At 36.4% G+C, this 66,573-nt stretch overlaps 2 protein-coding genes across 3 annotated transcripts; both read left to right on the forward strand.

Moving 5' to 3' along the window:
- The first annotated feature begins 17,816 nt into the window (after positions 1 to 17,816).
- On the forward strand, positions 17,817 to 43,930 carry LOC129235594 (protein glass). The gene is made up of 7 exons (XM_054869511.1): positions 17,817 to 18,155; positions 26,160 to 26,293; positions 31,935 to 32,065; positions 32,843 to 33,562; positions 33,623 to 34,047; positions 34,115 to 34,387; positions 42,601 to 43,930. The coding sequence occupies exons 2-7, from the start codon at positions 26,248 to 26,250 to the stop codon at positions 42,701 to 42,703; spliced, it is 1,698 nt and encodes a 565-aa protein (XP_054725486.1). The 5' UTR covers positions 17,817 to 18,155; positions 26,160 to 26,247; the 3' UTR covers positions 42,704 to 43,930.
- Positions 43,931 to 52,522: 8,592 nt separating this feature from the next.
- LOC129243447 (probable multidrug resistance-associated protein lethal(2)03659) lies at positions 52,523 to 59,367 on the forward strand. Of its 2 annotated transcripts, XM_054880488.1 has the most exons (8): positions 52,523 to 53,038; positions 54,811 to 55,041; positions 55,110 to 57,110; positions 57,211 to 57,287; positions 57,333 to 57,646; positions 57,713 to 57,863; positions 57,930 to 58,878; positions 58,947 to 59,367. In XM_054880488.1, the coding sequence occupies exons 1-8, from the start codon at positions 52,959 to 52,961 to the stop codon at positions 59,215 to 59,217; spliced, it is 4,074 nt and encodes a 1,357-aa protein (XP_054736463.1). In that variant the 5' UTR covers positions 52,523 to 52,958; the 3' UTR covers positions 59,218 to 59,367. The 2 variants fall into 2 exon arrangements, with proteins under 2 accessions (XP_054736463.1, XP_054736457.1); XM_054880482.1 differs by having other exon boundaries at positions 57,211 to 57,646.
- The last annotated feature ends 7,206 nt before the right edge of the window (positions 59,368 to 66,573 follow it).

The raw sequence follows: 66,573 nt of genomic DNA on the forward strand, positions 1-66,573 counted from the left end.
TTTGCTACTTTTAGATATGCATTAATGTACCCTTTTCAGGTGAGATTTGAGAGAATAAATAAAAAGTTTATAATAATCAATAAGACATTTGAATGTTGTATAAAAGTTACCAACAGTTCACCAATGGCTTGTGTTTTGTAGTAAAAAGTGTACGTTATAAATGCCTCATCAGGATAATGAACCTCAATACCAATCGATTGCTTGCATCGCCTCTGCGCCTGAGAACACAGTTGAGAAAGTATCGCATTACATTTAATTTAAGGGTACTCGCCTAGTAATAAAGAACAACACAACGACATATTGCTTTCAGTTTCGTTGAGTATGTAATTTAAGAAGCGCGATTGCTGGACGAATATCCCTGCTTAGTTCGGCCGATGGACACTGACAATTTCTTTTCAACTGTCACAATGTCCGCTCGCCTTTGCTGCCAAGTGCCAGTTTGACACGCCGAGTATTTCAAAATAACATTGCCCTGCGAGTGAAGGTGGATAACGAGGAAATACCATATCAAGTACAGGACATATTGTGGTTTTAAAATGGCATGAATGCGCTGTTTTCAATAGCAACGCGCGCGTAGACCAGCTGTCACCACAGCTAAGTGGCAGATTGTGGGTGTCTTAGGAATGGTCATTGATACTTCTCCGTTGCTTCCGTACTGGTAGCCAACGAGCCAATGAGCCAACGGGTTATGATGCACAGATGGTGCGTATGAAACTATATTACCACAGACGTGTTTGTTTTTCTAATTGCTAGTTTATTTTTATTTAACTCTGTTTCTTTAAAACATAAAGCTGAGCATTTGATATAAGTATCTGTACTTACGTTTCTTCAGTGTAAAAAAGTATAACAACAAAGTATACGATTTTACTCTCGAAACTTGTGAATAAAAATTTCAATTAGTGGGGGCTTAATTCACACATAACTTATTTCAAAAATGTTATTCTTTGATTATAAAAATAAAAGCCACTTCTAAAAAGGATTCAAAACTTTCAATTCTAAAATCTGTGGTACATTACTCAATGGAAGACAAGCACTCAGTGGGAGTAAAAATGTCGCAGAATCATGCGTGAAATCTCTTATATGATTTAGTATGACTACAAATATGAGTATTTGTACTAAAGGGGTGGTTAAGTTGCAAGGGCCGGTGTTTATTTTGAATAAAATACAATTTTTTAAGAAATTATTATCATTTCTCCTTATTATGATAATATTGGTATGGTTCAATTACGTATAAAATAAAATATTGGCCAAATGACCGCCGCGGCCTCGGCGGCACACCTCCATCCGATGGTCCAAGTTTTCGATGACACTGAGGCATAATTGAGATTCTATGCCTTTAATGTGCCGAATTATCTCATCCTTTAGCTCTTGAATTGTTGCTGGCTTATCGACGTACACCTTTCCTTTCAAATAACTCCAAAGAAAGAAGTCCAACGGTGTCAATCACATGATCTTGGCGGCCAATTGACATCGCTGCGACGTGAGATTATTCGGCTATCAAATTTTTCGCGCAAAAGAGCCATTGTTTCGTTAGCGTGTAACAAATGGCACCGTCCTGTTGAAACCACATATCGTCCACATCCATATCTTCCAATTCGGGCCATAAAAAGTTCGTTATCATCTCACGATAGCGAACACTATTCACAGTAACTGCCCGACCGGTCTCATTTTGGGAAAAATACGGCCCAATGATGCCGCCGGCCCATAAACCGCACCAAACAGTCACTCTTTGTGGGTGCATTGGTTTTTCGGCAATCACTCTTGGCTTATCATTCGCCCAAATGCGGCAATTCTGCTTATTGACGAATCCACTGAGGTGAAAATGTGCCTCATCACTGAATCACAAAGTGCGCGATATGCATTTTGATTTGAACACCCGTTTTCATAATAACTTTAACACGTTACTAGATTATGTATCTTTCCTTGGTTCAAATTGAGTTAGTCTGAAATTGAAAAGTATTAAATAAAATGCAGAAAAAACTTGGCGTTTAGGTGTGGTTTACATTCAACATCGGCTCTTGCAATTTAACCATCCTTTATTACAGTAGTACTACTATGTATGTAAAATCGCCTTGATCGAAAAGTTCCCGGGACAACAGCCTACTGACGCTCCAATTCAACTGATTTGAGTTATTTTTTTTCTTTTTATGTTTTCATAATCGTGATTAACTTTCTACTAAGCTTTTACCGCCATTGCCTGACTTTTTTTTAAGTTACGTCGTCTTGAGTAAATCTACATCTGCATGGGTTTTAAAGTCTTTACGAATTTAAAAATAGCTCTGAATTTGCAAAATAGCCTTTGTATTAAATTTTACATTCAAAGGAGTTCATAAAAGACGACACTCTTCTGATTCCACCAGATGCACAACATAACCTTTGAAGCATGAATATTTTTTTTCGCTGTCGATGGACCTGGTTCACCTGGTTCGATGTGATGCAGAATACCTTTTATTTTCTGCCGTTCAAGACGCATTTCACACGTCACCGAACGTCTCGCGATATCCCTCTCCTTCTCTCAGTTACCTGCTTTCTGGACCATTCCCATTGTGTGCCAACGTTTATCGACGGTTGATCTATCAACATTCAACTCTTTAAACATATCATCAAGCACGACTTCCCGCAAATGCTGTTTTTTCGGGACGAACGTAGACATTTTTGACGTCAGATAAAAAAGGTTCTTTACTATTGAAACGAATGTCAGCTACTGCGATCGAGACCTCTCATATACACCTTCAAATCACCAGTATATTACTAGAGCGAACACAAAAATAGTATCAGCAGCGACACCTCTTTTACGAGGGCGGAAACTTATTCCCATACCCAATATTAAATTTTACATTCAAAATGAAACCAGTGGCATCAACGCTTCATAAGAGAGTGCATGAAGGATAATAATCGAACACCAGAAAGCGCGCTCAACAAGCTAAGAGATACGACCCTACCAAACTAAAGACCGAATCCATTAGAACAAGGGTTGTTGACAAAATAAACAATATTCGCATAGATACTACAAATCCAATACGCAATACAAGCCATATATGGGCTAAACTTAAAAAAGAGTTACAGAAGATCTGTGACGATACGATCAAGGCAGACCCACAACAGCGTGCAGAATGGCTAAGTCACACATCCTGGAACCTTATAGAAGAACGCAGAAAAGTCAAGGTGAATCTAACAGGATGTTGCAGCAGAAGAAAAAAGACAGAGCTTGACTCTGAATATAGAAGGCTAACTAAATTGATTAAAAAGCAAGTCGTAAAAGACAAACAAGATTTCTATGATGAACTAGGAAGGAACGCGCAAAATGCAGCTGACAGAGGTAATATAAGAGACGTCTACAAAACAATCCGTAAACTGAGTGGCTACAAGGGAACATACGAGTCGCCACTATATGACGAAAATGGCACAATAGAAACATGTAAAGAAAAACAGCTCGCCATTTGGAAAACGTATTTCCAAAAAACTCTCAACTCTGTGTACGATGAAAGTTCAGAAAGTTTCGAAATAAGAACTCGGCGTCACCCTAACAGAAATATAAGCATGCAACCGCCAGATTTAGGAGAGATAACAACAGCAATCAAAATGATGAAAGACGGCAAAGCTACTGGAAATGACGGTATCCCTGCTGAACTCTTCAAAGTCGATACTGAGGCTATGGCATCCCTGTTGCTGCCACTATTCCAGCAAATCTGGAGAGAAGAAGTGAAGCCTAGTGATTGGAAAGAATCTATCATTATTAAGCTACCCAAGAAAGGCGATCGGAAAAAATGCGAGAACTGGCGAGGAATATCTATTCTACCAGCAATCACAAAAATTTTTACTCAAATTATCCTAGAACGAATATCAGCCCCGCTGGATAAACTTATCAGACCAAATCAGGCCGGTTTTAGACCTGGACGCTCGTGTATCGACAATATACATACTCTTAGAATCTTGATAAAACAATCTGCTGAGTACAACTCACCACTCTACCTCTAAAACTTAAAAACATAAAATGATTGGTACCTTCGCTATATTCCTTTAATCTTTCAGAAACATTTTAAGAACCTAATAAAGTTCATATTTCGTTAGTATGGATTATTTACATGTTAGTTAGATGATTTTGAAACTGGCTTAAGTTATTTGAAGCAATAAAAAATCAAGTTTGTCCAGGATTAGTGCAAAACTTAGCACCCTTTACAATAAAAAATATTCTTTAATTGATTCAATTGCAAATCCTTAATTATCTTGTAAGAATAGGCCACTTCCAAAATGAAGGTTATAAATATGAAGTTATTAATTTGCAAATTAACCCTAGATATACCAACCGGTCAAAATGACCAGTTCAAAAATTATTTTAAAAATTTTCTCCATTAATTTAAATTCTAATATCCGACAATTATTGTGAATATTTATTTCTACTTATTATATTATTATTTTTGTTCAAATAGGATGTGGTATACGTACATATACTGGTCATTTTGTCCGGTTGGTAATCGAAGTGTTAATATTCAATTTATTTTAAATATTTTCAAGTAATTCTTAAGTGTATTATAACGACTTTACATGTTCTCTAATTTCTTCTCAACTTTTCTTATTCTCTAATCTCCTCTCTCGCTCTTTTAGGGTTTACTCGTGTTTTATCATAGGATGGGAACTCTACTTACTTTTACATGGATTAGGCAATAGTAAATGCGTTTCCATGTTTAGCTAAAAATAAAAATAAACCAGCATCAATACCTTTAGGTGAGTTTGTTGTCCTAAATCTAATTGAGCCATTTACTGGTTGGGGCAGGAATGTGACAACTGATAACTTTTTTATAAGCAAATCACCCGCTTCAACACCTCCTTAAACAATTTTTTTTTATTATCGCACCAAATTTAGTGTGGATATAACGGGCCACATGGCTAAAAAATACTCTGTTAAGTCGGGATCTCGGAGATGGCCTTCACAAGCAATTTTTAACATCTCCGACATGACGGAATTAACATAATTCTTGGATTCTGTACAAAGGAAGGAGCTTTTATTTAGCAGAATAACTCCCTACTGGACTATAAAATTCATTCGAACCAGAAAACTTGAATGAACTACTGAGGACAGATAGAATTGAAAATTATAAAAGAAAATGCTGTCAAAATGGATCTTGCAACGAAAATAAAACCACACATATCTGTGTTGGTTGCAAGAAATTTGTATATTTATGGGAAATGTGCATTAAAAAAAATTTCAGTTTGCATAAATAGTGTTAATAAAAGCTAAAAATGAAATTACTATTAGTTAAATTCATCATAAAATGTATAAAAATTCTGTAAATAGAAAATAAAAAAATGAATAACCTGATTAACAGTAAATCTAAATAATAAATATTTTATTTCAAAAGACGTGCAGTTCAAAAGGACCGGTTGGTAGATATAGGCATATATGAATGCTTGGCATGTCTGGTGTTACACTGCAAATAGTTTGTAAACAAATTTGAATTGGAATTATTATAATTTTCAAGGCTAAAGGAACTGATCACCAAAAGAACTGATTTTTGTCATTTAACACCGGTACTGCAGGCAATCCTTGAGAGAAATCGGAAAGTAGTAGTAATTATATATATATTTCCTCACTATCAGAATTAGTCAATAGAAAGTCATTTAATTGTAATAAGGCGGGTTAATTAAGGGCGTTAAGTTCAATGAAGTCGTCGTCCACCAAGCATCGAACCAATTGCCACCAATGGCCATTGCCATTTTGCCATTTTCATGTCATCGGTTTTGTGATTGCTAACAACACACACACACACACATAAACCATTTTATGCTTGGCTTGTATTCACAAGTTATTGTGTTTTCTATTTCCATTCCCCATTCACCATTTGCCGTTTACTATTTGCATTTACACATAGATATGCATGCATGTACTGGTGAATTTGTACATTTTGGTTTTGCGCAAAAGTTGTTAAAGACGACGGATTGTCGACGTTGGCCGCAAGAAGCCCCAGCAATGCCGCCAGAAAAGTATTTCATTGATTTTTGAAGCCTCTATAATTGGGGAAAATGTTGCTATTGGATAGTTTCTGGGCGAGGAGTGCTGAAGCGCAAGGGATGGCATCGGCTTACGAGAGTGGAAGATTGACAATTGTTGGTTGTTAGATTTTTTGATTTTTAGCATTAAATGGGCAAATAGTAGGCACGAGTGTCTACTTTAAGGAAAATATGTATGCTCGTCCACATGTATGTATGTATATATTGCAATATGTGTGTATTAATATGCACGTACGAGTATACTGCACTAATTAATACTATTTTATGCAGCTGGGAATGAGTGCGCGAACTATTTATTGACAACTTTGTGTGTCTTTGCTGTTTTCTGTACTCATAATTTCAGTTACGAAAAATAAGCGCACTTGAAAATCCTTCTTGTAAACAAAACCACGTGTTTCCTAATCTGGCCACATAAATGCTTTGTCGAAGGCTGTGTGTGCGATAACAGGTATCTACAGTTCAGTCGAGCATAAAGCGAATCTTCGCTATGCTTAAGTGTCGCGGTACATTCATTGGTTTCCTCTACTTTTCATGCCAGTATTTACCTTTCTGGGTTGTAATATTTGCGAATGTACTCAATTACGTTTGATTTACTTAATTGTTCTGTTGAAATCCTTTAAAGAGGGGATGCTGAAGTTGCTGGGTTCAATGATGTTCAGAGGGTGTTGCTGCAACCGTTGCTTCGCAACCATTGGCTTTGCTGGTTACGCGTTTATTCCAACTGGCTTTAAGAGACGATGTGTTCTTATGACTTTTAACCGAAGCAATTAAAACTGCGGTTTCTAGATCAACAAAATATTGACCCAGCTGACACGTGATACGCTTACACCTGAAAATTGGTGAATAGACCCGAACAAGGCCACTTGGGATTTGAATTTGAATCTGAATTATTTAAAAAAGCAGAATATATACAGGGCTCCGCACTCGAAGTGTAACCAACTTCAGACGGCTCGCGCAGCTGATGCACGGGCTAAATGACAGTGCAGAGTATTGTTTACAAGCGCGCGGAAGCATTTTGTCGAGAGAAAACGCGAAAAAAGAACATTAATAATGAATTTCAAACGTAATAGTGTGATTGCATTATATCATATTTGGCTGGAAAATTACAACCAGCGATTGTTCGTGAGCTCGAGCCCCTTAAAGTTAATAAAGTGTTTGTTTATTGCACCATTACTCGTTACAATTATACTGGTAGCATCGCGAAACGTCATTGATTCACGTCGATATCTAAAGATTGCATTGTCACGTGAAATGGTTCAAAAAGTGAAGAAGCGACTTGAGCGAAATCTCCGACGAAGTGTCAATCAAATGGCGAAAGAACTGAAAATAGCTGACCGTAGCATCCGCCACCTACTGAAAAATGATCTCAAGGTCAAGCCAAAGCAGCAACAAGTCAAACTTTAGAGAGCGAAGGAGTTACAGCACTTGACCGAAAGCGGTAAATTTCCGAACATTGAGTTTTCCTACGGGAGAATTTTTCGAGCTGAGAAATTCGTAAACTCCCAAAACGATAGGGTTTATTTGACCAACGAGAATTTGAGTCATCGAGGCCACCAGGAGGCATCACCCGCCCCAGGTAATGGTTTGAGCCGTTGTAACCATAGATGGGCGATCTCCAATAATTTTCATAGAGCCTGGAGGTTGCTTTGAAACCGTGGGCAGAAAAACATTTCTGTAGCAGACCATGGACGTTTCAACAGGACTCGGTACCGTCTCATAAAGCTCGAGTGAACCAAGAATGACTAAAGAAGAACGTTCCGAACTTCATAACGTCCACACAATGGCTCTCAATTTGTCAAGACACGAATCCGATGGATTATACTCTTTGGGCCATTTTGGAGAGCAAAGTACGAACTAAAAGATTCTCCAGTCTCGAGGCGTTGAAAAAAGCCATTGTCCGCGATTGGGCCAAATTACCTGCAAGTCGCTATTTGTTTCTGGACCATCTCGAGGCCATAGTCAAGGCAAAAGGTGGTCATATCGAGCAAAAGTAAATTGATTCTTAACTTTGTATTATTTTTACACATTTTTTATTTTGAATTGAATAAAAGTAATTTTCCAAACTAAATTTAAGGTTGTTGTTGTTGTAGCAGCATAAACAATCCCCGTGCATACACGAGGAATGCTGCTGAAGTGACAGTCCTTGGCCGGATATAAATCCGGGTAGTTCCGGTTACGTAGAACCGACTGTCGTGGGAACGACTAAATCTATGGCCTTTTTACAGTGCCGGACCCTGTATAATATTTACTTATTTATAATTTCCTTCGATAAATAGTTTTACATTTTTTGTTGATCTGTAAAACTTTACAAACAACTGAAGAATTAAGGTAGGCGTACAATAAACAGTTTATTTTTATTGACGACTTTAAATAGCAGAATTCAATGTTGCAGGGGCGAAAAAACTAAAAAAAAAAACAAATATACTTAAAAATCAAAAAACGCCGTCATGAAGTGTAACAGGGAGATAGTGATAAAGGTTCCTTCAAAAGACACGCCAAGATGTTGTTTTAAAATAAAACATGTAAAAATCTATATTCTATCAGGTTTCACTATTTTTGTTCAAAATACGGCTCTTAACAATGATTTACATATTTATTGCATTCTATTTACAATAAATTATAAAATTTAATAACTGGGTTACAGCGCTAGCTGTCACGGTTTTTGACTGATGCCACGTTATGTAAATCATTAGATTGAAGATCTCTGTATTTTATAATTTCCGGTGAATGATTAGTTCCCCGAATTTATTTATTTATTTATAACTAAGATTACAATACAAGGAACTTATATTTGCTTATATTTATTTCAAGTCTTGGAATACCAAATATTCTTACAGACTTCACAGCTTACATCAATATAAATGAGTACATTCTAATACAATATTAAATACATGAGATAGACAAGGCATGAGACAATATAAAAAACTAGTAATGTGGCACAGAGAAAAACACAAAATAAAGAAGGTTTGATTGCGTGAAATCAAAATCCAAAGCATTGAAGAGTAAGTTTGTTCAGCGCATGAATTTCGAATGACGAAGAATTCTAGAGGGAATATTTAAAGCGATATTTTTTAAAGGAGAAGGGCAGTCAATAGAAACAGTTATGATTTTAATGACAAATAGATCGCCTGCCCTTAAGTGTGGGCAGGCGAATAGTTGGCAACGATAATATGAGGAAGAGTGGTAGAGAAAAATTTAGTGAGCAGCGTCAACCCCGGTTTCAGTGCGCCATTTCTCACTTATTGGCGATCGCTCTACCAAGCAGTGGTTGTTTTGTGTTTGCAGTAAGAATTTTTATGTTCGGTGACCTTTTGAAGCAGTGCATGCAGGACAGTTTTAAAACTTGTTATATGTATGTATGTCGAACGCACCATTTTTGATACAAGATTGAAGAGCAAGCGATTTTAGGGTCAAAAGGCTTATGAGATTTCTATTCAACTTCTTAGAAAAAAATGATGCTCACAAATACAAATATTCCTCAAAAAATGCCAGAAAACGCCATTTCCTTTTCACAAAAAAAATTTCAAAAAAACATTTGGGATGATTATGACTGGGAGGTCCAAAATAGTTATTATTTGGTATAAGACTGTTTCCATTTACAATTTCTGTGGTCTGGCTTGCGTTTTCGCCTTTATTAAAGAAAAACTGTATAATGTGCCCAATTTTATCTTTGTTGACTTCCATTGTTAACACCCTGTAACTCACAACATAAAGGAACAAACAAAGAACAACACCGAGCTTTTTAGCGTGAAATGCCACCTTGGCAACGAGTATAACCTTAAACTGTCATAATCATCCCAAAAGTTGTTTATTGTTGGTGACTAATATTATGAGATCTCTGGGGACCTCTGCTGAAATCAAGCAAAGTAGAAAACCTATTTTTTTTTACACAGTAATACAACTTCATATGAGACCAACGTTATAACTGTTTTGAGCATTTTTTCTTTTAACATTTCAAGTATTTATGTTAATTTTTTGATTAATTTTTTCCTACCTATGTGTATGTATGTGTGCATATCTATCAAAAGGAACGGAATTGTTAACAATCCCTTTGTCATATTTTTGTTAATGTTGATTTCATTACAAATAAAATAAAAAATTGGTACAATAACAAATTCTCTATAGTTCAGCAGAATAAGAATAATAGAACACAAAAGTGAACTACTGAATCAAAGAGAACTACTTCAGTTATGTAACCGTTGACTTATTCAGTTATCAATAAAGAGAACTAAATTTCGCCAACTCGAGCTGGGGAATAGGTCTTATTGCGCTGGGCTAACCTATATTAACACACTTTGATTAGGTCGGGTTGTATGTATGTATGTATGTATGTATTTATGTATGTATGTAACGGAATCTTTGAGCTTAATTTTCACTGGCTTCTAAAAATCTGATCGACTTGGAATTTTGCACACCTATCAAGGACCGATGACAATGCAATAATTTGATAAAAGTTTTCCATTATCCTTATTAGGATTGCCAGGATTAATATTTTCTTTTTTTACCTGTGGGCAAAAAGTAAGGTGAATTTGGTTGTAAAATGAAAAATCTTTATTTATTCTTGTAAATCAGTTTCTCAGGCTCCCTCCACGAAATAAGTTCTTCATCCCGATTACTTCTTTATCACAGCCGATAACTGCATAGCTTTTAACTCTAATTTGAATTACTCTATTTGTATCTTAATTTTTGTTATAATTCTGTTCTGAGGTAGTTGACTATGACTGATCGTTCGATTTGCTATTACTTCATTATACATAGGTCCCTTTGTCATTAAAATTTATTTTCTACTTTTTAGTTCGATTGGCAATAAAAGCGTGTTTTTTAGTTTTTTTAAACTATTTTTTATTTACAGGTATTTACAGGACTCATATTTTTATACTTAAATATGTAAGTAAACCCAATAGTTTTCGCACTTAACCGTCAATAGAAGAAGAATCAAAACAGAAGTTGCAAACCCTTTTCTCCCCAAGTTTAACTTCCAAGAAATGTTATCGATACTTATGTACCTCCTACTTTATATGCCTAAGAAAAAAGTGCAAACTGTAAATTCCCAAGCCATCAGCTCATCAACTTTAATCCGTTATGACAATCAGAAGCAAATATTACTGCTGCTGCTGTTAGTCTGTTGCATGTCGTTAGCATGTAAATCGTAGACTGCAATGCATGTCGATGCATCCTAAAACTGGTTCTATAAATGGTCGCACAATACAAAGTAGTGATTTCCATGACATATAAAAAAAAAGACAACTCAAAGTATATGCACTGGAAAAAAGTTCTAGCAAGTTCTTCAACGTCGTCTTCATTTGCATAGGTGATTTTACATTTGGTGTAAGGTTGAAATTTATTTTGAAAGCCATGGTTCTACTCGCCATGATAATCCACATGGGGTACTTTGTGAACCGATTGAAAAATTAGACACCTCGTTCGAGCGTTTTTAGATTATTTTCTTTGAGGATATACATATAAAGTCAGAAGATGGTAAATTAGCCGCTTTGAACCAGCAGCCGAAATTGGAAGCAGCAAAATCGCATTCTATTGTTGTAATGAAACTTTCGACTTCGCAACAACCCAATAAAATTATAGCTGGAATTGGCCGATGCAGAATAAAAAAAAAGTTCAATTCAAACCTTTCATTTCTTGAGTGTAGGCATAAACTTATACAAATATGTACACATACATACATATACATATACATATACATATATATAGAATCAAAGTACTTGTAAAAAGTGATCCTGCCGATGGTCTGTGATTTGTTGGTGACGTTACGCTTGTATCGGCATACAAGACTTTGACCGGTCAATTAATTTCTTGTAGTTACTTGCTGAAAAAATAATAACAATTCCCACAAAGCAACTTGATACGTGTTGACAACGTAACTATCATACTTGTACGCGTTTATGACCGTGAGTAGTTCGATCACCAAGAGAATACCTTTACGCTCAAATGACTTCGTCGAAATTCAAACGTAAGTGTGAAAGGACCTGTGAGAGAATTTTACTGCTTACCTATAAACATACGGATGTGCATGCATGCATGTGTTTGCATGGGTTGCATGTAAATCGAAAATGGTTGCCTTTTCACTTATTTTAGTAATAATAAAAACATATTAATACACAGCTTTACAATACACATATATATATATACATATAATATGCGCGTACACCCTTTTTGGGTGTTTGGCTGAGCTCCTCCTCCTATTTGTGGCGTACGTCTTGATGTTGGGACCTACAGTTTTAAGCCGACTCCGAACGGCAGATATTTTTTATGAGGAGCATTTTCATGGCAGAAATACACTCAGAGGTTTGCCATTGCCTGCCGAGGGGCGACCGCTATTAGAAAAATGTTTTTCTTAATTTTGGTGTTTCACCGAGATTCGAACCGACGTTCTTTCTGTCAATTCCGAATGGTAGTCACGCACCAACCCATTCGGCTACGGCGGCCGCACATACAGCGCGTTAAATGACTACTTTACTTTACTTACTTACTTTAATCAGAATTTTTAAAGATTTGGACTAAGCGGTTTTGTAGCTTGTTGAATTTTCGCAATTTTTTTGCTGAGTTTTAAAGGCGACTAATATTTGACTGGCTAGAAAAGCTCAGAATTTTTGTGAAACAACAGTTATAAGTGAACTGCAATAATTCCTCATAATCATACTCGGACCTATTTATAAAAGTTGCTAAAATCAAAGCGCAAAACATTGTCGGGCGCTAGTCGTTTTGAAATGATCTTTTGCTTATATTTTTACGTTGAGAAATACTTTGAAATTGAAATTTTTGAAATTTTGTGAAATTAAAACGCAAACTACAAACACATTTTTTTATTCGACTAATGCATGACACACTAATATGAAGAAGTCAAATCGTTATGTATTCGTTTCGGCATGACGAAGGCACAATTTATATAATATATTCTGTCAAAAAAATATCGGGAATTGCACATTTAAAAAGCGCGCGTTTTACATATACCTATTTGGTATTTTTTTCCTGGAATATTGGTACAACTGTCCTCTATAGTGTCGCAGAGTTTGAGCGTGATCTGTTTGAATTATAGCTTGTTTTTGGCAGTTAATTGTACCAGTCATTCGTAGGTGTGCTCTGCGATTTTCACTATGGATAAAAATATTCAACTAAGAATTTGTCTTAAATTTTGTGTTTTGAACGGGATTTCGTATTCTGAATCGTTGAAAATGTGACAGAAAGCCTATGGCAAGAGTTCTTTATCAAAAACAAGGGTCTACAAGTGGTATAAGGCGTTTGCAGTGGGCCGAGAAGTCGTGGAAGATTTGCCCTGATCTGGTCGCTCAACAACGTCTTCAAAGGATGAAAATGTCGACAAAGTCAAGAAAATGGTGCTGCAAAATCAGCATTTAAGTTTGAGGGAGGTAGCTCCTGACCTTAGCGTGTCTCGCGAATCGATTCGCTACATTTTACACCATCAATTGGGCATGAGACGCGTGGCTACTCGACTCGTTCCAAGAAAGTTGAATTTCTTTCATCGGAAGAAGGTGGCTGAAGACATGCAGGAGCAAGTGAATCCGGACCCAAGGTTTATCCAGAGCATCATAACAGGTGATGAAACGTGGGTATCAGTCAACAGGCGGCTGAATGGCGCTATTCACATGAGCCGAAACTCAGAAAACCACGTCAAAGTTGGTCAAAAGAGAAAGTCATGCTACTCGTTTTCTTTGTGCACTCGGAATTCGATCCAAATGCAAAGAAACCTCATGGATCTTGCACCATGATAACGCACCGTCTCTCAAAGCTCATATTGTGAACACTTTTTTGACCAAAAACTCGACAAATATCATCGAACAACCACCTTTTTTCGAAACGTAAATTGCCACTCCGCGGACGCCGCATTGAGTCGATAGAGGCCATTAAGGAGAATTCGCTAAGGGAGCTGAAGAAGATCTCTTCAAAAGCGCTTAAAAAGTGCTTTGATGACTATACTAACCGTTGACATATGTATGTGTATTGCTTCGAATGGAGACTATTTTGAGGGTGGACTTGATTGCCGAAAGGAGACTTTTTTCCAACTGTTGCTAAATTCTATCGAAGTTTTTGAATTATTCAATTACATCAATAGCTTAAAACAGCTCTTTATTATATATTTACGAATTCTGAACTGTCCATTGCGATCGGAATATGTTGTTAGCAATAGATAGTCAGGTATCACAAAGGCCTTTAGAGAGAGAACCCCTTGATGAGCATCGGATGACGTGCTACAGCAGTTAGAATTTATTAAAAAATACGTTTTAGGATTAAAACTTTGCCGCATGCATTTCGCACCGGAAACACTTTTCGTCTTCTCAAGCCCATGGACCGATCGAATTTTCAGCTTGTTCATATGAGTGAAAATGTTTATCAGTCAGTGCAAGTGCCACCAAATGATCAGTCTGATGGAGCAATGACTGGAGTGTACGGCTGGTGAGGTGCTTCTAATTATTTTTTACACTTACTACTGTGGCCGCTTTTCCTTCAATGCGCGGCCCAAATGTATTAACTCCGTTCGTTACTGGCTCTGGCGATGAGTTTTCTTCAAGTAGTGCCTGCATTTCTGTAGATCGACAGTTTTCTACATATTTTCTGCCGGTACTCGTATATTCGTGTTTGACATACAATTTTTTTTTTACTGAATTTTCTCCTTGACAACGAGCATAAACTTTAAATTGTTTGATCGATACTTTACAAGATATCGATTTCTACAGCCATCTACCGAAAAAAGAATGGAAACTTTTTCTCCAAGCTAATATTATATTTAAGAGCTTTCGATGAGCCTCACTCACAGCTTTCGAATGATTGCAGAAAATTAAATTTTCCCGCAAATGAGTGTATTGCCAAAGCCATGTTTCCACTTCCATGAATTAATTTAAATTGATTTTTATTTTTTAACCAACAAATATAGACTTAGTAAAGTTGGCTTGGGAAAATGTTGTCCTTGTGACCATACAAATTTAGTTTTACTTACCCTTTTCGTTCACATCCACATATTTCACATGCATACATCTTTGTGTATATACCAGTATTTAAATATATATATGTATGTGTATATAAATGCATATGTACGTACACATGCGCGTCTGTCTATCGGTAATCTGATACACGTCGTGTGACCACATTTTTTACTGTTGGTTCGTATCTTCAACTTGCAACTTTTGCTCATCGGCGCTCCAGCAACATTCCAATTCCTTTGAGTATATCATAAATTGCATGTTGCAACATACTCAATGCTTTGTCGCCAATAAAGGTAAGAAAAAATTGAAATAAACATCAAGGAGTAGGCAACATAATCATGAAACTTAATACCAGAAGAAAAAACCAGCCAAATTTCGTAAATTTATCAATGAAGAAAGAAATTAGTTTTTTTCATTATATTTCTGTTTTGTTTTCATTTCAACTGGCTTTAGTTCACAGCAAAGCTCTGGAAAATCTCGAGCGTTCATTTTCTATTGTATTAGTATGAATACATAAGTACATACATATAAATTATTGTTTTTTTTTTGTTTTGCACTTATTGATTTGAATGTATTTTCCTTAGTTGACCGCATCGCAATATCGAGTATCAAACAAGATATTCCCGCGTGTTGTTGCCTCTTCTTTGGGGGCTGGTTGGTAGCTGTTCCAAGCGGTGTCGACGAGCCGTTCTAAATGACACTGGTTAACAAATAAATTCATATGCGTTGAGGCATTAGGCCTTATTTTGAGTATAGTTAGAGCGTTTTCAACTCGATCCCAACCAATCACTATTATTTTTAACACCCATGCGGCCGAGTTTAACAAAGCGCACCAGTCGTTTCTTTCTCGAGCTAATCGGCGCCAATTGGCTACATCAAAGGATCGGCATGCTTACGCATGATTTTAGCATTTCTGCAAGTTGAGAAGATCTCCCTTTTTGTCCTGAATCTTCTGATCATGTTTTCGTCTAGTTCGTTGTATAATATTCGTATTGGCTTTGGTATTTCGTTGACAAAATCCGAGAATAGCTATATCGCCTTCAATGCCCTGATGGTTCGGAACTCAACAATGTAGCTTACTGCCAACCTTTCTACTGCGTCCCTGCGTTTGGACGTTGTACTAAACGATGCAATTGCTTTAATGGCTGCTTGACTATGTATGTAAAAGTTAACTTTGGAGTTGGTCCCAGTAGTATCACAAGCTAGGCTTGCTGCCTTCCCGAAAACCTCAGCCTTGAACACACTGCGGTGATATGGGAGCTTTTAAGATCTCCTTAGGTTGAGCTCTGGAAAGTACGACATATCCCATTGCCTACTCTACTAGTCATTTTAGAACCGTCTGTATAAAAGTTAAGTGTATTGTGTTTGGAACTAAAGCCCTTACGCCATCCTTCTTTTCGATAGAAATCTAGAACTTCTTCACCCCTTTAAAAACCGGAGCCATATAGCCCATATTGACTGTATTGTTCCGGTTTATTGAGCCATGATAAGTCTTGTATGAGAATTCGTTTAAGGCTTTTAGTGTTCCGGTAGATTTCACTGCAAGGTTTTCTGCAAAGAGGTCTTTCGGTGGTAGGACAAGTGTGTATTTTCAATCTCGGTCTTAATATTGGTTGACCATAAAACAAAGAGACTGCGAGTTCAATACTCTTTTTGACGTGTGTAATTTACATTGGCCAACAAACTGCAAAAACCGTAAAACGAGTGGCATACAATCTTAAACAAAACAAATGCCGGGCATGGGGATAAGCTTGTATGAAAACATACACACTTATGTATGCACTATGTTATATGTGTGCGTATATGGGTGTATGTGTATGTACTACTTATATGAACTCGATAAAACAACTATCTTAGGCAAAGTGCTCATTGGTTGTTTGGCGGCACATTTTCGATAGAATTGAGTTATTATTGAGTTCTGCTTGAAACAGCATTTCAATTGTGTCTGTAAGATAACTTTGCCTTCATTTGTATTGTCCCCTTGGTGTGAACGAGTGACCACAACGACGCCAAGTGTGGTGGAGGCGGGGTAAACATAAAACCTTTGGCCGGTACCACTTCCTTGTAGCAATGTAGGAAAATTTCGTTCGAGAAGGGGGTGGTCGAATATTGGTGTGAATGGACGAGCCATTTGAAATAGAAACGTATTACATACCGGCGCTTGGATGGTGGTTGTAGGCGCTGGAGACGGTGGGTATTGCGTTTGTAGTGGTGGTGTGACAGCAATTGCAACGCTCAATTCTAATTTCGACGACTGCTCATTCAGTTAATCTGTAGACTGCATAGGTATTGGTGTTAGTGAGTGGAAATATTATTGAGTATGCAAGAGTGTGTGCGGGGCTGTGTTCAAACCAGTTGAGGGCAGGTTATGTTGTAAGTAATGATCTGATATTGGGTGACATGTAAGCACACTGCACACCACTACTGTCTACTGTCGAGCTGCCGTATTGGTTGCAACGGGGGTAGTGACGACTACTTAACTAGAAAGACATCATCGACACTTCGCTGGAGACAACTGGCTGCGGTGCGTACGGAAGGGGTGGTCCTTCTCCCTTAACGTTTCGATTTTTTTCATGTTTTCAATTCAGTCACTTTTGTTGTTCTTTGCATAAGTATATATTTTCTTCTTTTTCCATTTTTCTTTTGTCTTGTTATGTTTTTAATTTGTCGCCTTCTTGCTTGTAGTGGTTGATACATTTATTTTTTCTGCATTTGCGAGCATACATATGTTTTTTTTGCGGTTCTCGCCTTGCTAGTGTTACTTAGCTTTTTGATGATACTCTTCATTGGATGGCACAGTACCGCCCGACTGCGTTGTTTTAGTTGCAGTTCTCTGTTCATCGGTACAAGTCGTCTTGTCCAGAAAAAGGATAAACCCAATTAAAATAAGCTCTACGGGTATTGAGTTGACGGTACCGGGCAACAATTGTAATTTATTGAATGTATTGAAAATATTCGAAACATATGTGAAAAGCGAAACACCCTATGCATATAAAAATAATTAAATAGAATTTTGCATATATGAGAATTTTCAAATTCTTTATAATCTTCTGTGCACAAAAAATTATTGTTAGTGATTAATAATAAAATAATAAAAATCTACATGAAAACATATCCTGGTTGTTGATATTCCCACTCCAATAAATAAGGATATGTGTTGGCCATGGTTACTATAAAATTCGTTCAAAGGTATGGAGAAAGGAGGATTTGCGTTACTATTAAGCCGTTTTCGTGCATATATGGGGAATATTTAAAAAAAAATTTACTCTCACAAAGTGGTTCATCCATAAAGGGCTGTCCAAGATGCCCGAATGATTAAAAACAAATTTAATTTTCCAAAAAAAAAAAAAATACAAACTGTGAAAATAATGAAGTGAGAGATATCATGAGAGTTCAAACAATATATTCAATCCAATGAAAATGTGAACAGTGGCAGAACTAATTATCACAAATTTTTTAGGGAAATGTAAAATTGAGCCCAGTTGTGAACAAATATGTGATGATTTTGAATAGAAGAAACAAATTATAAGTAATGGCTTTTGAATGTGTCTGTAAGGATATGTATTGATGTATGGTATGTCAATAACTAAATGCTTGTATGTCAAAACCGTTCTAACTTTGGCTAATTAAGGACTTCAAAGGACTTGCATTTAACTTCTTTAAGAGCTCTTTTGCCTGAACTTTCGTCCTTGGTCTCCAACTCAAGAACTTGAAATGAAATTAACCACCCAGTTGCTTACATTTTTATTATATAATGGTCAAAAACTTTTTAATCCAAAGCGCAAAATATTTTAATGGCATGGCCTTCAACTGTAAAGTTTGATCGTAAGAGGTTGTTTGCCATGCATTTTGACTTTGTTTTTGTGGTAACAATCGTCGGTGTTTTTACTATTTCTCGAATATCAACTTTAGGAAATTGGATGGATAGTGTAAAATTATTAAAGGAATGCATCCTCGCGAGTCTATCCTGCTCCTTGTGATGAGTGTCGGTTGAGGAAAGCGCCATGACGGAGAGGTGGATGGTCGTTTTGAAATCAAGAGATATAACTTATATCGAATTTATTTCGAATTTTTTGGGTACTTAGATAAGATGGTAGAAAGAGTGAAAATATGGATTCTAGCCAATTCAATCAAACTATAAAAATAATTATTCGGCATTTACAGGACAATTGAAATGGTCGCAGTAAAAATGTATAAAATGTTTATGTATAATATATTCTTTGTTCAATGAATGTTACGACAAACATACGTCTGGAGGGAAGGGACCTTCCTTTAGTTCCAGTCAAAGTTTGAAGTCGGAGGCGCGTTTGCTTTGTGTTTTTTGAAAGTATTTTTTTAGTGGTATCGTGAGTGACTCGTATTACAGGCAACGTGTTGTGATTGAATTTTTAGTGAACTCTGGCCAGTGGATGAGTCAGGGCTGTGACTGAAGTTGAGGCCTGAATATTTCGGTATTACTTCGAGATTTGTGGGAGGAAAAAGGATTGAAAAAGAGGATGACCAAGTACCCATTGAAAGCAATTTTTATAATTTTTTCTGATTTCGCGTTCCCGATCAGGAGACAGTTTGGTGTATTCTTTTATGCTGGCATCTGGCGCGGCAGAATACCATGTTTCGAGCCCCGGCGAAGTCGATCAGCCTCTGTCCGTTACCGGATGTTTGATAAGGCTTGTGCAGGTTAAATTTTCCGACTGTGGGACCAAAACTCCTCTTTGCCCACCTAGGCATTGAAGTCGCCCAGCACGACTTTTATGTCGTGGCGGGGGTAGCGCTGAGGGGAACGTTTCAGGTGTTCATAGAAGCAATCTTTGGTCGCATCGTCGAGATGTTGGAAAATTTCGCTTTGATGCGGATTGAAGACGCTCGTCCAGCGGAGTGAACGACAGTACTTGGCGTTCCCCCGACAGTCGGTTCTACTTAATATATATCCGGCCAAGGACTGGCACTCCAGCAGGAGTCCGCCGTACATGTATGGGGATATGATTTTGTTACTCCAATATAACAGTACTTTGGTCCCGAAGTCTCTCTCCAACTATGAACCCAACACCGATTTCGCGCTCCTTTGCATGACAGCTGTAGTAGACGTCGTAAGGTCCGATGCTCTTCTTACCTTGCCCCGCCCATCGCATCTCTTGACGGCCAGTCTTTGATGAGGACAAATCATAATCAAATCATAATTGTATACATAGGTCGTAATGAGAGTAAGCAGTTCTCTATCTTCTCCCAAAATTACTTTGCCTGGAGAGTATGACGGCTGGATAACGACCTCCGATTTGAGCGTTTCTAAATACGTTCTGACGACGTTCGACGCATGTGGCGAAGTGCTATCGTGCTGAAGAAACTAGGGATTGTGTTTTCTCTCGGTTTCTCTGCAGTTAACTTTGATTGCTCTGCCCTTACCCATCAGTTGCAGTCCATACCTTTCTTCAGTAAGGATTTCCCCTGGATTCATCGAGTGCCTCCAGTTAATTTAAATTTTTCGATTGTCCTAGACGTTCCTTTATGTTCTTTCACTTTATAAATTCATTCAAATAAATTCATTGTTCATGATGATTACTTGTATCAGGTGTAAAACAAGGCGATAGTCTCAATCCGATACTTTTCAACAGAATCATGAGGGGAATAATAAAAGGTATTAAAAACACAAGAGGGAATGACTAGTTATAAATTGTTAACCACAGAATTTCAACTAATTTGCTACGATGCTGTGAATATAGGTGATTAGGACGATGCTAGCTGAAGATAACTTCCAAGGAAAGCTTTTAGCTTTGAGAAATTTACTGCATAATATAGCCCGAAAATATCAGTAGCAAAGACTAAATTATTGACGAAACAAGAAACCCTCTCAGATGAAAGCTTGCTGTTTATGGTAAAAGTGTGGAGCAGGTCACGGAGTTTAACTATTTAGGCACTCACATTACATCATCCAGAGACATAGCAAAGAAGTTAGGATGCAAACTACAAAAGCATTCTGCGTATATAAATATAAATGCAACAGAAATGCAGACTTTACGATGTACAGCGGGCTACTCCAGACTTGACCTCCAGAGAAAGACTACCAGACAAGACGAATGTATGAAATAGAGGACGTAACCAAATGGAGTAGAAAACGCAGGAAAGAATGAAACAAATTCCTATAGAACGACTCGTGAAATCAGCCATAATGAAAAGACCCACCACATCTAGACCGACAGGAAGACCTCCGAGAAGATGGCATGGATATTGGACATCATGCTCAAGATCTGAAAACGAAGATCTATTCAAAAACTTAAATATATATGCATATATTTTGAATCTGTGCATTGTAAATTTCATTTATTGCAAAGTTTACTTATGGTTAATCGTTTATTGTTAAATGTTGTTTTTAAACAGGAGATATTTCCAAATAAAAGATGAAGAAGAAGAAGTGTATGGGAATGAAATGAAAATGTGTATGAAATATTGTTTAATATGCGTACAAAGTTCAAAACTAATATTGCTTTTCAAATCGGAAAACTCTCAAATGCTAATTTGCTCTTTTAACCCAATACGCTTACAGTGTATCAAATTTCTTTCCCTTTAGAATATGTGCCAGTGTCTTTATGAGCAAATTGCGTCCGCCGGCTTTGTTTCTCGATGCTTGGTGATATGAAATATCTGGCCAGGTACAAATACCATTCTTCTTCTTCTTGATTGGCGTGATAACCACTTACGCGATATTGGCCGAGTTTAACAAAGCCTATCAGTATTATATTTCTCGTGCTAACGGGCCAAGCCAAGTCCTTCTCCACCTGATCTTTCCAACGTAGAGGAGATCCCTGCTACCACAAGCTGGTAACGCATCGTATACTTTGAGAGTCGGAGCGTTTGCATCCATTCTGTCGATATGACCCAGCTAACCCAGTAGTGGGATCTTTATTCGCTGCGCTATGTCTATGCCGTGGTAAAACTCATACAGTTCATTGTTTCATCGCCTACGATATTCGCCACGTGCAAAGGTTCAAAATCTTCCGCAGAATTTTTCTCTCAAACACCCCAAGGGACACCTCATCAGATATTGTCGTCGTCCACTTCTGCGCCGTACGTTAGGATGGGCATGATTAGAGCCTTATAGAGTGTAAATTTTCTTTGTCGAGAGAGATCCTTACTACTCAATTTCCTACTTAATCCAAAGTAGTCCTGGTTGGCAAAAGAATATCTTTACTTTTGACTAAATCAAATTACCTTTCAAGCAGCATTCTGAAACGTTAAAGAACAAATATGAGCTGCTATGAGAAATCAAAGTTATAGAAAACATGCTTTATAGTAGAATTTGGCCTAAGAAAGATAGAAAAGTTCGCTTAGGCGAGCTGGTGATTCAAATGGAGGTAAGGTTAGCTAATAAAGCTAAAGTAAGGAGTTTTTTTATGTCCTCCTTCTCTTCGAAATCCCAACAATTTCGAAAGAGGAACTTTCTAATCGGAGCTAAGAAACGACGTTAGGTGGATAGACGGCAGTATGTTTGGTTGGTAAAACTAACTGCCTCGACGTGAAATATGTAGGCTAATACTCGTAACCTCAACACCCACCTAGTAAAATTAGTGTGTGATAAAAATATAAATAATTAAAAATAAACAAGCAATTAAAAACATTATACTCTAAAATATTCGGTGCGTTTAAGTCGCCTACGATTTGCCTGCAGCTAAAAAATAAGTATGGTCCTCGCATTATTTAGTTTGAAATTCCGGTTTAGTGCGGAAATTACATCTTCGAAATTATGTAAATTATACTATGTGGACTTTTTCTTCATTCCCCAAATTGTAAAAACTCACAGTCTGAAATGATGACGTCAAAACCTTCGTTGAACTTTTAAATAACTTGAATCCAAATACTTTTATATTAGGTAGGTAGGCGAAATAGTTGAAGTGCCAGTCTGACACTCCTCAAGTAGCACTAAATCGCCGTTTTGATACCATTATGAGACCTCCAACAAGAAGATACCTACAGCCAGCAAGGACTGTTGATATAATGAAGAAGATTGATGGGATTTAGGTTGGCGTACTGCCCTAGGCTGGCGAAGAAAGGAGCGCCCAGTGACTTTAATTGTCTAGCTGCCAAACCCGAACTTTTACAGAGAAAGTGCTCGACAGCCTTCTTCTATGAAAGGCCTCCACAGCTTCTGCAATGGGGGTTAAATGGTAGCCCTAGCTTTGCCGCGTGTGTGCCGATCGTCCAGTGGCCGGTAGACACAGCTACGAGTTTGGAAATTGAATGGTGAGGAGTAGAAAGGACTTTCTGAGTCCTTCGTATATCGTATTGGGGTCAAAGGCTTTTCAAAATAGCACATGAAGAAATGGGGCTCGATCTTTTCTGCGCTTTCCTCAGAAATAATTTGTGCAGTTCCCATTTAACAATTGTTAGGTGGATGCCGATGACCGGGTAGGAGGTCTCTGAGGCCAATTCAGTCCCCTTCCTGGCAAGCCTATCCGCAATTTCATTTCCCTCTGTGTTCCTATGTCCTGGAACCCAGATTAGAGAAATGTTACCTACACATCCAAGAGATTTGATCTCCTCCTTACAGGAGTTCACTAGTTTTGTTCTGCACCATGGCGTCGTCAGAGTCTTGATCGTGGCTTGACTAACGGAGAAAATGTTAATATCTTCCATGCTCCCGCGTTCCCTAAGCATTCTGCATGCCTGCAGAATCACAAAGACTTCTAATCGAAAAACACTAGCAGTATTCGGCAGTTTAAAGGAGATAGAAATATTGGCTGATTTAGAGAAAACTCCTGCTCCGATTCCCGATTTCATCTCCGAACCGTCAGTGAAGACAGAGGTGCAAGCGTCAGTGCGGATTTTCCCCTTGATCCAATCCTGGCTATTTGGAAAGATTGCCCTAGCACTCTAGTTTGCGGATAGAGAGATCTGTTCTGCTCCGATGCTCTAAAGCTTTGTTCGATTCATTGCAATTACTGCATGTAAATTCATATCTCTGGGTCATAACTCGAAGGATGTTGCTCGTTCTGTTGTTCTTACTTCTGTTGTTGATACAGCATCTGCTCCTGTGCTGTTACTTTGAAGGAAATCTCAGGACATATTGCAATGATTTTAGAATTTCAAACCGTTTCCAGTGTAGACTGCTAAGCTGACACATTTTTTCACGCAGACCAATATGCAGCCTAATAGAAGTGCGCTTAATGAATTGCAAGTCAATAGGCGAAAATGTCTGTAATTTAACAGAGAAAAACCTTACAAACCCACATTTTCTATCCACTCAGGGCAAGATCCCTTGCGCCCAAAAATTGTAAGTTAGTAGACATTTTGTGTATCTTTAAGAGTATTTTTTTAGTTTTACCAGTCTCAAGTTAAAGTAAGAAGATCAGTCGTATAAGCTTTAGAGATTTCAGTAGATTTTAGAAACATCAGAACAAGGCTAGTACCAAAGATCAAAGCTAAAGGAAATATTAATAATATTATTGTGGATATTGTATTAAAATAATGTATGAACATCGACATTCTGTTTTTTCAAAATTTAGGAAACCTTTAACAGTTATTTGCTTGCATATAAGTAAAATTTCAGAAGCGTTTTGGCACAATTTGAAAGCAAAATGAAGTAACATTTAATAAAGAAAATACTACTGCTCGGGAGAGGCTTTACTAAGCCTTGGAAAAACTTTTTAAAAAATTTGGTGAGCAGTAATTTTTATCGCCATTTTAATATTTTCCAGCTTAAGTTAAAAATTTGGTGCTTAGTTTAAGTCCGTCGCAGCACTGGTATATCCGGAGACTAAACAACTCTCTCTCATTTGGAACCGTCCCCCTCCCTGGAACCGCGTTCGCATTACTTCAGAGTGGCGTTCCAACTTCCTTATTACAAGGTCTATGCTGGCGTACCCGCATTATGCTCCCGCTTTGTTATCCGGAGATTGATTCCTGTGGTGTGACAGCTGAGAATGGCAAAATGTGTTGACACTTCTGTTCAGTGAAGTTTGGCAAGTGATCATGCATTGTTTAACGCCAGAATAAATGTACAAATTGTGGAAATTTACATGAAAAAAAAATATGAAAGACAATTAATCAGTTCGCGAAGTTCATTTGGCACTTCCTCTTTCAAAATGAGGAAGGCGCTGCCATTACGGTCGAGACATGCTGACTGAATTTTTGATCTCTAATTGATATTGGCACCGTCTTCAAGATCAGCCTTATATGGGTTCCAGACATAGAGACGTAGAAGGAAATTGCAAGGCCGATGAGCTAGTCAGAAAGAGTACAAACCTTCCACTGCTTGAAAACCGAGGCTATATTGGAATTCCTATGGCAACTTGCAAATTAAGAATAAAAAAATATGCTCCAGGAGATCAATAGGTTATGGAGAGATGAAAATACTTGTTTTACAACCAGGCTAATTTGGCCGCATAGATAAGCAAAGGTCAGGGGAAATGCTCAACCTCTCAAGGGAGAATATCTTGAAGGTCATGGCCCTTTCTCTGTAAATGTTTAGCCTTAGTTAGGAGCACAGCAAGGTTGTTAGAAAAACACTCTTTTGACTACCTTATGAAACTATCCGGTGTTGAGATAAAACGCTTCATCGTTTCTAACGTCTGAATGGCTCCAATAATGAATAAACACTGACCATGCTACACAGTGGTACCACAACGGCCTAAGTAAGTTGGCTATTCCAAGCCGACTGCCACAAAAACCTAACATAACCCATTATCATTTTACGTTCTCAATTTCTAAAGAAAAAAAATCGATATAATGAAATGACATTTTCTTCGAGAAAAGAAAATACTATTAGTGCTTGTGACATAAGCCAGAGATGAAATATCTAGTAGCAGTTGCGGTTCATATGCTTACAATAGTTGTCGTAAACTTCAATAAACTCAGATCCTACCCTTTAGTAAGCATTTCTCTACTGCCTGTAATCCACTGAGCGACCCATTTAAATCTTTCACTATCAGAAATAGAACAGAACGCATTCTGGATACAAAAGCTTTAAGTCTTTAAATTTGTAAAATATATGTATATGAAATAAAAATTATTAAATTATCAATATTATCAAGGTTTCTAAAATTCTTTCCGTCAGAAGTGTACACGCCAATTATTTATTCATTTGTTTTATTAATAGCAAAGAAATATTAATGATTTAAAAGCGTTATTAAAATGTGTATAATGATAAAGAAAATACTAGTTTAAAATGATTTAGTACAGCTATGTGTTTATATGTACTTTCAGGCGGCACAAATCGACGCAAAATGAAGCGTAGAAAAACTAGAAATAAAACTATCAAAGAAATCACGTTACCTAGAGAAGAAAACATGTCATGGGATTGCTATATAAAAGTTTCAAACTCTTGAATATAATTCTGGGTGAGTGTAAGCTTTTTTCAACTTAATACAGTGCATTAAAAGCGTGCCTGCGCATGTATGTATTGATGTGAATGTGTATGTGTTTAACTATTTCTGCCACGTCATTCGTTACTATGCCTATGGTTTCGAAAAATTCCAGCGGCCATTGTTTCGCGCAACAAAGCGAATGCCATGAAATCCACCATGATTTTTTATAGTACATTTACTCGTATGCAATTGTAAGGATTAGGGTGGTCCATATAGTTTAAAGCAGAAGGCATTGCTTATCTCTTGTTCAGCTTAATATTAAAATACATGATTACTATATTATATTGCAATTTTGAGCATAAAGATTGAATTTTCGAAAATTATGGTAAATTTTTAAGCGTTTAGGTGAAACTCAATTTTTAAGTTTGAAGTGCCGCTAAGAAACAAAAAATATGCAATAGATATTATACATTATGGAAATACCATAATTAGACTCACTAACTATTTCTGCTAATAAAAACGTAATTAAAAGTAACAGGGATTTAGTGAGTTTTTGGGATAGTAAATATATTCGAATAAAATTCTAAAACTTTTAAAAATATGCATGCTGTTATTGAAATCTGGAAACTAAATTATTGAAATGTGGAACTAATTACACGAAGTATTCTTATTAAAAATATTTATCAATTCTTGCATATTTTTCGTAATGTTGAATTTATAAGTAGATTGCATTATATTTCTTGTAAAACATTATGAATTATTTCGTTTTGTAATATGGGCTAAAGCTAATTTAATCTTTCATTACTAAGGCAATTGAAGACCCTGAATCGAAAATTAACTGCAATTACAAATCTAAACGAGATTAACTTTTAACATTAGTTAAGCAGACATCACTTTGTATGTTGATATGTATTTAGTTGTTATTGATTTCTCGCGTTCAATAGTTTCTTTTTAAATCCTTTGGATTCTATATCATAGAAATCAATCAAATCGCTGGACAGTTTCTCGTTCCAATCAAGGTTAGTCTGGGAATGTTTTAAAACTTTGTTAACTTGATGTGGTTCCGGGACAAGAGGGGCACGAAGGGAATGAAATTGCGAACACTTTAGCGGGGGCCAAGGAGGCAAATCCTCCCTTCATAGGTCCTGAACTTTCTGTGGGGTAAACAACAGCTTCAAAAGTGCCTTTTTACGTGAGCAGGAACAACGAGGCCTAATCGATTACTGGAGAGTCCAATCGGGCATGCGGCAAACGAAAAGACTCATAGATCCGGAACGGATAAAGGCAGAAGCAATCCTTAACCCAAGCAGAAAGGACATAAAACTTTACACTGAACTACTAACAGGTAACACTGTAAACATAATTATAACATGAAAAAGATAAGTGAGATAGAAAACGGTTCTTGTAGACTCTGCAAAGAGGCACAAGAAACAGCAGAACACGTTCTATGCGACTGCCCAGCAGTGGCACGACGCAGACTAAATTACTTGGGAAATGGGGCTATACATCCAAATTTCCCGGTAGAAATTAAGCCTACAGCAGTTTTAGGATTTATTAATAGCCGAAAACTGTTCGAGTAGGCGACATGACCTCACAATAGATCTATTCAGGTCGCAGTGCACAAATAGCCAAGCAATACTCGTAATAATAATATCATAGTTGTTCTTAAATATATTATATGTAACATGTTAATAGTCTAATATAAGTTACTTTTGTATCATAGTCTATAAGGATTGAAATTCATAAACTTAAGTATAGTAAACAAATAATTACATATGTAAAACAATTAAAGTTAGCGAAATGCTAAACGCACAGAACTTCTACTAAGAAGAGATGAGCATAATCTTAACACACTGATTTCAGTCATTACGGGGCATTGCCTAATCGGTAGGTCCGCCCAGAGAATGGGTGTGCAAACACATTACTTCTGCTGAAGTAGTCTAGACGAGGAAGAGGAAGAGACGATCCCGCACCTTCTGTGTCACTGTCCTGCTTTATCCAGACGTAGACTCGCCATTTTGGGCGGACATTTCTTCAACGAGTTAGAAGACCTCGGCTCTGTCGGAATTAAGGACCTTGCGAAATTTTTAAGTAGCACACATTGATTTCAGGAGGGATAGGGGCTAGTTCCCCACTCGGCATCGCAAGGGCCATGAGCCTGAGTGTGTCCTACAATGGACAACCGCTTCAACCTAACCTAACCTAATATAATAACGGATTTTATGCCAGTTTTAATCTCAACCAACTTAAGAACTTTGCTGTTGCTATAATGCCACAAATTTGAATACAAAACAAATGACTGTACTTCAATCAATCGTAACACTCTTATATACTGATTTTTATAAAAATACTAATATATATGAAACTGTGTACTTCCAAAAGTTTTGTGGACTGAAGCTCTCCATTTCATAGACCAACCACCCTAAAATACACGCATACATTAGTATAAGCAAGTATAAACGCATCTGGACACACACATGCACAGATAGAAATGGATGCTGCTTCCCGGCAGGGAAAACACTAGAAAGATACCAATCAGTTGCAGTTTTCAGCTCAACCAGTTCGAGTTCTATATTTTCTTAATGCTCGCAAGTGGTTTTTTAACACGGTGATGTCCTACGAAATGTCAATTGTCTGCCTAACCATAAGCAAAATGCCAGTTGATTATTTCAAAAAGAAATAAATCCTAGGCCAATATGTTTCTAAAATCACCAGTTTTAGACCAGTTGGGTGAGGTTATCACCTGGCTGGTTGAAAGCCATCACATAGACCTATTAGTCTTTAGTGTTACCAGATGGAGCTAGACCTTTACGTTTCTTTGTAGTAGACATCTTGTAATACGTCTGCGTCTTTTGCGAATCTAAGTACACTCTGAAGCTCTAACCCTGAGAGGCATTCTAACTTCTCATATTGCGGAGCTCCTAAGCATTTTAATCTGGTTCTAGCTAACGCACGGCAAGAACATAGAATGTGCTCTAGCTTTCCCCTCTCTTTCAGTTCATTGTCTGCAGCATAAAATCTGCAGCTATCGTTGTTTGTAATTCCTATCTTGTATGCGTGCGCCTCTAGCAAATTATGGCCTGTCAGCATACCTACGACAGCTTTCTTTTTTGGACAGAGCTAGACCAGTTAAAATTAAAAAAAAAAACAACAACATGCATTTCTTCACGTTACAAATTTCGATAGTCTCAGCCGCTAGCTGCCTGAGTTTGCTAATGAAAAAATAAAGTATTCTCTTTTATTTTAAAAGTGTACACAGAGTAGGGTTTTCTTTTAATTAAATGCAACTTTATTCAAGTACAGTAATTGGTTAATAATTGAAAATTCATGGCTAAAATTTATATTTTAAGTAAATCTTAAAAAAATTAAAATTAATTCTAATGAAGTAAAAACATTTAAGGTATTCTGTGTAGAAACATAAATAAGATTAATACTAGTTATAATAAATTTTGGACTAATTGTTTACATATCCACTTGCTGCGAGGATTTTTCTTAATTTCATTTCTGGTTCATAAGCGCTGGTAACGATTATTATACATATATGTATACATTTATATATATATCTATAATATAATTGGCGCTTACTGCCTTTTATGGGTGTTTGGCCGAGCTCCTCCTCCTATTTGTGATATGCGTCTTGATATTGTCCGACACCGACTTTTTTCTTCTGTTTGGTGATTCACGGAGATTCGAACCAACGTACTCCGAATGGTAGTCACGCACCAACCCATTCAGGGTTCGTTCTCATTTGCAACCCAGCAGACACATTTTATGACAATTATATATTATATATATACATTTAATATATATATATGCAAAATTCTATTGGTTTGAACCAACTCACTTTACAAGGCAATATGAATAAGGAATGTTTATATATGTATGTATAAGTAAATATATATAACTCGAATAATGGGTGTGTTTTAGTGCTTTTAATACTTAGAATTTACTATAAAATTCGGATTTAGATTTATTGGAAGTTTGCACTTCGACTTCATGGTCTTTGTGCCCACTACAAAAGTTACAAATACGGAATATTTAATAAAATATTAAGCTCTCTTCATGTATTTTAGGTTTAAAACTAACTCATTTCAAACATTACTTTCTGAAATGTTTTTTTTTATTTATTGCTTGATAAAAATGGAAATTAATTATTTATTTAGTATTTATATTTATTTGTATAGTGCTTATAAATCTATTAGATGAAGTTAAAGGCTCGGAATATTTTCCCTTAGATGGTGTAGTGAGTCATATCATACAATACTCGTATATATGTACATTGCACTGGCTTATGCTACACAACGATTTAAAGGCGACGATTAAAAAGCTTCAGAAAAGGTTTCTTTGCCAGTCTTGTGTTTGATAAAGCCAATTGTGTATTACAGCTTTTGAAGTGGAGTGTTAAGACTCATCCTTTTGCCTTGAAATTGAAGATTAGTAAGAAAACTGTTTGAGACCACTTGCATAAGGGCAATTATAACAATATGAATTTCATTGTCGAAACAAAGCGAGAAAAATGTAAAGAAGTTTTGTACTTTTCCTTATATTTTGTAGCTCTCAGATACAAAAAACTTATGCCAGCGCTTTTTCCCACCCTCGAGGCATTTCTGCAATGTTCATTTTGCTGTGGGTTTGAGCTCATCCAGCAATGCGGCTTTTATCTCCTCACTCGTGACAAATTTTCGTCCCCCCATGGGTCTTTGCATGCATGATAAAAACAATAGACTGTAGGGGGACTAAGTGCAGTGATTGCGGTGGTTGAGGTATTATTGCGCGCAATTTTTCGATAACAAAAAAGCTAAGCATACCAAGGCACATATCTATATGTGAAAGACGAACTAAAAATGCAAAATGGTTGATAATGACAACATATTCGTATGTTGGGGATACGTGTTCAAAAATAACAACAACAAAATCGAGTGTATGTAGTCCATTGAAAAGTGCATAGTCTCTTTTGGCCATACCTGGTTTGCAGATTTCCAGGTAGTGAAAAATGATAAAATACCAACAAGCAAATCTTCTGCTGGGGAGTAAATGAACCGGTCGGTATATGGTAATTTGTGTGAGTGCGCTTATATTTATGTATATGCATGTGTGTGTGTGGTCCCTCTTCTGTCTGCGCTTGTGCACCACGCGCATGATTGATAAAGCAATTCGCGAGGGAAATCACATACATACACACACTCTACGCCATAAGCGATTTGCAATTTGTAAGGGTGTGTTATTTGGGAGGAGTTAAGGTACAGTGACAAATGCGCGTTTTTCACATATTAAAAAATGTTGATGCAATTTATAACTTTTAAACTGTTCTTAAATTTTGTTTGATATTGAAAATTGAAAATTGATGGTGCTAACGTAGAATATTTTGCATTTTAAGAGGGGGAAACTTAGAAATAAAAAACAAATGGATTCTAAACTTTGATAATTTCACTGGTTTGACAGTTGGGCAATAGTACGGAAAGCTTGCCCTTGTAAAAATTTGATATTTCTGACAATGAAATTTTCCCTTTAATTAAGCATTCTTCGCTCTTGACAACGGCTAATGCTTCATATATACATACAAACAACCATACATATGAATATTTCACCTGCATTGGAAGGTGGTTGATTTGAGATGCTCGCAGCATCCCTAAAGATATTTATATGAAAAATATTTATTTTCCATCCATTACAGATTCCCTGGAAGATCAAGAGGGTGGAGCTATGTACATATCGTGCGATGTCTCAAATGGCGCTCCAGTGGAACCAGAAACGGGATATGTGCCCAACAATCCATTATTTGGTCTGGCGTTGGATAGTCCACAGGTACGGCGGCGGTTGAGAAATAAATTATTGTACAAAAACAAATATTAAATTATATTAGCAGCGCTGTTAAAATAACAGTGAATCTTTGTAATCGAATATCTTCCGCAAATGTTAATGGGTTCCTTGGAACATTAGTGCACAAAGTAGCAATCTGAAATAAAATTGTTTATTAACTTTATCGAAAAATTTGCAAAGTGAATTAATGAAAACAAAAACGCATTTCGGAAATATATAATTCGCAAAATATGCTTATGCCACCTGCCGACGGATGGCTTTTGAAACTGCCTTGTGGATATCAGTGCTTTGGGGCTTACAGGCTTAGAGGAATAGGAGAAATATACATATTTTATAGAAAAATCTAGTGCTATTTTTCATTTGCTGCGAGAGAGTTTTCTTGAGATGAGAAAAAAAAATTTTTTTAGAAAAGTATGCAGAAATCACCATAAGCTCTTATTTATTGCTGTAAAAAATTCATGGCGAAATCTAATCAAAATGTGTCCTTGCTTTTACTTAGCGCGTCACAGTAAATTTAATGCGTTTCTCGAATTTTTGGTGTGCTCCCAGCAAGCGAACGTTATATTTTGGTGAAAATATTTAAGAAAAATAGTTCTAAAAGGTATAAGCACGTGGCGAGCTATAAAGCTCAATACAGCTAACGAGAAATTTCAAAAGCTTTATTTTTCATTATTACCGGCCCACTAACACATCTACCAATATATATTTTCAATTTTAATTTGTGTCCTATGTTGTTTTTATTTTATTTTACCTGACCAACAGCAAGAGTGTGCGGCATCTTCCTGTGTCGGCTGTTTGTCTTGTCAAGGAAATACCGTTTTACCCATCTCTTCGCTGACATCCAACGACTTCGATTGCGGCTCCTGCTTCGATCCATCGACGAGTGTGGTAACCGGTGTCAGCATTGTTGGATCCGCACAAAACCATTTGCAGCAACAACAGCAAATAAATCTCTCTGGCAACATCAGTACAAACACCACCGTCAACCACAACAACAGCAGCAGCAGCGCGGCGAGTTATTGGAGCACCGATGAGATGGCCTCGTCGTTCCCAGGTTTGCCGCCATTAGACATCGATCCCTTGCCTAGCCTGTTTCCCTTTTCACCGTGCGGCGCCTCATACAATTTCTCCTCAAACCCGCACCAAGCTTCGCTCTCATACACTGTGCACCCGCATCAGATGCTGGTCTCGCCCAGTGGCCAAGTTTCGCATTCTTCTCAGAGCCAGAATCAATCCTCCACCCATGGCAACTCGCTCAGTTCAGCCGCCACACAAGCGACGTGCTACTATGATCCAACCAGTAGTGGCATGATACCAGGGTCGACGTCCGTCGGCAACACGTGCGGTCAACATATGAGCTCAAGCGGAGCCCCACCACCTCCACCGCCTCCAATGTACCCCAGCATGAGTGTGAATGTCAGCATGAATATGACCATGCATGGTTATGGCGCGGAGGGTACGGTGCCAATGCAATGCTCGCAGGTAAGTAATAAATGGTCCATCACTCAAACAGTGTCCTAATTCCTATTACTTCCCACACAGATGCAGTGGACGCCACCAAATACTAATTCCTCCGTCAATGTGCTCTACCCCCCTTTGTTAAGCCCCACACATTACCCGCCCGCAGCAACCTATTCATTCACCGCAGATTTTCGAACGCCAACGCTGCAACAGTCGAATCAGAGTCCTGCACCTGGTGTTTTGCCTGCGCTAACCGACGCCGTCATTGTCGAGGAGGACTCGCCATCGCCAACAAGTGATACATCCCGTCACCTATTCGCCGCTGGTACAGAGCTTCTGCCTGCCTTTGCATCGCCAACGAAAAGCCCTTACGACGATGATGAAGACAGTAATGAAGAGGGCTCCGATTCGAAGCCGAATCTGTGCAGGCTTTGTGGCAAAACTTACGCACGCCCAAGCACGCTCAAAACACATCTGCGAACCCATTCGGGTGAGCGGCCCTACAGGTATGGCCGAAATTGTGTTTTTTGTGAAACAATGTCATTTTGTCTTTGTACTTTTATTCCTGTCAAGATGCCCGGATTGCAACAAGAGCTTTTCGCAGGCCGCCAATCTTACTGCACATGTACGCACACATACCGGACAGAAGCCATTCCGCTGTCCTATTTGTGATAGACGTTTCTCACAAAGTTCCAGCGTCACCACGCACATGCGCACCCATTCGGGCGAACGACCTTACCGTTGTTCTTCGTGCAAGAAATCCTTCTCGGACAGTTCCACACTTACCAAACATTTGCGTATACATAGTGGCGAAAAGCCCTACCAATGTAAATTGTGCTTGCTCAGGTAAGTTCCTTCATTTGGCAAGCAAATACAACATATTAATGTAAATGTGGCACGGGGCTTACTGTATACTGATTTGGCAATATGCATTTGGAAAATTTTTAGAGTGATAGCCAAGATAAAACCAAGAATTTACTGTTTTATTGATGAATTTTATGTACAGTCTGCCTAATGGAAGTGTGATCGGCAAAATTCAAACTTAGAGTTCCGTTAAAAAAATTAAAATCCTGCCAAAAAGGCGTGTCCTTTTGTCAATACGTGTTCTGAAATTTGATTGGTTTGCGAGAAATTTAGAAAGCTTACGTTGAGTTCCGCGTATGAAAAACGCAGTGCTCCCATGCACACCCCGAAGGTCCAAAGGTCACGTGTATCTGCAGCAAAATATTTGATGAAGTCGACGGTGTTCATAAATAAATGGGTGCAACGTATACCGAAGTTAAAAACGTTCCCCGGACGAGGCCAAAATAAAAAAAGATACCTCTCCAAAGCAAGACCAAAAGATCATTGATTTGTTTGTGACAAAACCGAACTTATTGGTGCGAGAAGCTGAAGCAGTTTTAAGGAAAAGTGGCATTCGAGGACGTTTACGGGCAGAAGATATAATATTTCGGAGCCCATTGAAAAATCGTTGCTTTTATTAACACACATCGAAAAAAAAAGACTTGGACTACGGCAGATTCAGAACGGAATTGGGCGAACGTAATATTCACGGAAGAACTTTCATTTGGGCATATGTCGGTCCTAGTATAGTGCAGATAATCCACAACTTGAACGAATTGTTCAGTATTCAGTTAAGGTTTAATGAAATGCAGTTTTGATGAATAAAATCTACCAAAAAGTGTTATTACCATCAGCTGCGAAGATGTTTGAAAGAACTAACCGATCTTGGATTACACAAGAAGACAACGACCCCAACCATCGAAGTTGAAGGTGTGTAGAGCGAAAACACCACAGCGGGAATGAAATGTTGGATTGTCCTCCACAGATGCCTGATGGCGAATGATGAAAATATTTGGGCAATAGTTAAGCAAAAACTCAAAGGAAAACAAATATGGACGGTCAAAAAGTTATCAAGGCAAATTCGACCGATGCGCAGAAATTAGCTCAAAATATGACATGAAATCACCTCAAGTCAAAAAGGTGGTCAAATAGTTTCTAAGTTATGGCGGTCACGCCTCTATTAGACCTAATGCATATCTTGAATGAACTTCTTGTCGCTCAATTGAGGTCGCTAATACAAATTGTTCCTACTTCAGAATGGGGACACAAAATCGAAACTGTCTCGTAAACGCAACCAAACAAAAATCAGTGAAAAGTATGCGAAGCGTTTCGTTTTCTTGCACGCATTCGAAAAGGCCGAAATTATCTTACGCCGTGGCTGCAAAAGTGATTAAAAAATCAAAAAGTTTGTTGTGATGTAGAGTAAGCGGTATAAAGTGTACAAAAATGTTGATGACTTTTGCGAGCGCGGCTTAAAGTGAGTGACGACAAAAAAGGAGGATAAGGTGATTGTCGAACTTTTTAAGCGGGACCCTTCTTTGTGACTACGCCCAGCACGATCAGTTCTAGCTAAAAAGGGAATAGATGGGAGTATCAACACCTTCGAACGTCGACTGAAGGAGGCTAACATATCCTACCGTCCCATACATCAAAACCACTGCTCTCAGAAAAACGAATTGAGAAACAACAAAACAAGAAAATGGCGTCACTGTATTGGACTGGCCTTCCCAGTGCCCAGACGCCAACCCCATTGAAAATATGTGGGGAATATGAAAACGCATCTTGCTGGAAAGCCAGTCCATGATTTAACGCAACTGCAACTCGTGCGTCAAGTTCGCAAAATCTAGCCCTGCTTGTCGACGAGATACGCCGAAAAGCTGGCTCGAAGTATGAAGAAGATGCCAGGCTATACTCGACAACGATGAATACTGAACGGCTTATTGAGTAATTGCGACTCGTAGTTTTGTACATACTTTCATGTGAACAAATTTTAAATATATTATATATCTTTTATATTTCATGAATAATCGCGGTGATATAAATATATCACTCTTTGTTTTATAGGTCTTAAAGTTTTATGCAGTGGTGCCTTGTAGTTTTACTAAAATGAAAATGCATTTTTTACTTTCTAAAAAAATCTCTAAATGGATATTTTCTTCGATACTATTTTTGTGGGGTTCATCTCTTTTGAACTTCTTCCATCAAAAACCAAAAACATACAAAAAATACGGCTCTTAGATTTGTGGTGTGTGTCACACAAATAGAGAGATCTACCATTTTACGTCACCTACGAAAGGCAGATGGTTTTTTATAAGGAGATTTTCCATGGCAGAAATACACTCGGAGGCTTGCCTTTTCTTCATTTTGCTGTTTCACGAAGATTCGCACCTACGTACTCCGAATGGTAGTCACGCATGGGTTGGTATTCGGATACGGTCATAATTACGTAGCATCCTGTGAAAAAATAATTTTAATAATATATCAATTTTTTTCATAAAAATGATAATTGAAACAGGCTATGGAAACTTTTTACATTGACCGAATCGAAAAACTCCTACGTCGCTCTGTGTAGAATGTATTTAAAAAATGTATACCAATTTTTTACTTCAGTCGGTTGAAAATTCTGAGTTTTGATGCCTACCGATCTGAAAAAATTTGGTTTCGAGAAGAACTCAAAATGTGTTATTTTCAAGTAACCATAATTTCTCTTATTACTGAGACTAGTATCGCCCGTAGTCGAAAATGAGACCTATAACTAGTTTTACTGTAAGTAGAAAGTTTTATCCAATTTCAATTGAACTACGCCCATGTATTGTATGGGAGGTGCCTCACTCAATTTACAACATCGCATGCTTTTCGCCTTAAATTCGGCATTCGTAAGTTATGCCATTAAAAGTATATGAAACTTCAGTACCTTAGCATAAGCGATGCCAAAGAAAAAGTTATATGAAGGTTTCAGTTTGTATTGGAAGTGCCACACCCCCTTTTCTAATACACACCACTTTTCACTATAAGTACCGCATATACTTACAATTTATGCTTTCGTGCCAAGTTCCCTCGTTTCATTGGTAGAGATACGTTGGCTTTCATATTTTGGCCTATATGACAGATGCCGCGCCTCCTATAAATCGAGGTTAAGGTTTCTGCACTAAACGAAGTTATTGTATTTTCTTCAAAACAATGCATGTTGGCGTATTTATATAATACTAGCAAACCCGGCCCCCTTCGCTGGGCACACTAAAATAGAATAGATATGGTTTAGAACAGAAAATATATGGTTTTCATATTATTTATTTCTTTATTCTTTATTCAAGCGCTTTGGCATAAACAATATTTTTTGTTTTTCTATTTGTTTTTGAGTAAATATAAAATATAAATTGAAAATCAGGAAAAAAGAAGATTGTTTTTAAATTTCAAATCAACGCATATGAATAAACAATCGTCTTTTTTCCTGATCATCCATGCATTTTTCGTTTCAATTTATATGTTTTATTAAGCATTGGAGCTTTTTTAACCATTATCCATTTATATTTTTCAAAAAAAAAAAAAAAAACGAAAAAAATTGTTTTTTCCACGAACACATAATTTCATTCGGATTTCACATTAAATTCTCAAATTTCGTAAGAAATTATTCACTGTTCTTTTGGAACACTCCAAAAAAATTCACAAACAATTTTTACATGTTGCACTTACGTTTTTTCCTTATGGCATCCAAATCAGAAAGAAATATTGACACATTGTAACTCACACTGTCAATTGGACAGTTCAGTTCCGCCCCAAGCGTTAAAAAAGTAAGCGACATTATGGCTGGCTCAAAAGAACGCTGTACCCGTTGCCACTGCTCCGAATTACAACCAAACTTTACGAAACCCATTTTCAATACTTACTTAACAATGTGCATAAGTTTGGTTTAATTCGGTGCAAAGACACGGCGGGTCCACGTTTGGCATATATTTCGAGACCCTAGTCATCAATAGGTATGAAAATTACCCCGTATTAAAGCACTTATCAACAGCTTTCATTTGATACCCATATTGTACATACACAACCAAAGGTTACCCGGGTCCACGTTTTGACCTATATCTCGAGACCCCAGTCACGTAGCGGCATGAAAAATACTCTGTACTAAGGCATTCACCAACAGCTTCCATTTGATACCCATATTGTACATACACGTCCGAAGGTTACCCGGGTCCACGTTTTGACCTATATCTCGAGACCCTATCTACCAATTGGTATTCAAACTATACGGAAATCATCTTCAATACCTACTTAACAATGTGTGTAAGTTTGGTTTAATTCGGTTCAAAGACACGGCGGGTCCACGTTTTGGCATATATTTCGAGACCCTAGTCATCAATAGGTATGAAAATTACCCCGTATTAAAGCACTTATCAACAGCTTTCATTTGATATCCATATTGTACAAACACATTCTAGGGTCCACGTTTTGGTCTCTATCTCGAGACCCTAGTCACGGAGCGGATGGAAATACTCTGAACTAAAGCATTCACCAACAGCTTCCATTTGATACCCATATTGTACATACACATCCGAAGGTTACCCGGGTCCACGTTTTGACCTATATCTCGAGCCCTATCCACCAATAGGTATCCAAACTATACGGAAACCATCTTCAATACCTTCTTAACAATGTGTGTAAGGTTGGTTTAATTCGGTGCAGACACGGCCGGTTAGCGAACACACACAAAAAGTTGACTTTATTTTATATATAAGATTTTTTTCAGTTTGTGTCCGAAAAATCCAAATATCTTACGGAACCCTATTTTTTTCCAAAATAAAATGTAATCCATGTTACTCGTGGATAATGTAGTTTTCGAATGGTGAAAGAATTTTTAAAATCGGTCCAGTAGTTTTTGAGCCTATTCGTTACAAACAAACAAACAAACAAACAAAGTTTTCCTCTTTATAATATTAGTATAGATAATAATATATTTGAAAATTGCACCAAAGGCATGATTGAGAATTTTAATAAAAATAGAGGGCATTAATAATGTGACTTTATGTTCAGCTGCTGTAGCCGAATGGGTTGGTGCGTGATTACCATTCGGAATTCATAGAGAGAACGTTGGTTCGAATCTCGGTGAAACACCAAAATTAAGAAAAAAACTTTTCTATTAGCGGTCGCCCCTCGGCAGGCAATGGCAAACCTCCGAGTGTATTTCTGCCATGAAAAAGCTATTCATAAAAAATATCTGCCGTTCGGAGTCGGCTTGAAACTATAGGTCCCTCCATTTGTGGAATAACATCAAGACGCACACCACAAATGGAGGAGGAGCTCGGCCAAACACCCAAAAAGGGTGTACGCGCCATTTGAATATATATATATATATATATATATATATATAACACATACACGAACACCAGTATATATATATACATATACAGGGTTGGCCATATTAAACTGACCCATGTGATTATTAAAAAAAAATTTTTTATATGCAGTCTTATAATTCATTCTCCAGTGGTTCGAAATGCTCGTTGATTTTTTACAATTTTTTTCGCTAAGATGTTGAGCATCTTCTTCCGCATAAGAATTGACAAAAAATTTTGGTGTTGCGAAAATCGTTGTAACATCAAATTTATATAAGCTATCAAAACAATTTTTCTTTTAATTTATTTTTTATTAAGCGTACATGAGTTTTTGTTAGGATATCTTCTGCTCTCTGGCAATTCATTTAAATGTCTTTTTTCAGTGCTATGGGGGAAAATCCTCAACAAACAAATTATTTTTAAATCAACGCAATTTTTGAGCGACCTAAAACTTACGCTTTATTATATTATACTAAAATTAAATTGGTTATGAAGTTTTCTAAAAGTTCTGATTAAAAAGTTGAACATTTTGATTGATAAGTTTTTTTTTTTAATTTGTTAAATTGTTGTGAATTTTATACAAAGTTTGGAGCTTTGAGTTATGTGGTTTTTTTGTTTTAGGGAAACATGAAAAAGCAATTAAAAAAAACAAAATATTTAAAAATTTGCAATTCGTCGCAGAGCTTATTGGTTCTTACAACCATGAAATATAATGGTTTACCTGTTTTTTCATCGACCTTTTTTCGATCTTAAGGTAGTTACTTTATCCCATTTTTTCGAACTTAAGGTAGTTACTTTATCCCATATACTAAAGTACTATTAAGCTCCTACAAGCTTTACTACTGTTTTTTGTTTTGCTATTATTGAGATATTTTCACATTAAATAAAAAAATACCAGTCTAACGGTTAGACGGGATAGAAGTGAAACCTTCCGTAAGACAAACTGAGAGAGAATGAGACGAGAGCAGCATTAGGGGCGGGATAATTATAGGTTCATTATAATATTGCTATAAAGTTCATATTTTATTTTCTTCATTTTATTATTATTCATCCTCAATGTTTTCAATTTCAACAAATGATACGAGTGGCTTATGATAGCTAAAATATGATACAAATGCTTTGGTTTCGATGTTGTCAACATATCTTTGAAATACCGCGTCAATTGTTGTTTTTGATCGTGTTGTCGGTTCAGTGCGATTGTTACACATTTTTAAATTGAATGTTGTATTGAGAACGTCAATTGAAGGAACCGCTGTGTCTAATGCAAAATTTACGTTAAAATCGCCACTTAAAATCATTGGAACTTTATCGTAATCTTTTCTAAGTATCCGCGATACTTCTGGTGTATACTTTATTAAATTTTCGTGAATGAATTCCGTGATGCTATTTATTGATTTTTTTTTCTGTCGATATTCACGACACTTTTCTGCATTGTTTTTCGTCATAATTGCGGTAAATATTTAAAAATGAAAATATTTACGAATATAAAAATACACACGCGGTTGCTATTATGAGCGTCCCCAGCAAAACCTGCGTGACCGAAACTCTAACACAATTACATTTTTTTGAATGTTACAAACACATATGCACGCAGGTTTTGCTGGGGCGTGACCGAAACTCTAAAACAATTACACATATGCACTCGTATTTGTTTGAAAATCGACTTTTTTTTGGTTCTCCGTCACCTTTGGAAAATGTGTAAACAGTAAGCAAACTTTATTCAAATATTCCTCATTTTTGCATCAGTAAAATTAAACAAACGCCGTAGACGAATGGGTTGGTGCGTGACTACTATTCAGAATTCACAGAGAGAACGTCAGTTCGAATCTCGGTGAAAACACCAAAATTAAGGAAAACTATTTTTCTAATAGCGCTCACCCCTCAGCAGGCAATGGCAAAACACCGAGTGTATTTCTGCCATGAAAAAAAGCTCCTCATAAACATATCATAAAATAAAATAAAATATCTGTTTAAAAAAATTTTTTTTCTTGTGATTCGAACCAAGGATTTTGGATCGGAAGCTCACATTGCTAGTCGCTCGGCTACCGCGCCATGCTGTCGACGCTGGCCTAAAAGTTATTTAGTTCGTCGCTACGTTTATATCAACATATAATATAACGCTTCGTAGCTAAATAACTTTTAGGCCAGCACCTACAGCATGACGCGGTAGCCGAGCGACTAGCAATGTGAGCTTCCGATCCAAAATCCTTGGTTCGAATCACAAGAAAAAATAAAAGTTATTTTTATTTAGTTCGTCGCTACGTTTATATCAACATATAATATAACGCTTCGTAGCCAAGTTGGTCGCTTTTTTCGTTTCACTTTTTCCCAAATCACTCCCAACGATTCTAAAGAAGTTTTCACTTCAAAAATATGGAAAAAGAAACATTTTTTTGTGTTTCATTGTGAAAAACATTTAATTTAGTTCAAGGAGATTCGTTTACATCACTTTTTGAATATGATATCGCGCACGTGGTCGCCCTTAGCTCGTATAGCGTAATGTGACCGTTTTTCGGCGTTTTCCATAGTTTTGGCCAGCGTCTCGGCCGATATGGCGGCTATTTCCCGTCGGATATTGGCCTAGTGTCTTTGGCTTGTTGACGTAAACCTTAGATTTCAAATTACAGTAAAAAGTTATAGGGTTACTCAATGGGTCAGTTTAATATGGCCAACCCTGTATATATGTTAAGTAAATTTGTGTTATGGTAAAATTGTGCCCTGTTCATTTTATAGAACCAACTGTGTACACAAGTTCAAAATAATGCATTCGTATATACAAATTCTTGATATTTTGCTTTCTTGGGCTTTGACAATATTTTTGTTCAAAACATATAAAAAAACCAATATTTTATATATTTATGTAATTTTTCTATTATTTTGCAGATTTTCCCAATCGGGCAACCTGAATCGCCATATGCGAGTGCATGGAACCAATCAAAATAATGTTAGCGGCAACAGTAACGGTAGTAGCAATTTGTTGACATGACAAAAGGCGCGAAGTGGCGCCGCGTTTCAACATTATTACCCCCCTTACTCCCACGGTGCTCACAATCTTCCACATGCCCCACACGCACACACCCACGCCCATGCCCACAGCCATCCACACATGCATATACCAAGCAGTAATTACGATTATAGCAGCTATGGCATCAACGATTACACTTCACCCGGATCACAAAACTATTCAGGGTATTATTTTTGTGCACTTAATAAACCCAAAATGGAGAGGTTCTATTAGCTAGAACGGCAGCAGTAACAAAGGTTACAATGAAGAGATGGAAGAAGATGATAACATAAAAAGCTAAGATCTACGAATTCAGGCGAAAGGAGAAAAGTGAAGAAATGCAGGCTCTTCTAGTGCCAGTGTTCGTGTATGTGAAATTAATGAATAATTAAGTAACAAAGCAAAGAAATTAAGCGACAAAGTTTGGTTGAAAATGCTCAAATTTAAGATTAATGATTGTAAGCGTAATCGAATAATCAAATCAAAGATTAAAGACATTATGTATGTATGTATTATGTCACTAATAAGCACCCAAGATGTAAATAACGAATTTATAACGAATTTAAATTTAATGAAATTTATGAAAGTTTGAAAGTTTTCAAAGTTATACATATACACACACATATGTATATATTTATAGAATAAAATTACAAAAACAAAAAAACAAAAAAACTAAAAAACACGCATAAACAGTTATCTTAAATTTAGCTTCCAAGTTTTTATTATCCCTAATGCATTGAAGAAACGAAACAATGAGAACTCAGCAATGTTTCCTGCTAAATATTCCCCATAAATAAAATTGGCATATATTGGGCAACCCTCAAATCATTCCATCTCTCAATGCGTTTTGATTTCTTTAAGTTACATTTAAGTGAATTGTCGACGAAATTTTCATTTCAAAGTTAAGGCTGGTGCTGTAGTAGAATTTAAATCATCCTCACACACCATTAACCGGTTCTGCATATGTACATATGTTTGTTTTGAAAATTGTAAAATTGTAATTTTTCCAACTTCAAGTCGAGCTCATCATCGTCAGTAATCCCGCCTTGTACTCTAGTCAATGGGACGTTCTTTTGTTCTTAATAATTTTTTTTTTCATTTTATAAGTCCAATTTGATGTAAAAACTTTTATACATACAAATACATACTTAATATAATTACTTACATACTTAATATTATTAACGTATTTGTATAAAATTAATTAGACAAATAAAGCCATACTTAAAATAATTATTTGAAAAATATTAGTTTTTCTAAAGAAATTAATTTCAGATTTATGTACTAAGGATGCCAATATTAGCGGTAATTCTTATTCACACGATTTGGGAATATTTTTATAGCAATACTAGGGGTAATACTTGACTCCAAGCTCCATTCGTAGCTTTCTACTCTTGTAAATCTATGTTCGGTAAAAAATGGGGTCTCCAGCCACGTGTCGTACTCTTAGTGTACAACTTACATGGGGTTGCCTAGTTTGATGGGTAGCCCACCACTAAATTAGAGAGAGTGCATGTATTGGCATCACTGGACTATCTTTCCAAACAGGACCGGAACTCATGCGGAGAAGCTTGGACTTCCGACCAACTCCCATTGCGGAAGCTGTACGGATCCTGCAGAGGAAGAGACTTTTGCGCATTTTCTTTGCAAAAGTCTGAGTTTGGCGGCTAGGCGCTTGAGATATTTTACTGTTCTCTTGCAGTTCTCTAGCATAGATTCCTTTTCTCTAAGGATCGCCTTCCAACTCTTTGTACAACTGCTATCTCCGCTCTTGCAATCGCTGGACCAACATGGAAATCGGTATACTTTGGATAAGAATACGTGTGAAATTGTCGATTCTGCTGTCGAATCTCCTATGCCGTAGCACCCAAAGGTACTCTCACAATTTTTCTTTGGATGACCAAATCTTGCAATCCATCAGTATTGACTAAACCTTAAGTTTTTTCTCTGTAATTTGCTTTTATTTTCATTCAAACTCAATCTATTCTTAGAAGCGTTAAATGCAAGGGCAGCTCTTAGAGGTACTACTTGCATGTAAATGAGTTTTTTGAGGAATTTATCACACAGAGATTATTGCGGATACCTTAAGATGGCCATAAACAGGGAGCAATTCCCAGCGATTTGTGCATAGTCCGTACCACACACACGTTACACAAATCCATAAACTACCATTTCGTCGACAATTTTAATGGAGCATGAATTCATGGTCATTTGTTTGGGATGAAGTAATGATTAGTTTTGATACGGCTAATGGAGAAAAAATCTCTTTCTCAAAAGCAAAAAATTACAACTTAAGTTCTACTTAAAAGTATAAAAGAGTAATTGATAATAAAATGATTTTTAACTAAATACTGAATAATGCAATTTTTCATTTCATGCCCACCAGAGGAATTCCTGTTTATTAGTGACGGACTCCTATTTGTGACGGCCTCTTAGGCATCTGCATCAAAATGCTATTTTTTTTATCTGTTTCCTGGGATATATGCAGATACATACATACTTATGTATGTAAATATAATAATTCTACTCGACATTTTCAAATAAGGTGTGTAAGGGGGGCCAGCGCTATTAGAAAAAAACGTTTGCTATCATTGCAAATCAAATGTAAATAGGGATGTATGTACGAGTATGTAAATATTTAGTAGTTGATGCATTTGTTTCTCGACTTGATGAAATTGATAATATTGTTTGTACTACTACAGTGCATGCAGTTTGTATGTACATAAGTGCATTCTATAATAGTTGGAATAATAAGTTGCTTTTTCTGTGCAGTAATAAAGATAAAATTTATACTCAGTTGGAAACAATATACAAAATTAGGGAAACTCAATTCCAGAATTGTGAAATAGATAACCGATATTTCTCGCTAAGAGAATATGTTGCCCAGGTACCACATGCATACATACATACATATGTATGTGAACATATGTATATGCATAGATATACATATGCACATTTACATGTTTCTAAAAATGTTTGAAAAATATTTGAGCGAAGAAACAAACAATTACAGAAGACATGCGCTATGTTTATGTGTATGTTTTCACCAATTAATAAATGAAGGCTTCGACTATAAGAATGAACTGAAGAGAAATAAGAGTGTTTTTTTCACTCTCTCTCGCAACGATCAAAAGCTATCGAGCATCGTACAAGAATAAAGAATGGTGGAATACAAGATTGGGTGCACCAGAGAGACGTGACGCCACACTGGTGCAGTTGTGCGAAAATAATGTGAAAATGCGAACAAAGAAGCAAGAAAAAGAAGAAATAATACAAGAAATACTCGAATAAATTGCACAAATGGGGCATCATACACACAGCTATTCTGTCAAATTCATTGAGAGCGGAATTGCGGTACGATATGAGCACCACCTTTGTATTCTGTCCATCGCGGGCACGGTGAGCAGAAGAAGGTGGCGCTTTCCGAAAATAGTCTCTTTATTTTTCGCCATTTTGACAGTCAATAGCACCATTTTGACTATGAATAAGCAAACAAAAGGAAGAGAAGTTACTTGCTTGTGAATATTCAGTGAATGGCTTGGTGAATATTGTGATTTTGAGATTTGTGATTTTTAAATTAAGCCAAATAATAATAATGAAGTGCATGGAGAAACAGCAAAATTAAGAAAAACATTTTTCTAACAGCCGTCGCCCCTCGGCAGGCAATGACAAACTTTCGAGTGTATTACTGCCATGAAAAACCTCCTTATAAAAAACCCATTTGCCGCTGGAAGTCGGCTTAAAACTTTAGACCCCTCTATTTATGGAACAACATGAAGACGCACACCACAAATGGGAGAGGAGCTCGGCCAATCACGCAAAAAGGGGTGTAAGCGCCAACTATAACAAAAATTTTAACAATATCTCCAAATTCATTTGTTTTGCTTTTTTTGCTAATGACGCCCAGGCAAGAAAATATGTGTGTTTGAATAGAATTTTTTGTGTTTGGTAGTTTCTCTTACTTTCGCTTACTTTTCCTCCTCACAAACCACTAATTTTTCTCCATTTTGTTTGTGTATTCACAGCACTGACGTCATGTCGAATTCGGAAGGCGGAATCTTGTATTTTATCATTCTTGCATAGCGGGTATTGAATATATGGCACAACTAAATTGAAAAAAAAAAATGTATTTGTGCACTTCATTTTAAGGCGAATTCAGATAAGGTGGTGGTACTAAAACATATAATTTTTTCTCTTTTCTTTCGGTTTGGTGGTGTGAATGTCAAACTTATCTTTTTTGTTTGCATTCTTATTAAAGTTCATGGACCCGCGGAAAGTAATCGCCCATTTGGCATTCAAATCATCAATTTGTAAAAGCTATAAACATTCATTTTGTTTTTGTGCGACTGCTGCCACTTTATACGAATTTGCCTTGAGTGTAGTAGTACACTTAAGTCTCTTTAAGAGAATTTCATTTAAAGTAAGTTCTCCAAGAGCGCTAGAACTGCTAAGGCACATGCATTATTTTATATGCATTGATATAAGCTGAATAATTTATAATACACACATACATACGCCTTCCGGGAAAAGATTTTTATTTATGTAGTTAGTTTCAGACTGCATGGGACAATATATTATGGGACAAATGCATGTAATCTTGTATTTTCATTTTGAAATAAAATATCTCAACTTTAATTTGATTCTTAAACCTGCATATATATTTATACAATATTTTGTTTATATATTATATTAATTTTTTTATATCTGTAAAATGCTTATTTACTATGCCTAAAGTGTGCTTATGATACTAAAATATGTAACATTTTTTAAGGTGTGTTTTTCCTTTCTTATTTTGAGTTTAAAAATATTCAAATTTTGTAAAAGTAATTTTTATATTTTTATTGCCACGAAAGAGCTTCTCATAAAAAACCATCTGCCGTTCGGAGTCGGCTTCAAACTGTAGGCCCCTCTATTTGAATAAGATGGTCAAGATGCACGCCACAGATAGGAGAAAGAGCTCGGCCAGACATCCAAAAGAGGGTAAAACCAAATTTTGTAATAATTATATATAACTAGCGTACCCTCGCCCGCTTCGCTAGACGATAAATTCAATGATTTGCTGAAAGGGAATAAAATTAATACGAAACAAAGCAAATTCTTTGATACAATTTCATTCGAACTTTATTGTAACACTTTTTGGTAGACAACGTTTTTGGTTTTTTCATCTTTCGCGTGAATAATGACGATGGTTTGCCAACTCGTGAGCAAGCTACATACAATTGTCCATGAGAAAAAATTGGGTATTCTAAATTAATACCGCACATTTGTAGAGACTGTCCTTGCGCCTTATTAATTCTCATAGCGAAGGCAAGGCGAATAGGGAACTGCAAACGTTTGAAATCGAATGGTAAATCCGCCGGAATCAGTGGAATTCAGGGTATCAAAATGTCTTCTCCTTTGTACTTCCCTTTCAAAATTGTTGCTTCGATAACGTTACCCATTAGCTTCTTCACAGCGAGTCTGGTACCGTTGCAAAGTCGGGGCACATTACTATTGCGCAGCATAATAATCGGTGCTCCAATTTTTAATCGTAAATTATGAGGTGGTAAGCCTGGCAAATCGAGTGAGTTTAAGAATTCAGTTGGATAATTTACGACCTCATCTTGATCAGTAATAGTGTCCATTGACTTATACGCAACTATGTCACCAGGTATTTGATCTAAAATAGCTGAATTTATATCATTGACGTCCTTATTTTTCCCAGCTAAAATTGCTCTTTCGCTGAGTCAATCATGGTTTTTGTAATGTTGAACTATGTTTGAAAATACACTCTGTATCAATGCCTCTTTAGACTGTGCAAAAGTGCAGAAATTGTTAGGCAATGTTATCATTCCTGTTGTTTTTGAAAAAAGGTTTATTTTTTTTGGTTAAAAAGTGTTTTTTGAAGTTTTGAAAAACACTTCGCTCTAACAAATTTCTTCTCAGTTAATTGCTGAAAATTAAATATTTTGAAAAAACAATTTTTTTTTAATTTAACGTTTTTGAGAAAATATTGTTCTTGAAAAAATTTCATACTTTTGTAAAAGTTTAAATTGATTTGTTATTGTAAAAAAGATTTTTTTCCGCTTTGAAAAACACCCCCTCGAAAAAATGTATTCTCCATTAATAGTGGAATATGAAATGCTTTGAAAACAACATTTTTTTTTTTAAATTTGTTTGGTTTTCAGAAAATTTTGTTTTGAAAAAATTTCATGCTTTCGAAATTTTTTTATTTTACTTTATTTCTTCAAAATTTTTGAAAACAATTTTTTTTATAATTTTCGAAAAACACCCCTTTGAAAAAATGTTTTCTATGTGTCATAGTGGTATTCCATTAACTTTTAGGATTATAGTCAAATACTTACAAATATCTACGCTTTCACAAATAGCAACAATAAACAAATTTCCTCAAAACCAAAAAATTTACTTTTTTCCTAAAAAAATTCTAAACAAACAACGTAATAAATTTAGAATTTTATGTTCACGAAAAAACAGTATTGTTTTTATTGTATTAACTGAAAACCAAAATGTTGCAAAAAATCAAAACAAAACTAAATTATTTTTTTGTGTTCATTCGGTCCATATGTTCCATAAAAAGTTGATATGGTAAATAATATGCAGGGTCTGATACACGCAAATTTCCATTGACCATTATAGTGACAAAATTATCGATCACCAATTCCAACAGGATTTCAAAATCAGAGTTGGAATGAGTTGTTGTGTGGTGTACTTCTGAAAAAATGAGAAATAAACAAAATAAATCTAAGAATTCGAATTCTAACTTTATCTTGTATATGTTCTTATTACCTTTGAATTTTTCCAATGAAGCACCATTGATTTTAAATTTTCCAAGAATTTTTTTTATGATTTCGCGTTTCTTTCCTTTTTCATTCGATTCCAACATTTGTTCATAGCCGAAAACATCGTTTGCAAACGCATTCATTTCCATATAGAATTGGTCAAAGAAAGCATTGCTCAATTGAATTGAAACATTATTTTCATAAATACTTAGGACCTTAACTAATGCACCTTGGTACATACCTAACGCAGATATTCATCGCGACCTTGACATCGATACTATTGATGAAACAATACAAAGCGCTAGCAGAAGACACATAAATATACTATTAACGCATACAAATCCTATGATGAGAAGACTACCAAATAAAGAAAAATCTACCCAAAGTCGGCTTAACCGTCAAACACCAACAGATCTTGCAAAATCCTTGTAATCAATTGTCAACTAATCGTGTATGTCATTGTTTGTTAACCACTTGTTTTTAAATAATATGTATATATTTCTTCTAAATGAGCTTGGGGGCATTGGCCCTTCAATATCACTCTCATTCCATCTTTTTGTAAATCAAATTACTTATTGTCTAACGACAGGTGTAATATTTTATGGAAGAAATAAAAAAAAAAAAAATTTCATTCGAATCATTTGAAATTTCGGTATACAATAACGAAAAATTCAAAAAAAGTTGTACACATAAAATGAATGTCGATTCGAAACTTACTTTAATCTAAGAATCGAGCAAGTTTTGTTTTGTACAATATTTTGATTTTTTCTTTTTTTTATATGAAGAAAATATTTAAAAGAATTTTTTTTTTGCTAAAAACCTTCCCCTAGTGGATCCCTATAATATGAAAAAAGAACGAATAAAATTGGCCTCGTATCGGCCCAAAAAAATGCGTACAAACGAACATCATTTCATTTTTATATATATAGATAATATATATGTATATAATTTTTATATGCAAAAGTAGATTTTTACAAATAAATTGAATACTTTATATGACTATTTTTTAAATAACTCCTTTCGGAATCATATTAGCATGTTTTCTTGGGCTAATCAATTCAGTATCCCGATAAATTCGTACGGAAAGGATTCGGAGTCCTAGAAGTTAAATAAAATAAAAGCTTTTTTAATATACTTCATGGCGGGTATTGAATACATGTTTACGTATGCGTTCACTTCTCAGTGCTACCAATTAAAAAAGGCTGTACTGCCAAAATAAGGACGAAAAACAAAACGAACAGAACAGATCATAAGTTGAACGCATCTCAATTAGGATCACATCGTTGTTGTTGCATTTGCGTGAAAATTTGCTGTCCGGATCCCGATCATTTGTCATAGGAACAGAAATGTAAAGTATAAGGAGTATTTTTTTTATTTTGTATTTATTGTTGCAATGCCTTTTGATTTATTTTCCATCGCACACAGACTTCTCTTACTTTGCCGTTTTATATTGCTTAAATTTAATTTTTAATGTTGAGCCAATGCATAGGGATTGATGCGTGTTAACCGGCAAAGGAATTTTTATACGCCACTTCAACGCCTTATATTTTATTTGAAAATGCATCAAATTTTATTTCCATCTGCTATAAGGGATTGAAGTCTTGCAGTAAAAATTATTTGTTTTGTAGGCCTTATCAGCAACGGAAATTTATAATGATGAAATTGTTAGAGTAATTTTCTTCACTTCCACCTACGACTCGATGTGTTTTAGATTTAGAGAGCTTAGTCGAGCTCCTGATCCAGTTTGTGGTGCGCATCTTGATGTTGTTCCACAACTAGAGGAACTTACACTGGAGTTTTGTGCCGCCCCCGAATGGCAGAGCTTTTTTAAGGAGACAGGAATATACTCGAAGGCTTGCCATTATCTGCCGAAGGGTCGAGAGCTTTAAAAAAAAACCTTTTCCATTATTAAGTGTTTCATGTCCACAGTGGGTTTCGAACCAAGAATTTCCCAAATGGTACTGCGGCTATAACCTAATAACTGTATTTTGAGAACTTTGATGTTGTTTTTATCGAATTTTTGATGTGTTTGAGTTATGACGTTATTCCTGCAACTGATCGATACGGGGAATCAGTTCAGAAAGTTAGTGCTGTTAGCTGTGGAACAGTATTTAGTTGTATTTAGTTGAGCTCCCTGAAAATCATTATAGAGGTAAAATGATTACTGTAGCAGTGTAGTAAGTGTGTAGAAGCTGAGCGAGATTATATTGAAATATAGTTTCATTTAAAAATTAAAATTATCTTATTTTTGTTTTCAATACTTTTCACCAAACCTATATTTGAATATCCAACAGTAGAAAAATTAGCAAAATCTTCGACAAGTATACGTCATATATTTTCTGAACTGGAATGCTGCAGTATAAGATGGAAGTATGTATGTAAGTGTTAATTGTGTTAATAAATAAATAAATAAACAAATAAATAAATAAATAAACAAATTGTCAAATTAAAAGTAGCTTCAGATTTAACGAAGTAAATCAGAAATAGTTTGCACCGGAGAACGTGTAAAACACGCTCTCTGTTCTCACTTACCCAATTATACATATTATATATACATACATATATTTCTAATAATAAGTTTTTTTGTTTAGTTTTGCCGTTGTCAACAAGTATAAAGTAACAATATTAATTGTAATTAATTAAATTTAAATATGTACAAATATAATTTATTTCCATTTTACTTTTTATACTAATTGTACACAGAATATTTCAGCTACTTGTGAAATCATTTAATAATTTTAAACCTACCCCAACAAAATATTAAAAAAACAGAGCGTAGTGCTGCTGACGGTAGTGTTAACAGGGCAGATGCTCGATGTAAGAGCGAAAACAACGAATAAAGAGAAGAGAGTCTACCGCTCAAGTGCTTCTCAAATATGATTCTTTGTGTTGAATTAGTTATAACACAGAGTTTTTATTGTATGAGATTGTGTGCATATGCATGTATGTATGTGAATAAATTAATCACCCCTTTTTAGCGTCGAACTAGAGAAGTGAGTCTTTCAGTATACTTTGTGCGCGCGCTGAGTTATGTTGTAAATATTATTTTCTTACTTTGTTAGTGTTTTGCTAATTTTTTTTACACGTCGGGCCAGACGAGGAAAGAGCGAGTACACAATTCTTTCAAAATCTATGCATAAAAAATAGCAAATAGTAAAAATTACTCGTTTACATGAGCTTTTGTGTTTATATTGTTTCGTGACATGCGGGCTATCGAGTAGTTTGTGATAATCTTCATTAATGGTGTTTTTCGTGTATTTTGACGCAAATATTGGTGCAATCACAACTATCGATTATTTAATAAAAAAACAATTTTTCCTCTTAATGAAAGTGATAACGTAAAAAACAGAAAAAACTAGAATTCGGGGAAGCGTTAGTGATACGTGAAACTCGTTGCACTGTGTACGAAAAAATATATATCTTAACTGTAAATCAATTATTGTAGTAAACATTAGAATAGAATGAACCGGACTAGAAAAAAGGTTGAACGTCCAAAAAATCCATATGAAACGGTGAATTTTCTCTCAAGCTGGAGTTTCTGGTATGAATTGAAATGAAAATTACATTATATAGTATATATATTATATATTATGTTTCTTAATAGCGCTCGTTAGGGATGTTAAAAAAAATCAGTTTTTTTAGGGAACCGGTTTTATTGGTTAAATTATTATTTTTTTCGATTTTTTTTCTTTCAAACCCAGAGCCGCTCGTTCGGTTTTCCTATTAAGTAGTATTATTATATATAATATATAAACAAACTCACCTCGAATAAATATCAGTTTGGTTTGGTAACATTTTGCGAGAAACCAAATCATCAAACAATTTGTACATTTTGTAGCGTTTAGGTAAAAGTAAATCTTGCATGCAACCACCCCGGGTGGAACAATATAAGGAAAATTGAATACAAATTGCTGTTATTTTCCTCTTTAGGATATACATGATTCAAACTCCTTTAAGGGCCTGCAAATATTTAATTTTCGTGTTCATATTTTGTCTTGTGCACTTTGCGTATCAATGAAACAACAAATTCAAATAAATGCTATTGCTCATTGCTTATTTGTCACCCAAGAAGAATAAGTTTTTAGATGGCTTGAAATCTGATTAAAAGATGCTATTAATTATAAGGCGGGTGTTTTAAACGGTGGCCAACCCTAGCGGTCGCTGTTATGCAGGCAATAGCGAATATTCAAGAGCATTTCTACTATCGCTTGGCTTAAAAGTCTTCTGGTTTAGGAGGCATCATATATGTATGTTACGTTCCTTTGTTTCTAGGAAATTCAACTTTCATTAACACCTAAAAACGCCAATTACTACAATATATCTATACATACATACGTATACATAGTATGTGTGTATGTGGTATACAGTGTTGGATAAATTATTTGCAATTAAAAAATCCCTCACGAATGTAGTCACATACAATGCCACTCATCCATGACGGCCAAATAGAAGAGCTCTCTTCTTTATGTTCAGCTTTCTATCCCCGGACTAAGCATTTACTAAACTTTTCTTTTCTAATAAGCGAAGATATATTTGGTGTTTAAATCGTTCTTAAATTGGTAAAGTAGAAGTTCAAGATTGAATTGTTTGAATTGCGCGAATATTGTCTGACCCACATAATAAACCTGTTTTGTCTGCCTTGCGCGGTATAAAGCCAAGTTTAAAAAGGTTCATACACTGGAAGTAGCCTGAAATGAACAAAAAAAGAATTTTCTGTAAGTTCTTTTTGAAGCACTCTAGCGTATTCAAACATGCACTTACCTACATCCGCCATAAATATTGAATTCAATTGATTTATTAAAAAAATTATTACATTCCCAAGGCTGCAAAATTTTGAAGCGCAAGCATCTTACTATAACTGGGTTTATTGCCCTCTTGAGACAGGTAAATAACTCATTGCACTCAACACTTCAGCTTATTCTCTTCGACGCTCTTTTTCACATTGGTTTTGAGTGCTCTTAAATATTTTAAATACCAACAAATATTGTTTCCAATTTCTAATTACTCCGAATCAGTATCGCACTTTTGAGTGTTTCTGACTTGTGAGTTGACTGACGACTTCGCAGCTTTGGATAAATATTGTACATTTGTATGCATGCAGGCGTCATATATGTGTATGTGAGCGTCATAAAATCTGACTATGTATGCACATATCTGTATGTAAATAATTATTTAGAAAACAATGTTATTTAGACGTTACAAATTAATAACCATTTCAGCCTTGGAAACAAACTCTTAATCGATTGTTGCGGCAGCAAAAAAACTTGATAAACTATTTGTAATGGTTTTTTAAATGATTTTATTTTCTTAAAGGTGGATGAGAGACATCTTTCGGCAGGGACTTCGGGGGCCACTTAGGGAGGAGGATTTATATCAAAATCTTAGCTCATTGGACAGCGAAACACTTACCGATAAATTCAGTAAGCTCTGGGAAGATGAGAGATTGCGTGAGAAACCCAGTATTTTGCGCGTGATTGGACGTGCTTATGGATCAGTATTTTTGCCACTTGGTGTTCTCTATTCCATAAGTGAATCGATTTGCAAGTGAGTAGAATATCTAGAGGCCAAAAAATTGATAACCAATTTATTAATCTATAATTTCGCAATTTCAGATCTATACAACCGTTACTACTTGGCGGTTTTGTGGCCTACTTTGTCGAGGGCCAGACTACCACTACCGAATCACAAGCTTACCAATTCGCTGCCGGCATCGTGCTATGCTCTGTGATACCTGTAATTGCATTTCACCCATTCATTTTCTACATTATTCGAGTAGGCACTAAAATAAGACTCGGCTTATCAGGTCTCATATATCGTAAATGCTTACAAATTTCGAAAAACGCCAGTAACGATGGTTTGCGTGGACGCGCCATTAATATCCTATCAAACGATGTAGGACAATTCGATGTGGCGCTAGCGTTTCTACATGACCTGTGGAAGGGACCGGCTGAATCCTTGATCATAGGCTATCTTATGTATCGAGAGATTGGCATATCAGCAATCATTGGAGTGGCATTCATGCTGAGCTTTATTCCTTTACAAGCATACGTTGGCAAAAAGGCCGCGTATTATCGTCGCAGAACTGCCGAGCGTACGGACTTGCGTGTAAAATTAATGAATGAAATTATTCAGGGCATTCAAGTGATCAAAATGTACGCGTGGGAAAATTCATTTGCCAAACTCATAGCGGACGTACGACTAAAGGAGGTCAGGGCCATAAAGGGTACTTCTTACATACACGCCGCTCTGGGCTGTACTTCAATGATATCACCACTGTCGGTTTTCCTCGCATTGGTGTCTTACATTTATCTCGGCGACTCATTGACGGCCAAGCGTGTGTACACCGTATCTTCCTATTTTAATATGCTTAATGATTCGATGGTACACTTTTGGCCGTTGGCAATAACTTTCGTATCTGAGGCAACGGTATCCGCCAAGCGTGTTGGAGAATTTTTGCAAGACGGCGATGCTGCAGCGACTCCTATACTTATAAATGATAAGAAATCTGAAGCAAAAAATAATAATAACAAAGGCAGTGAAAAAGTGGAACTGAATGGGCAGATTAATAATTTGCCGAATTCTTATGATTCCTCAAGTGGCCGCGAAATTTATCCTAACGCTGAGCAGAAGGGCATTGATATAAGAAATGTGAGCGCCACATGGGATACCAGTGAGCCCAATGATTTCAAGGGCAATGTGGCGCTTTCGGATATTAATGTTAAAATTGAAGAAAGAGCCTTAGTAGCCATAGTTGGTCCCGTGGGCTCTGGAAAGTCCACGCTGCTCAATGCATTACTCGGGGAAGTGAAAATAAATTCCGGCCTAATAGTGATCAATGGCAAAATATCCTACGCCGCTCAAGAGCCTTGGGTTTTTGAAGGTACTGTGCGCGACAACATCGTATTCGTGGACTCATACAACGAGCGGCGCTACAAGAAAGTCATCAAAGTTTGCTGCCTAGAACGCGATCTAGAACTAATGCCCAATGGGGATTTAACAATTGTGGGGGAGCGCGGTGTAAGCTTGAGTGGTGGACAAAAAGCGCGTGTAAATCTAGCTCGCGCAATTTATCACAGAGCTGATATTTATCTGCTGGACGATCCACTATCCGCTGTGGATACTCATGTGGGCAAGCATATCTTCGAGCGGTGTGTTGCAGAGTTTCTGAATGATAAGATAGTCATTTTAGTCACACACCAGCTCCAGTACCTTTTCGATGTGGAGCAATTAGTTCTCATGAACTCGGGACGTATTGAGGCCAAAGGCAGGTATCAAGACTTGCAAAAAAACGAGAAATATCAATTCCTACTGATGCAAGCCACTTACGAGACACAAAATGAGCCAGCAGATTCAACGGATGCTATTAGTATTGATAGCCATATGTCTCGCAGTGAATCGGAGAAGAGCATGGAACATCATCAGTTGTTAAGGCCGGATGAAATACCTGTCGAGGATGAGAACCAGGAGCAACAGGCGGTGGGCTCGGTGAAGTTCAGCGTGTATATGTCGTACTTTAAGTCACTTGAAAGCCCCATTTTACAATTGATTATCATGGCCTTATTTATATGTGCGCGCTTTATGTTGACTGGTGTGGATTACTTTTTGTCCAGATGGTAAGTAGGGTTTCGAGTTGGTTGCTATAGAGGTAAAAATAGTTCTTAAATTGTTTAGCTTTTACAAAGCTTTATTTCATAGACATTCTTCTGTTTATAGGGTAATTTGGGAAGAAAAGGTATCGATAGCAAATGGCGACCCTCTAGCAGATATATATGAAAATGCTACCCTCACGAGGAATGAAACTCTAGCAAATATATATGAAAATGTTACTCTCAAGGGGAATGAAACTCTGAACAATCGAACGCTGGAACACGATATGGATGATGAAGAAGCACACCGGCAGGAATTAGTGGTTTCCTACGCTATTATACTGGGTGCAACAATGGTCGTCTATATACTGCGTACTTTCGGGTTCTTCAGAATGTGTCTTCAAATATCTTTGAAACTGCATGATCGTCTTTTCCGTGGTATTACCCGCACAAGCATGCATTTCTTTAATGTCAATTCATCTGGTAGGATTCTGAATCGCTTTTCTAAAGACATTCGCGTGGTTGATACTGATGTGCCACACACTCTGTTGGACTGCATAGCGGTGAGTAATAACTATTGGTATTTGAAGAAGCGTTTAATTGATCTAAGTCTATTCTACTCCCTACAGTTCGTTATCGATGTTTCTGGTGTTCTTATAATTGTCGCCGTTGCCAATTATTGGCTGTTGGTACCAGCTGCATTTATTGTCACCTGTCTATTTCTGTTCCGGTACATCTATATCAATACCAGTCGCAGTGTTAAGCGAATAGATTCAATTAGTAAGTATTTTCTTTAAGAACCCAACTTATTCAACAACTTTCGATTATCGTATTTTACTTTTGTAGCTCGTAGTCCCATTTATTCATTGACAAATCAGACGTTTCAAGGACTTAGTACCATACGGGCTCTACAAGCTGAGTCTGCACTTGATTCTGAATTTCACGATTACATGAACGGCAATACTTGCGCCTGGTTTCTATTTATATCTAGCACCCGCGCCTTTGCCATATGGTCCGACGTTTTGTGTGTCCTTTACATTGCGGCTGTGACTTTTAGCTTTCTGGTGTTACGCAGTGAGTTCAATAGCGGCGATGTTGGCTTGGCTATATTGCATTCTATGACCATGATTGGTATGTGCCAGTGGGGCATGCGGCAAACGGCGGAATTGGAGAATGATATGACTAGTGTGGAACGTATACTCGAGTACACGCAGCAGCCACCAGAGCCGCCATTGCATACAGATCCACATAAAAAGCCAAAGGGTGAATGGCCCAGCGAAGGGCGCATAGAGTTTGTTGATTTGAAATTACGGTATTCTCCGAAGGACTCTTATGTACTGAAAGGCTTGACCTTCACCATAGAACCTCAAGAGAAGATTGGTATTGTTGGGCGTACTGGTGCGGGAAAATCTTCCATTATACAGTCACTGTTTCGATTGGCCTGTAATGAGGGTGTGATACGGGTGGACGATGTAGATATAGAAAGCCTCGGATTGCATGACTTAAGAACCAAAATATCAATAATACCTCAGGATCCAGTATTGTTTTCAGGCACTTTACGCTACAATTTGGATCCCATGGAAGAGCGTAGTGATGATGAAGTGTGGAAGGCATTGGAAGATGTAGAACTAAAGTCGCATGTATCCACGTTGATTGGGGGCATTGCCTGCCGTATGTATGACGGGGGATCAAACTTAAGTGTGGGCCAGCGGCAGTTAGTGTGCCTAGCACGAGCTATCCTCAGGAATAATAAGATACTTATACTAGACGAGGCGACCGCCAACGTTGATCCAGAGTAAGTTTTAAATTTGCGCCTATTATAATAAATTCAATAAATATCTATTTGCAACACTTACTTCATAGGACCGACAAGTTAATTCAGAAAACGATTCGTATCAAATTCGCCAAATGCACAGTGTTGACCATAGCACACCGTCTGCACACTGTTATGGATAGCGATCGTGTGCTGGTAATGGATGCCGGGCAGATGGTAGAATTGGGTCATCCATATGAGTTGCTGCAGCATCCGAATGGCTTTCTAAGACAATTGACCGACCACACTGGATTTTCGATGGCCAATATGCTGATGCAAGCAGCCGAGGCGAGTTACAAACAAAGCAAAAAGGATCTGTGAATAGCCGGATACGCAGGCTTTGCCATTAAGTACTATAACCATTAAAACATTTAATGTGATAAATTATTTTTGTAACTAGCGAATTCTAGAAGAAGAATTTTGAACGAAATCAAAATATTACGCATTATTACTTAATTCATGTAAAATTATACACATTTACAAATATACGTCGATATCGTAAGAAATTTTGTAAAACAAACTATTTTTGTAATGATTAGATAAACTAGATTATTTTTATTCACGATCTGAAAAAAAAGGATTCCTCCTATTAGCAATAATATAACCTTGTCTTCAATAAGAAATCAACGAAAGAAGAAAGCTCACTGAATTCTGGTGAGATAAACATAGGTAAACAAAGGGTGTTGTTGTTGTTGTAGCAGCATAAGCATTCCACACAAATACACGAGGAATGCTGCTGAAGTGACAGTCCTTGGCCGGATAGAAATCCGGGTTGTTTCTGTTACTTAGAACCGACTGACGTGGGAACGTAGGTAAACGAATCGATCCAATTGATGGAGATGAAGCTGCATTTAGTGAAACTGATAAATTGAATGTTTTCCAAGCAGATCATAAATTAAAATATAAAATATGCTATGAAATCTTAGAAAATTCGAAGTTTGAAATCTGATTAAATTTTGTAACAACCACTGAAGAGTAACCAAGTAGAATAAAACTCTCATTATTACTATCGTATACATATACCGAGGTCTAATTAACATATTAAAGGTCAAGTATCGAAACTTTCATTCAAATTGGAAAAATATAATTAAAATGTACTTAACCTCAACACTCATCAAAAACAGTATAAAACGATTGAAATGAGGATTTCCATATCTAAATCTATCCTTCAGCTCTCTGTTCGACCAGTCATAGAAATAATTCAGAATACGACTGTGTTTATACATACAAACAAATTTTATACAATAACAAATTTGAGTAGGTGTTTTTAATGAATAGGGTAATAAATAGGCTTACCGTAGCACTGTAACTTAAAACTAGTTGAAGTCCATTTAATAGTCAGCCTAACACCATTAAAGTTCAGTTTTCTTGTACGAGTTTAAACTTTAGTCAATCAAAATTTAGTTGATTGGGGTTTAAATTTAAATTAACTTTCAAGTTAAGATCTTTTTATGTGAAAGTTTACGGCCGCGTCAAACTTTGACTGTGTTATAGGGGAACACATTTTTCTCTTTATCTACATAGATCTTAGCCGATTTGGTTGACTGCGTTTTTCATTATCGGCTGCCGTAGCCGAATGAGTTAGTGCGTGACTTTCATTCGGTAGTGCTGGGATCTCGGAGCACCGGGCATAAAATATTAGATCATAGGAACAGTTTTTTCTAATAGCGGCCGCCCTTTGGCAGGCCATGAAAAAATCTAATTATAAGAAACCATCCGCCATTCTGAGGTGGCATAAAACTGATGTCTCTCCATTTGTGGAAAAATATCAAGGCGTGCCCGACAAATAGTAGAAGAAGCTTGGCCAAAGAACCAAAAAAAAGGTGCACATTTTGAATATTCATGCTATATTGCACCTATAGTACAAAAAACTTAACACAAACTAAAAATGCCAGTCACAGCCAAAATTGTGTATTCCTGAAAACATTGCCTATAACCATATGCTACTATAGGTAGCAGTAAATGAATCTGTTGTAGGGTATCCCCTTCTGTCCACAACAGCTTGGAGCCATTCGATTTCACCCAGAAGACATTTTTTGCTATTCCTCTTTTAATGCCGTTTGAGCTCAGATTGGATTCGAGATCTACAAATTAGTAAAAACTCTCTGGTCGTAAAAAATGCCCACAGCTGAAATCACCTGTTTCCAAAAGGCTCTTTTATGTAAGCATTATTATATGTTATCTAAGCAATATATTAAAAATATTTGCTAATGTAAATTTTCCAGGTCAAAGATATTATTTTAATTTTTTTTCGATATTCTATGGGTTTTAATGTTCCCATAAAATTTCTAATTTGGCATACCAACCCCGCCAATAGGCTCAAGTAAAAAGGCCAAGCACCGACACTATCGCACACTTATGTAAGTTTCAAAAATAATAGGAAGAAGAAGAGTGTGTTTACTTGTAATTTTGTACAGTGTCTAGAATCGACCACTTGTGCTCCGTAACTTTCAAATGCGGGCATTTCAAAACGAGCCAATTCTGTACAATCACCGATTTAAGCTTCAGTAACGCAACCTGTTCATTAATATTCAAAAGCGCTACGAGTAGAGTGTTGCCAGATGTGTTGCATACTCACACTTGTATAGTAGGGGCTACTTTTTTAAGTTTGCACGCCTAATTTCGCAGGCTCAAACTTAGTTTAAAAAACCATCTCAGTTAAAGTAGCATTTCGGAAATTAGGCAAGATTATCACTAAACGATTGCTTTGCTTAGGCAACTGTGAACAATAAATATATATTTACTTAACCCTTTACCGCATATGGGCCCATATATGGTATTGCAGTTTTTAATCAATTTTATTTCTAAATTAAGTATAAGAAAGGGTGGTTAAATTTCAGGGGCTGATGTTGAATGTGAACCACACCTAAACGCCAACGACACCGTTGGACTTCTTTCTTCGGGGTTATTTGAAAGAAAAGGTGTACGTCGATAAGGCAGCAACAATTATGCCTCAGCGTCATCGAAAATTTGGACCATCGGATGGAGGTGTGCAGCCGAGGCCGAGGCGGCCATTTGGCCTATATTTCCATACGTAATTGAGCCATACCAATATTATCATAATAAAGAAAAATTACAATAATTTCCTAAAAAAATTGTATTTTATTCAAAATCAACACCGGCCCTTGAAACTTAACCACCCTTTGCTTAAAATAAAATGATTCAAAATACTTTAATCCTTCAAATACATATATATTTAGCAATAGTAAAACGCAAAAAAGATGTTTATAATTTTATGACATTTCGAAATAAACCTACTTTTGTGTAAGTGGGTGAAAAAGCAGGGTTGAAGTGCGAGTGATTCACTTTCAAAAAACAATAACAGATAAAACGTAAGTTCTGTTTGACAAAAAAAAAAAAAACTTTTTCAAGGAGTCGATGTACTCATCTTTCTCAACGGATGATACTTGTTCTGCTTTTCAACTACAACTACAACTTTCTATACTTTACAACAATTTTTTATATATGGATCTGTAAAAAAAACGAATATATACAACTTTTTCATTATTTTTCTTTCTGTTACTCATAATTAAATAAAGCTATTTCTACCGTGAAACAAATTTTTCAACGCTTTATTAATTCATGCAGTAAAGAGTTGATCGAAAACTTACCTAAATTAAATTTCACATGACAGTCAAAATTCTACCAACACTCATCTACCATTCTATCATTATTAGCGGTACACTTCACCAAACCACGCATACATTCATATACTTATACAGTAGACTGTGCCTAATTGCACACCCCGCTTGGAGAAGTAAAATTATGTGATTATCACCAAATAGATTTTAAGTAAAAAAAATAAAATTGTAACATTCTTAACTATTAACATATTTTATAAAGGGATACTATAGCATATTTTTTTTAATAAAATTTGAAAATCTACACCTCTAGGCGGAGCAATAAAAATCATTGTAAAAATCGTAGATTTGGTTTTATTGTTTCTCTATGATGATCAATACACATTTGCATTTCTGCTTCTGTTTCAGACAAGACATAGAGAACTAATATACAACTTAACTCAAGAAATAAAGAGACATGCAGTTATCGACGCTATAGGTATGAAAAATTTCTAAGTGCGCCTGTTCATTCGTTCAAAAGGTTCGCCGTGAATTGAAAACATCAGGCGTCAATGTAGAATCTGTTGCGAAACGCAAACACACGAGGAAGTTTCTGACACTGTCCGTCCTGCACAATTTATTCATCAACTGCATATCATTGACGAGGATCCTTCAAAAGCAATGAGGACCTTTGCGAGGGAGCTTAATGTATCTGATTCCCTGATGATCCATCGAGTGGTCTAGGAAGATATCCCACGTTATGCGGAGAAAACAGTTTATGCTGGAGCATGGCGACAAAAACTTTGACCAAAACCAAAAGACTTATAGAGTTGGCTTGTTGTCAAGCACACGAAGTTTACAGCCACTGTGATTGTTTTAGGTGTTGTGAGCATCAAAGGACATCTCATGCGACAACACTTCCTCATTCAAGGATTTCGAGTGAATTTTGCTGCATATACCGTGGAACCATGAATTGAAAGTGTATGCGGTGACAGCCCATACATCTTTCAGTAAGACCCTTGGATGGCTGAAAATTTCAACGACCACATAACATTGAACTTATGGCCGCCCCTTGTAACTCCCCAGACCTTAATCCTCTGGATTACTACTTATAGGACGTACATAGTTGAGTGTGAAACTAATAAGCATTCTCATAATACCATTTCCTCTCTGAAGGCTGCAAGTAAAGCAGAGTAAAGGTTTGTGGAACATATCTTTGGCATTATCGCCTCAAGTATGAAATACGTGCTTTATTTTATGACATAAATCTATAGAATATATATTGTTACCATTATTATTACTTTTATCTCTATTGGCAACTAAAATAAGTCCATTTATATATTTTTAATTTAACTTAAAAAAACTAGGTTTCTAAGAATTAATTGGATATGCATTTTTTTTGATTTGAAAAAGAATTTCATAACGAATTAACCGCGTGGGAAGGCCGTTATACACAAAAAAACGTGAATTCTTATTAGCGACCACAAATACTCAAAAACAGGGTTAAAAAATGTAGTAAACTCCTTTAATACCAAAAATCTAACAAATCAGTGGCCGATTTTACATTGGAATTGGATAGTTGGGTTCCTGGGCAAAAAATCATTCAGTATTTTGTAAACCTGTGTTATTGGGATTCTTTTCCAATTTCTGAGCTTGTTTTTTATGTTAAATATTTATATATGTAAAGGGTTTTCCAATAACAGGGGTTATTGGTGAATGGATTGCGCTATCGTTTATCTCTCGAAGAGGTGGTCCCAATTGGCCACCGAGATTTTGTGATTTAACACCTTGTGACTTTTTTCTTTGGGGCTAAGTGGAAGAGAAGATCTACGCCAACAGCCCAGAGTCGATTCAAGACCTCAAAGACCGAATTCGTGAGGCTATAAAGGACATAGGGCAGCCACTTTGCAATTCGGTTGTGGAAAATTTTATAAAAACGATATTGACCTGTAAGCGTGTCCGTGGTGGTCATTTTCCTAATGTCATTTTCCACTATTACGTATACCTTTCTCTTTATAATGAAATAAATATCCGATCATTTATATTAAAAAATATCATTTTTCTTTGAACATCAAAAGAGCACCTCTGTTTGGGAAACCCTATATTTATTCATAGCAGAAGTACACCAGCAAATACACAGAAATCAAACGTTCCATCTCCACCGTGGACTTCGATAATGGGGCCAACCGAATAATAGTCACTCATAAACTCACGCGGCTACGGTAGTCGCTCTTATTAGCTATTATTTAATTATTATTTAATAATTTAATCTTTACTTTTATCCCCTGCCTATTGTGATGACCCGATGTGTGTGCATCTGCCGTTAATTATAATAATTATGTATAAAATTGATAAAATGTGATGGAAGAACTGAAATAAAAATATAATAATAAAACGAAAACTTTTCATCACAATATGCAAATTTTTTATTGTTATTATTTCTGCGCTTGGAACATAAGTATATATGTATGTATCTGCATGCATACATTTATATTTTTTCTTCACATTAAAAAGAGCATTGAACTTGAGAATCTAATTAATAGCCAACTATGAATTTCAATCAGATTTGACAAATCTCAGTATGCTTAAGAATGAAAGTTAGTGAACTCGTATATCCAATAATTTATGCTGACTAATTGACTGTAGGCTGAGATCTACTTATAGATTCACTTTCGGCAGTCCTAAATTGAAAAGGAATTGATAAACTCTTTTGTAGTGAATAAAAAGGTGAAAGAAGGTAATGGAAGGAAATTCTAATAAATTAATAAGGCAAATAAATTAAAGAACGTTTGAAGTGTAACAGTTTGCCTTTATTTTATTCGCATCAGCGTAGTCAAGGTCCATTAAAGGGCACTTTAGTGCTCCAAACATAAACTCTTCGTCTTTGAAGCGCCTTGAAAGTAAAATTTTATGATAGTTTTGAAGGGCTGAAATTGCAAATGAAATATAAATTAATGTAAATGAGGTTTGGGATCTACTTCAAAATCAGAGTTTGTAGTCCATTTTTTTATTGTTTGGCTTAAACTATATACATACTTAAGTCTAGTTGGTTCACATTTAAATCGTAGAATGTGCAATTAGATTAAAATTGTGTTTGGAACTTCCGCCTAAAAAAATTGTAATTTAAGAGTCTTTCAAAGTGACGCCATTCATCTTTGACAATTGCCATGTAGACAGATTTGGATTGGATTTTTTTTACAGATGTAAAATTATTGAAACTTATTATGAAAAGGGCTGACTTTAAGAAACAAATTTTCCGGATATTTGTGATATTTTAATGCAGTGAACGGCCGAATGAGTCGACAATTCAAAGGTTGGTGAACAAATTTCAAGAAACTGGTTCTGTCAAGGCTAGAAAAAGGACTGTCCGGCCAAAAACTGGACGTTCTGTTGAGAATATTGTTGCCGTACCACAAAGTGTTGCTGAACAATCTTCAAAATCGATATCTCGACGATCTCAACAATTAAGCATTCATGATTTTGAAGGGACCTCGTGAGTGTTAGCTTGCACTTGTTGAATAAATTTTGCAGATCGGACAGTGTCAGAACATTCCTCGTGTTTTATGTGTTTTGCTACAGATTCTACATGATGCTTCCAACTCATGGCGAGCCTTATGAACGAATCAAGTTGAAAATTGAAAGTACATAATATCATTCACCTTAGTAAATAAAATTGAAAATTGAAAATTCCATGACGTATGTGGAATTGGGTAATACAAAGTTATATAGTCTCAATTTGGCAACAAGAAGATGGAGCGGTTACTCTAGTCACTATCGAAAATTACATATTACCCCATTCGATACTCTCAACTTTCGACCTAAATTTTTACTCAGAATTCAGTAAATATTACACCATAAACGCATGCAATTTCTGAAATGTATGCACATGCATAAATGCATAACTGAAGTGTATTGGCATACCGCAAACTGAGCCAACACATAAACCGAACGAGTTACAGCTTCAGAAAATAAACAGTAAAGCCCGGTAAGTAATCGAACGCTCTGCACTGCAAAGCATCACAGCCGCTGTTTTGATTTAACACGTTGGCTGAAAGCGCATCAACGGCGATGACAGCAAAGGTCGTTCTCTATGCGAGGGTATAGTGTTTAAACGGTG

The sequence above is a fragment of the Anastrepha obliqua genome, chromosome 1 (genome assembly GCF_027943255.1).
Source record: "Anastrepha obliqua isolate idAnaObli1 chromosome 1, idAnaObli1_1.0, whole genome shotgun sequence".
Classification (NCBI taxonomy): Eukaryota; Metazoa; Arthropoda; class Insecta; order Diptera; family Tephritidae; genus Anastrepha; species Anastrepha obliqua.

Coding starts and splice junctions, on each gene's coding strand:
- LOC129235594 (XM_054869511.1), top strand. CDS start 26,248: ATGGGATTGCTATATAAAAGTTTCAAACTCTTGAATATAATTCTGG. Junction 26,294..31,934: donor ACTCTTGAATATAATTCTGG/GTGAGTGTAAGC, acceptor CATCCATTACAG/ATTCCCTGGAAGATCAAGAG. Junction 32,066..32,842: donor TGGCGTTGGATAGTCCACAG/GTACGGCGGCGG, acceptor CCTGACCAACAG/CAAGAGTGTGCGGCATCTTC.
- LOC129243447 (XM_054880482.1), top strand. CDS start 52,959: ATGAACCGGACTAGAAAAAAGGTTGAACGTCCAAAAAATCCATATGAA. Junction 53,039..54,810: donor CTCTCAAGCTGGAGTTTCTG/GTATGAATTGAA, acceptor ATTTTCTTAAAG/GTGGATGAGAGACATCTTTC. Junction 57,647..57,712: donor CTCTGTTGGACTGCATAGCG/GTGAGTAATAAC, acceptor TACTCCCTACAG/TTCGTTATCGATGTTTCTGG.